This window comes from Centroberyx affinis, unplaced genomic scaffold, assembly GCF_046629955.1.
Source record: "Centroberyx affinis isolate AG114_WGS23_722 - 3 ecotype Tasmania unplaced genomic scaffold, CSIRO-AGI_Caff_v1 ptg000209l_1, whole genome shotgun sequence".
Lineage (NCBI taxonomy): Eukaryota > Metazoa > Chordata > Actinopteri > Beryciformes > Berycidae > Centroberyx > Centroberyx affinis.
The window spans coordinates 223295-295383 of NW_027278901.1; the positions used below are offsets into that span (position 1 = coordinate 223295).

Consider the following 72089-nt stretch of genomic DNA (forward strand, 5'->3'; position numbering starts at 1 on the left):
GTGCACCCACCTGCATTTGTCTTTCTCTGCTCTCAAAGGGAGGGAGCAACATGGCTGTGGTTCTGCACGGGCCTGGTGTTGTTTTCGCTTTCCTCTCATTTGCCCTGGCTTGCCCGGGGGGTGGGGGGGTTGGGGGGTTGGGGTAGTGTCTGGTCAAGAGAGCATGATTTTAATTCCACTGACACGATACGGTTGCCAGACCTCTATCTTGTAGTGGTCAGATAACATTTAGTGATTGCTGCTTGAGGGAGATAAGGCATGTGTCATAAATTAAAGAGATTGTAAACATTTCCTGTGAGAGAGCACTGGATTATATCTCATTTGGAATTGCGAAATCACACGGAAGCCCTTCAGTGAGTATTTCAAAACCATGTCAAGTCTATTGAGTTGCAAGATTTTCTTACTCTTCACTTAACCATGCGAGTCTCCCTGACTTGGCTTTATGGCATTTTAACAGTTGGTTCAGAGTGTGAATAAATGTTTGCCTTTTCGCCTCTGTAAGTCATGTCCAAATCATTGAATCAACCGGGCTGGAAGTGTGAATGAGCCGGAGTGGCGGAGAGAAAGGGGAAGAGGCTGTCCCCGGGGCAGTGCCCAGGACAATGTCAGGTTTGTCTGGCCAGAGTGTATGAACACTAAGCTTTTCGGAACTGGCAGCCCGCCCCGGTACCTACCCATCTCCCGAGGCTTCCAAAGCTGTCCAGCTCCAAGCACTAAGCATTTGTGTAAAGTTCATAAGGCTTCCCTCTGTTTGTGTGGCCATAATGGCAGCTCCATCCTGCTGCTGCTCAAAGAGAGTGCTTATGGGCTTTGAGGGCCTGGCGCTGGCGTTGCAGAGGCGTGTGAGTGTTCTCAGTTACTGACTTTGGCAATCTGCTCTCATTATGAAAAGACCAGTTTCCCCAGACAGCCCAGGATATATATCTCAGCCCTCAATATCAGCACTTCCTTCATCACGCTCTTCTCCTGCTTTTTGAACATGATGCACCAATTAAAGACCCCCAAGGTAGAAAGAAAAAAAAAAAACGTCTTCTTTTGTTCTTTGCAAGACTCCGTTCAAGTGGTAGGAACTTAAATGACAAGACAAAATAAAATGCAACACTTAAAAGGTAATTCAAGATATACAGTATATAAAAATTCTTAATATACTTTAAATGTAATTAGCTAAAGTTATAGAAGGGTAAAATGAATCAGAATGCCATGCATGTAAATGAATTAATTATAAGTGCTTTCCAGTGAAAACACTATAGCACTGATTTATTTGATACCTGACTCCAATATATATATAATGTGCATTGATCCCATAACAAGGTGCCCAATTATTAAATATGTCCATTCAGTCCTATAAAGGTATGCAATCTCACTCCCACCATTTCCCAACTGTCAGCATTTGTGAGGCCCGAGTGATAATAACCTTGTTATTTGTGGCTGCAGGTTCAGTTAGAAAGGCCCTGCCTTTGCTTGGTTTTTTTTTGCCGCGGTTACGACCCACATCAGCATAATTCAAGCATGACCCTCCTCCCCCTCTCATTTTCTCCCTTTCTCCCCGTTAAAGCCCAAGTCTCAGACCGGGGTCCACACCATACATCATCCAGACTGGGGTGCTTCCTCCCTTCCCCCTCGTGTGTCGTGGGAGAGAGACTGCGGTTTTTTGTTGGGCTTGTGGAAGGCTCTTATCGACAGTCTCAGCACTCTCTCTCTGCTCTGTGCTTTCTCCTGACAGGTCACCCAGCCTCCACTCGCCCCCATCTGTGTAGCCTTGGGAGTCATGTCCCTGTTCACCAATGTGTAACAATCAGGTCCACTCTGACCCAGTCTCAAACCAAATTCAGTGTATTTTTTTCATGAAAACTGGCTGACCAGCTCTTCAGGACAAACAAACAAAATACCAACCTTTTCCCTTAGGAAGATCAAGCCGAGAGCAACACTCTTCACAAATGTAAGAATGCTGTGTATAATCTTGCCTAATGCTTGGCACCAATCTTCAGTGTTCTGCAGTATTAACAATTAAGGAGATTGTCCCTAGTTCACAAAAGAGGATTGCAGTGTGCTATACAGCAGGAGCAAAACTCAACAGATCCTCACTCAGCGGGTGATCTGTAGTCCCACCCAACATACTATTCATTGTTTTTTTGTTCAGCTGATCTTTGTACACAAACATTTTTCAATGAGCCTTCAGGTGCAGCAAACATCTTGCATGGCACCGAGGGGGGGGGGCGAGATAGAACTTGCATTCCTCCACTTTTCCTCTCTCCTTTGTACACACCCAGTGAATAGCCTTTAGATCGGGCTTTGTGGGAATGATTGTCAGTGGCTTAATGAGCGTCTTTGCCAAGCTAGAGGCTTTGGCAACATATGTGACTACAGTGCCTCTCTCTCTCCGTCCCCAGCCTGTATGACACCATCCAGAGCAGGCAGAGCACATCTCGAGCACTCTCCATTTTCGCAGAAATATCTTTTTTCTTTTCCAACTCATGGTTTCCTTTTCTTTTGGATTGTATTACCTGGAGAGGACTAGTTACTCATCTCATGGGGGACCAGAGCTGAGAATGAAGTTCAATCTTGTAAGTATCCTGTCTGGGGATGTTTCTGTGGGCTCTGAACAGCCGCTGCTGGAGCATGTTTCGGTGGAGCGTGTTTTGGTCTTCCCACGTGCAAGAGGCACACTGGGAGACATGAAATAGACTGTCTTCCTCCAGCAGAGACAAGGAAAATCACGGTCACGATTTTGAATGAGTTGAAGCTGAGAGCGGGGCTGTTTTCCTGTATTAGATTCTTGAAATGCTGTAGGAACGTGTGAGTGATCCCACTGACGTAGTCACGCATATTGCACTGATATATTTGTAATTTTTATTTATATGTAATATGATATTTTAATGTTAAAATGGAGCTAGCTAGCATACAGTGGAGAAATCTGACATTAAGGCGCTCTCATCTTATTTAATCTGATTTCTGATACGTTTCAAAGTTGCGTGATACTTGAAACCTGGAATATCTGTAATCCATCCATTCATGGCAGTTACGTGGCACCTTCTGTATCATTTGGGCCTCAGAATTTGGAATTAAGCCAAGTTAGAAAGGTTTTATTACCAGGATTGTGCCAAGTTCGTTAAAATAATTGTCCCCTCGATCAATATCAATTCTAATATCGAATCAGATTCTAAATTGGCTTGAATGGCCTTTTAGGTGTGTAAACAAACAAATAAGATACATGAATTTAAACAAAAATAATAAATAAACAGATGGATAAATAAATTAATAAATAAATAAGTTTGGTACACAGTTGCTAATGTTCATGGATCTAGAATGAGACCTGAGGTCCTGTGAAACAGTCAGGTTGATGTTAGTCAGGACCCATAGTTTATACTTAGAAATAGTCTATAAAACTTCACAGGGCTAAGACTGGACTAAAATGTATGTAAAGACTGAGCACGGACATGTCTGGTTGTCTGGACAATTTCCACTGCAGTCACTAACAATGAAATATAAACACTGTATCCACATACTGTTAAGTTCATTCTGTAAGACATCTGTCCTGATGGAAAGCCTCTTGCTGAGGAAAGTTTACATCAGACTTGGCATTGCAGAATAATGGTGATGACTTTCACCTTCAAAGAAAAATTCACCCCCAACTGTTCTGATCAGTATTAAGTGTAACTAGAAATTAGCTTTTTGTTGTCTGTCTGTATGCTAGTATGAGGGACAAGGATTACCAAGAGTTAAAAACTCCATCCATAATTGCAGGTAAAGACCAATCCGTAACTGCCCACTATGTGAATCATCATTGGCCACTAACTGAATTTGTGTCAGGATGGTGGATTGGATACATTTTTCAGCCAAAAATATTATTTGAGCATTTGATGCAACTACTGACAGTATGGAGTAGCTAGTTCTACACATAATTTACATCAGCAAAAGTTGTTGTGTTTCAGATTTGCAATATATGTAAATACAGCTGCATTTTGAGGTATTATGGGTTGAAAAAATCTACCAAAAATTTTTATTTTCCATCTACAAGTCAAACTCAGGTTTAACTAGAAGAGTATATCAGCGCTGCCGGATGAAAATCTGGTATCTCCAAATGTACAAATACAATAAGCAGCACTGTTTTTAGCTTAATTATAATGTATTTTGTACATTATCCAATGGGTTTTGAAAGGGTTTCCTATAGCGTGAGAGGATGGATGACTTTCTCAATCCATAGAGGAGCATGTACTCCTACAATTGAAGTCAAAACATGAAAATAAGTGGCTGATTTTATTTCTAATTAGACTACCAGCTACTTTGGCACTGTACTGTAGCAGCTGTAACTGTAAGGTAATTTGTTTCTGTTAGAAATAGTATTGGTCAAAGGTGCATTAAAGATTTATGAAGGCTGACACAGGCCTTTGCATTGAATCAACACCTGGCAGTGCCATGTCCCTGTCCCTGAAACTCTTGTACAGATGTTGAATGTGCTTTAAACTGTTTCAACTAGTGTCATGTTCAGTTATAAGTAAGGCAAATATGACACTTGTTTCTTAAGTGCAAAAAATGTCTATCTTAACGAGTCGAGTGTGTCTTAAAATAAAATTTTTCTTTAGAAAAGTGAAAAAATCAGCCAATGGGACATGGTCATTTCATTTGTACAATACAAATTAACTTGTTTTTCGAGAATTTACTTGAATCAAGTGACATTATCTTAGTGGAATGATCCAGGTTATTTTAAAATATTGTACCCTAACTTGATTCTAGAAATTTCTTGAAACAAAAATGACCTCATCCTGTTGGCAGATTTTTCACATTTTACTTTAGGATGACTCAATACTAGTTTAAATGATTTATTAAGATGGGTCATTTTTTTTACAGTGTCTGGTCTGGAGTCCATTATCCTCTAATATGAATACTAGCGATTCTGCCTTGTCATATTCTAAATCTTTAATCTTCAGTAGCTGGCCATGAGCTTCCATTTCCTCCCATTTGCCTCAACACAACCTCACCACAACCCTATCAAGTGATGGAGAAGCACAGGAACTGGGCCGCGTATCCGACAGCTGTGTCAAACAGCTCACCCAGGGTAACACTGTCCAGATGTCCTACTATAGCACAGAACATGAAATACAAATACTGCATTATATTCAGTATAGAACCTCTATTTCACACACCAGAATCGTGAATTTCACTGTAAATTTAGAGACCCGAAGGGGGAAAAAAAAGGGATGAAGCAGCACAAGTATTCTTCTATTTCTACAGCAATCTGGTTTTGCTGCCATTCCATGTGTGTTGTGGGGAAATCAGACATTCCTGGTTCTTGGCAGAAGTAAATTGCTTTAGGGTTTGATGGAGGTGAGGATTTGGGATATAAGAGCCATCGATCATGTCTTGCTGTGGCACAGTTTCGTCCGGGGAAATTGCCAGCATCAGTCAGATGGAGTGAATGAACGTGGAGGGGGAACACGCTGTGTTAGTTCACACAAAATAATATTCTAGTCCCTGCAGTGCAGCTTCTGAATTCATTTCTCTGCCGGCTACTCAGTGAGGATCACAGACTAATGTGATTATTGTCCTGGGCAAAGGGCACTCCTCTGGGACTTCAAAGAGAACAGATCAGAGGAAAAATGAAAAACCCTGTAAGCTGTGATGCAGACAGGTGCAGTGCACTTTTTGAAGCCTTTTTCTTTTTGCTTTAAACATATTGACAGGTTCAAAGTGAGGACTCACCGACAGCATGCGTTGTGTGATTTAAGCATGCATCGCACATACATACTGCATGATTTATTATTGTGTCATGTGACACGCTCTGGTGATCAGTTTAAATTAAAGTGTTGTCATTCGGCACATAAATTATGCAATGTAGACCAGAGTTAAAAATCATCCTATCTCTGCAGCAGGGAGCTGCTGTATGGAGATACCGCTGTGGGTTTTGCTCAGCGACGTTTTTATCCCTGTTTTGCCTTAATGTTCTCAGCAGAAGTTCATATTTCACCGAGACAAACACAGCTTTCAGCACAGAGAGGCACAAAGCAGCAGCTAATTAGAGGACAGGGAAAACCTTCACACTGTGTTGCTCATGAAAAACCACAAGCAAGGCTTTTAGAAAAGACAGGTCTGGAAATGCACATTACAGACAAGATGAAAAGCTCTAATGGTTGAAAACCTTTTCAGCGGTTTGGCTTTTTTCCACCGTTATAATCGTTTTGTTTTTTGTATTTTTTCAAATGAGCTATATCACACATACCAGATACACTTGGCTGTTGCTCCAGGATGTCTAATAGCAGCCTGTGGCATGATCATTCCACCTTAGTAGTTGCATAAGGCTCTGTGCAGTCACTATGGGTATACCCCGCTCTCTCCTCGGTCATGAAAGTTCAAGCAGGGTCAGGCGGGTCATTCTTCATCAAACCATATGGAACACAGGGTCACAGACCCCACAGTTCATCATTGCAAGCGCTCTATATCTGTCTGTAGCTGAGCCTCATTCCTCTACATCCAAATCCCTCACCTCATTCCTGCACCCCCAGCCTCATCTCTTTCTCCTCCATCCTCTTCCCTCAATCCTCCGCTCAGCTCCAGTCCCGCTCCCAGTCCCCTTAGCCTGCTAATGCTACAGACTCCTGAAATATTAATGGTGTGATAATTGAACTGTCATGCATGCTGAAGTGCGGTGAAATTGAGCCAAATCTCAATTAGACAAGGATATTATTTAATATTGCTCCCACTTCGTAATCTCATTTAGTGTCTTGTTTCTGTTTTTCCTCCCGCTGCTGAAATTTTAATAATAGATGAATTGCATGCTCAAGCTTGTAGTAGAATACTGATAGTGCTTATCATTGCCAGAGGTCAGAATACAGTCTATTTCAAATTCTGAACAGCGAGTTAGAGAAAACAAAATCTCTGAAACATAAAGGAAAATGCATTGATCTTAAGCTCTTCTTCACTCTCTATATCTCAAGTACACAAAGAAGTTTTACCACTTGACTTTGAAAAGCACCAGCTTTGTTTTTTGTTTTTTTCGCAGCAAACTAGACAGTCAGCGTGGCAAATTTGCAAACTAAATGAGGAATTGATTGGATAAAGAGAACAAAACAACAACAAAACGAAACGTGCAGTCATTACACACATCGCAAGCAACCCGGGCCAATTGCCGCTTAATGATAATCAGCTCGGCCGTTGTTTTAATTGTTCTCGAGTGATCAAATGGGAATCCGTGTGGAGGCATTATCAGGAGTGTGAGAGAAGAGTGTGGAGCTGCTGTCTTCCCCGTCGCAGGTCTTTAGTGAAGAGAATATTTTAATCCGGGCTGACAAGACGAGGATCTGCTTAATCCTATTACAGGCTTGCACATTAAACTACAGTAGGCCCACACTTCTCTGCCTGTTGTCTTTGTCTGTGAAAGCAGCAGATGGTGCCAGCTCAAGAGCCTACTGTAGTGAACTTGAAATGGTCGCTTTTGAGGACCTCAAAGTGCAAATTTTGGACCCCAGCTTGTAATCTAAAACGTTTTGTGAACACATCCACAGGTGTCCACTTTTTTATGTTAGGAAAGAAGTATTTTTTTTTTCTTGAAATGCTACTTAAATGGTCCCTACAGTATATAATATATTTGTAGATTTGTGTGTGGGTCAAGGTGAAGCCGTAATGCCAGACCAGATGGCTGAAATATGAGGATGGAGGGACAGAGGGAGCTTGCCAAGAAGAGAAGTGTGCCAGAAACGTCTCCTTAAGATGAGGCTGCACAGTGATGAGGGAGCTCTTAAGTCAGTTTAACACAGCAGGTCAGCAGCACACAGAAGACAATGCCTTTCCGTCAGTTTGTCAGCTACACTTCTACATGCATCAGTCTTGTGTGGGAAATAGATTTGCCCTTGTTGGCACGGGGGAAGTTTGCGAGAGAGTGCTCTATATCCGTCACTCAGGGAGTTTTAAAGCAGGGAGGCAGATTTCACTTGGCCCACATCGGTTCATTTCCCTCACCATACCCCCTCCGCCCCACAGCTTCTGTCCCCTCTGAGCCTTGGCTAAGCAAGGTTAGGGTTCGTATTGGCCTTCCCACAGTGAGCCGCTTTTAACCTCCTGCCAGCTTCATCAATCTCAGGCTGGAGTGATTGCGGCTGAAGGGGGTGGGGATTAGGAGCAGCCTGCAGTCTTCAAGCAGGCTAGCTTGAGGGGCCCTCTCGTGTGCATCATATAGGTCCAATAGGCCCTATACCCTATGACTTCAATGTAGACATCATAGCTCCCAGCAGTTAAGCCCTGAGCGGACCTCCCTCATCCAGATGGCCAAGTTGGTTCTCAATAAATGCTTAACGAGGGGGAGAACAAATTAAATCAGATGGCAAGTGATCAAGCACAGTTTGAACAAAGTGTAATCCATCTAAGTGGTGTTAGGTTGGTAAAGGCTTTTGGCCAACACAATAGGGCAATGAGAACACATTGTCTTGTGGGGATTGTAAAGCCCCCCCCTCTTAAACTGGCCAATCTTCCCAACAAAGCACAAGCCAATTAGCACAGAGTCCGTACCTTTTGATTTTAATCTGTTTTCAGCAACATAAATCACAACGTGTGGGAAAGACTGAACTGAGACTGTAACAAAAGAAAGCCTAAGGCATTTTTCTGGACTCATGAATTATAACACTGACATGCCAATCTGCAGTTGGAAATAAAGTCAATAGGGCTGTATTGTGATTGAGAGGGGTGGATATATAGCACACTTAGAGGCAGTAGTCTTGTAGGTGATGCTGTGGGTGGGTGGTGCAGGGGTGGGGGTGGGGGGTGGGGGGGGTCACAAGCTGGGTCAAAATGGCCAAGATTGAGTCATAAAGGCCCCAGACAAAGTTAATACCATTAGTATGAGCCATGCTAGAAAAGTTCAGGGAGCACGTCCATCTGAAAAAAGGCCTGCACCAAAATGAATGAAATCGACTCCTTTGTTCTGCGGTCAATTATTCAATTACTTCTCATGAACTGGCATTTGACCTCAGTGTTTCCTATTGAATTTGTTAAGCCAGCAAGAAGATTAGAAAAGAGGAGCATTGGAGAAAGAGTTTGGTTCGAGGCCCCTTGTGACCAGCAAGCTGTTGTCTACAAATAGCGAAGTCGGTGGACCATGCACTAGTTACATCTTCTGTTTGGGTTGCTGTTGTTAAAATAAAGTCCTTAACATAGCACACGTGACTTATTTGACGTTAATTGGATGCCCCTTCAACACAAATATTGTTGCAATTCCTGGACTTTTATTCTTGTGATGATGCGTGTTCTATTTCTGTTTTCAGTGAGCGCCACCAGGACTCCCTGCAGACTCTCAGCCTTGTGATTTTCCCAATTCCAATGTTTTGCCATTATTTATCTTTTTTGTGATTGTGGTGCACGGTAGTTTGTGTTAAACTAATTAGACTAGGATGACCTAATGAGCTGGGGCGCAGCCAACATGAGGAAGACTAATGAACTGACACCCCAGAGATTCCTCAGCTGAGGATTGTGGGAAACAACGCTACAGACGCGAAAATTCCTGTGCATTGCTCTTTCCCGTCCCACCTCCTCCTCCTCCCTCATCCAGCTCTGCACTATGGACTGATCCTGTGCTCATTATGGCCCAAGCCTCTGGTCTGTTAGGTGGAAAATGATCCAGTGCACTGTAGTCTGCTGCTTGTCAGAGTGCAGACAGGTTACTCTGTCTGACTGTTAACTGTGTGTGTTATTTATGCGCCAAACCCCTCTGGCAGCTGTAGTTGCTGCTATAATAGATAAATGTGTAGCTGCATTGCTAATCTCTTTGAGTCATTGTTGTTATCAGAACCATGCAGGCACAAATCAAGAGCAGCACTATGATTAAATGAATTGTGTCTTAATTTTGATGGTAATGTTGATCTTGATTTCCATCTTGACTCCATTTTGGTATGAATGTGTAATTTTTTTCTGGCTTGAATGCTGAACATCTGCCGTGCATTAATATATCCACAGGCTGCTTCATTCGTTTATTTATGTATTTCCATTGTTGTTACATGGCGCAATGAAAACACACTCCGCTGCACAGTCCCACAGACATCAAGCTAGAAAACAATTTGAGTCCCGAGGGAAGGGATGATAGGAGGCTTTAATATGAATATTTCTTTGTCACAGCAACATTTGAACTAGCACAGAACGGGGTCCCTGTCGATGCGAGTGACTGCTGCGCTGGAAGTCTACGGCGTGCCTGGTTGTGCCTGGCTGAGCAGAGAGGAGTGGGGCTCCACAGTCACGGGGGGGGGGGGGGTGTTTGTTGTGTGTATGGGGTTTGCCTTACCGTCTGCTGGCGCGTGGGTGGATTCATGGGGCCTGCTCTGTCTGTCTGCTCTCGCAGGTCCCGCGTCTTCAGCGTGCCATAGAAATGAACTGAGGAGTCGGAAGAGAGCAGCACTCGTTTCTGTCTTCGGGAACTCCGAGATCGTCCACGCGCGCCGCCGAGCCATGAGGCTGCAGAGGAGCCCGGGATTGGTCGCCCTGCTGGGCCTGGTCACCTGTCTTTGTGCCTTTCACCCCACTACTGCCATTGACATCCCACTGGAGGGTGAGTGCCGACTCCTACTATAGGGAATCTGCAAAGAACATACCTTCATTTCAAACAGTGCAAAAGAGTAAAGCATTGATTTTCCACTGACTGCAACGGGTAGGTCATTGCTCATAACAATTCAGTATGAATAAGGCTGAATTTTGACATAATGGATCCTGAATTGTGACTAAATCATGAACATTCACCATGCTCCAACAAGGTTATTCATGAAGCCAGATACAGATACAGATATAATAGAGTATGTTAACAGAGAAAGGTCAGACGTGTTAACCATTTTAAAGTTGTTTATCTTCAGAAAACTAGCCTTTGAATTAACTTGAATGTGAAGTGCTTTTATCAGGAAAAAAAGTGTTGTATATTTTAGAGCCAAATAAATCACATCATAGAGAACCGTTACAGTCATTACAATCAAGCATGCTGTGAATGGAATATATTTACAGCAATTATCTTGTTTGAATCAGTTTTCTTTTCTCTCTTATGCTGGAGCTGTGTGTTTCGCCACAGTTTCCTTGGAAACACACATCAAATTTTTCCGCGCTCTAAATTATTCAGAAATATCTCTTAAGGGCCTGATAAAGAACAGATCAAACAGGTTTTTCAAAAAGCAACACATTCTTAGGCTGATTGATGCTGGAATATCTTTTAAAGTCGCAGTCTTCCGCAGTATTTTGCTCTCGCCATATGTGTGTTTAAAAGGTTTCATCCAGAGAATGCTTGTGACAAAAAGGGATTATTCCCCAACTACTGACTGTTTCTGTTTTGTTTATTTTCCCCCTGCTGCCACGGATTTTCTAGTTTTAGGTCATGTAAACAGTAAGTTTGCTCTGCCATACTCTAGCCGGTATTAGTGCTCGTCCTCCGCTCTCTTCTCTTAATCTCCTGGCTCAGCGTTGAGCACAGCAGCAGCTTTACTGACAGCCTCGTGTCGGATCTGCATCTCATGTGTCATCGCTCACGACTCCATAAAACTGATATCTCTGCTCCTAGGATTCATGGCATCTGTTGTTATAGTTTCATGGTCGGTAGCACCGGTCACACTGATAGTAGGCCGGGCTGTTGTGCTTGTTTCCATTCTTTAACACATCTCACCTCAACTAGCACAGTGGGAACTGTGATCACATGAGATCATATGGAGAGTTTTGTTCCAAAATGAAACAGGACACCCAATCTTCCAAAAAGACAAAACATTTAAAGAAATTATTGTGCTTTTTAAAGGGTAGTAACTTAAGGCTTCAGTGACAAAATGAACTTTACAGACTGAATCATCCATATTTTAGAGATATTGAAATTGGACATACGTTTTGGAATAGAACTCTGCATATGGAGCCATAGACAAGTCCATAGCATCGTGTTGAATGTCTGACACTTGTGTAAAGAGATCTGCATTAGGGCCTGTGGTGTGTTTCTCACATTTGTATGCCCCGTTGTCTGTGTGTTGCCCAGTTGAGCAGCTGCCCACCATCACAGCTCAGTCGCCCAGCTCTCTCATCGCCTTCCCCTTCGACGAGAGCTTCCCCATGACGTGTGAAGCCAAAGGGAATCCCGAGCCAGAGTGAGTACCGAGCCTCGCGTCTCCAGCAGATGGGAGGAGGAGAGCCCGGAGAGCTTGTTAGCAGCCAGACACACACCATCAGCAGCAACAACACGAACACGTTGGCGTCGGCACTTTTGTTTTTGGCCGCTCGCTTCCAATGTTGTGTCTTTGCACCAACTTTGGAAACTGAGCATAATGCGTTCTTGGCTGAGAGACTTGACTTTTCAACATTGGCTTAACTGTGTCCTTTGTGTAGATTCCGATGGACGAAGAACGGACAGGAATTCGACCCCCTCTTGGATCCCCGGCTGATGAAAGAGGAGGATTCTGGGACCTTTGTGATACCCAATAACGGGAACCTCACTGAATACCAGGGAACCTATCGCTGTTACGCCTCAAACAAACTGGGGACCGCCATATCGGAGGAGATCGAGTTCATTGTGCCCCGTGAGTAACATACGTCTGTGTGTGTGCGGTGCTCTGTTACAGCGCTTTCAAAGTGATTCAGGGCCCGGAGTCCTGTGTAATGACTGCGCCTCTCCATTGTGAGCTTTTCATTGTATTGGACGTGGCAGAAAGTCATTGAGCCTCCCGAACGCTCCGCCCCTCACTGCCTTCTCTGTCTGTACCTCTGCAGCGGGGAAAGCACTGAGTGTGATCTAGCCTCTCCATCATTTCCCTGGGTACATTTTTCATTTTGTTCCAAGGCATAGTACATAAATTCTCAAAGAAATCCACTCCAAGGGACTGTGACTAAATTTGGCTGGGCTTCAACCGCTCAGCAGTGTTGACAAGCCACACAACAGTAGTAGGATGTCTATTTCTCCCTGATAGCCAACATCTGAAAAATGTGCCATAGAATTCAGTTCATTGGATGATATACAGTAGGGACACAGAGACGCAGACGGCGCTCGGCCCAGAACTCAAGAATGATACGACTGCCATCTTGTGGAGAAGGAGAGAACTGCATCGACTATGATATTAATTCTTACTGTGTTTTTTGTCTTTTTGCTAGATGTTCCAAAGTTTCCTAAAGAAAAGCTTGACCCCATCGTGGTTGAGGAGGGTCAGCCTTTTATTCTAGAGTGCAACCCACCTAAAGGAATACCTCCACTTCAGATCTACTGGATGACTATCAGTGAGTGGCATTCTTTATTCGCACACAGTTAATGCATGCCAAGGGATGGGTCAATTTGTGTTCAGTTCAGTCCAAAATGCCAATTAAGACATATTGTAATGATAAAGCCTTTATTCCCTCTCATGATACGCTGTATTTAAGAACTCTTTTACAGCGTATCATGAGAGGGAATAAAGGCTTTATCATTACAATATGTCTTAATTTGCATTTTGGACTGAATTGAACACAAATTGACCCATCCCTTGGCATATTGTAATGATAAAGTCTTTATTCCCTCTCATGATACGCTGTATTTAAGAACTCTTTTACAGCAAAATATTTCCAATTTTTGCGTTTTAATGAAAATCCACCCTTTGAACTGATTGAATTGAAGGAGAATTGACACCAACTCTGGATTAAATCGCGCCAGATACTTTGTGATGGCTGATATCGGCCCCTCCTTTTAGGCAAATCACCAAAAATGATGAGCTAATACGGACTTGAAATGGTTACCTTTCTGTCCCCAGGTCTCCAGCACATAGAGCAGGATGAGAGGGTGTCCGTGGGCTTGAATGGAGACCTGTACTTCTCTCATGCGGTGGAGAAGGACAGCAGGAGGGACTACTGCTGCTTCGCCGCCTTCCCCAGGATACGAACCATCGTCCAGAAGACCGCCATGTCTGTCGTCGTCAAGACCAGTAGGTGTCAGTGAAACTGTAGCGCTGTCTTCCCTGTGAAAATTCAAACCAGCGTGACGCTAAAAAAGAAAATCTCCACTTTGATTTGTTTTGAGAACATCATTTCCAGTGCTACCCATATTCACAGCAGCACTTCAAAAGCATCCGAGTGTCGTGCTGTCTTGTTTTCTTATCGCAGATGCTCATACATCAGCATCTCCAAAGTTTTGTTTTGTGTGATTTTTTTTTTTTTGATCTCACTGATGTTTGTCATGAGCCGACGCATCCACATTGTCTTCACGTTCATTGTTTATTTTCTTATCTCATCCACCTCCATTTCAGAAAAATCAAAAAGTGGCACGAGTCCTGAAAATGGTAAGTTTGAACATAGAGCAGAGTGCCACACCCATGTCTTGTGCACATATATATAGAAAAAAGCCAAGTGCACAAGACAAGGGTGTGTGTGTATGTATGCATATTCATTTGTAAAACTCATTAAAGTGTGACCTATGGGAAACTGCATTACACTCTTGGTTTCTAGTAAAAACATGTTTGGTTATCTTCCTCTTTACAAATTATCTACCATATTCTTTCAGCTAATGCAATCCTGGACAGAAAGCCCAGTCTTCTGACGCCCTCTAGTGTCAGATCAGAGACACAGCTGGTCAAAGGAGAGGATCTGCAGTTGGAGTGTATTGCTGAGGGATTGTGAGTAATGGCTACTTTTACCAATATCCAACATCTCATATACATTTGAAGAATTTCAGTCGAATCCAATTTCAGTCCAATTGAAAAATTGGACTATGAACATTAGGTAACATGGTTTTGCCCACACAGATAAATTAAACCCTACATTCACTGTAATGGATAGGCAGTATCTAGCTATCTCTCCACTTACCATTTGTCTTCTTTCCGTCAGTCCGACTCCACAGGTTGAGTGGGTGAAGATGGGTCACAAGCTTCCTGACAAAGCCAAAGTGGAGAACCATGGGAAATTGCTGATTGTGCCAAGAGTTGAAGAGGAGGACAACGGGAAGTATATGTGCAAGGCCAAGAACTCGCTTGGAGAGGCTGTCCATTATTTTACGGTCACAGTAGAAGGTAACTATGACGTGCTGTGAAGTTACAGTGGTGTAATTGTGAACTGAATGGAAGACTGATCCTTTATTATTATTATCAAAGGCTTCAAATAAGAATGCAATAGAAATGTATGCATTCTGTACAGAAGCCCTGAAAGGCAAAGTGAAAAAAAACTTAGTAACTTAGTAACTCGCCTGGACGTGTTACATATGCCCAGAATGTTTTCACTATCAATCTTAATCTTCCTAAGAACAAATCATGACATTGAGTTTGTTTTCGAAAAGGCATTTGAAGACTATAAAAGCATTCTTGAATTTGCTTGTAAATGTACTTTGCCTTTGACAAGCTTATAGCCTTGGTGGCTCAGTTGCAAGAGTCAGGCTATGGTCGCTCGGAGCTCTGTGAGGTGCAGTTGTTGTAATTGAGCCTCCACTTTCTAACAGGAGATTTAGATCAAATAGAGACTACAGGTACTTTCTTTCGAGTTTTGGGGAGTAAATGACGCATTGGACATTTTTGTTATTGATCTTACTCTGTTTATTTGATGTCAATGGTATGCAGGACATTATGTCATGGTGATATCTGTCTGTGTATAGACACATTCTTTTGACCACAATAACTCAAGAACAATACATAATAGAAACTTCATACATACACCACAGGTTCCTCCGATACAGTAGATTATCTGATTGAAATTTGGAGCACATTGCTGCATGCATTTGCATATTAATGAAGAAAAATAGATTTTTTTTCTCCTCCTTAATAACTCCTTAATGCTATAAAATATGGAATTCATATTAATATTGTGTGTTATGTGAAGACAGGTGTATTGACATAGAAATATTTGCTAATGAATGTATTAATTAGCTTTATTAATGGGCTAATTAACATAACTGATTATGTTTAATACATCATGTTGATTATGGTGGGACATTAGGCCTAGTATGCCTAGTATCTTTGCCGTAGTCTTATATTGACACTACAGCAGACATCGGTTTGATAATGTCATACTGATCTCACTGGATGTGTCCTCTCAGAGCCTCCAGAGTGGGTGTTTGAGCCTGAGAGTCAGCTCGAAATGATTGGCTCAGACGTGCACATCAAGTGCTCTGCCACTGGGACTCCTCAGCCTACTATAACATGGAGGGTGAATGGAGTACCTCTAGAGGGTAAGTCCCCAACCAGCCTCAGTTCAGCCTCACAATGTAAAACCTTTTATACAGGCCTAGCTCTGATGTTATTAAAGTCACAAGCAAACAGCATTTTGATGGTGTCTTGGTTCCACAATCCCACATATTAAATGACATTTAACACAGAGGGGGGGCTGTTCTAAAGTAGGCGGGTTGGACCATAACAAACATGGAGAGAGAAAGGCAGTGAAGCTCAGTGTATTCTCGCTGTAGTTGGTGAAGCAATCCACTGTGAAATGCTTTGCGCATAATCTTGAGCTGTCACAAATTCTGGATTCTTCAAAATGAATAATTCCCAGCCACCAGGATGCACCCATGGTGTCTTGGGAAAAGGAAACAGGAATTGCGGGATGAGTCCCCAGACTTGCACCACCATACAGTGTTGTCACTCGTGTCAGTTTGCAAATTGTGAAGTTGCAGGTTTTACATGATGGGAAGGGCGGAGGTGGGGATTGTTAAAAAATCTGTGATGGCATTATTGGTTGGACTTTTTATATACACCTACTGGTACACCATAATGTAACCACTAAAAATATTCTGTTTTCCAGGAAGTAAAAGTAATGGGATTTTGAAAAAAATCGGGACGTTTATTGTTAAATAGTTGCACAGTATGATATAGAGAGTCAGCTAACAGGGTGAAAAAGTTTAATTTCATTGTGACTTTAAAAAGATAAAATACACACTTGGTTTACATTACCTGTCTTTAGTCTGAACACACTGTTGCAGCTCTAATGATACCTATGGTATTGGTGTTTTATTGAATGAATGTTTGGTTTATTTCAGAGGTACCGGCAGGCAACAGAAAAGAGTTTGATGATACCATATTCTTGCACAATGCCCAGGCGTCTGACAGTGCGGTCTATCAGTGCGAGGCCTCCAACAGACATGGAACCCTTCTGGCCAATGCAAATATCATGATTATGAGTAAGTATGGCAATTTGACTCATGCCAAATCCTTTCTGAGTCTCGCTTAGAAGTTCTGTGTATAGTGAGTCCTGAGACCCCTCAAAACTTTGTTTGAATATGTTTGTTAGAAACTTTGAAAGTGCATGAAAATTGAAAGCGTAATAATTTTGCTCTAAAAGGAATAGAAGTAGTTGCTTAGCAATGGCAGTGGGGTGCATCTGTTTGCGAGTAATTGACAGACATAGTCATTAGTCTGTAGGAGACTGTTGAGTGATGTTGTGTTGAGCTGGAGAGCTGGCGCTGATGTTGGCATATGCCCGTAAAGCACTGAGGAGCACAGAGAAGGAGGGCTGTCTGCGAGCCATACTCCTTCATTCAGGCTAGCTGTTCTCCCCGCGGAGCAACAAGCCAGCTCCCCGCCATTTATATGCTAACAAGTTCCCCCAATTCCGTACTGATTTCAGTGCCGTAAGACAAACATGTGCTGCTTTTACAAGTGGCAGATAAAAAGGAAGAAAGAACGCCGCTCTCTGTGGCTTTCCACAAATGCGGGGAGTTTGTTCGCGGTGACACAGGAGTTAATAAACCTGGACAGTCTCTGAATGCTAAGTCCCAGCTGCTGCCTTTGTAAACAATTAGGAGAGACAGACCATTTTAATGGGAGGCTTTGGCTACAACTGATAAGGTGCATTTGCCCGGCTAACTCATTACTCCATTGTTTCTTCTTTGATTTCATTTTCACATTTACACATTTTTGACAACCTGACAGCCCAGTCATTTTTTACACAAAGAAGCCTAGAATTAACACAGAGGAAAGGCAATAGTAATGTCACCTCATTTTTGCCGCTATTATCTACCTCATTCCATTCTTGTTTCATTTAAACTGCAAAACTGCAAATCTGGTCTTGCTCAGTGTTGTCTTTGCCTCCTGATAGCCTGTATATAGGCTCTAAGGTCAAGGACCACACCCAGATGCCTCCATGATAAAGTATCCGCATTAAGGCATTCACCTCTCTGTCATAACTGAAACCTTAGATCTCTGACTCAGATCTGCTGCCTCTTCTTACAGATCTGCCCCCCATGATCTTGACCAACGAGGGTGAGGAGTACTCCGCTGTAGAGAGGAAGGGGGTGATAATGCACTGCAAGGTCTTCAGCTCTCCTCCCTCCACTATCACCTGGTAAGTGCACAGTGTGTGTTCCCCTCTCCCATACACCAGCAGAGAGCACTAGACCTCAACCGGTTACATGCAGTCCCTCTGTACACGGCATGTTTCTTTATTGGCGTCTCCGCTGTTTCTTTAAAACAAGGCAAAGTAACGCTGTCACCCAACACTCTTAATGTTCTATTCAGCAACTTTTATCTCCCCTCTCCCTCCTCTCTCAGTGCAGTGTTTACTCGTTTAGACCGCTGCAGTGTCCATATTTAATTTGAACGGAGAGAATGCGGAGACTTTAATGGGTTTCTCTGAATCTTTTACAGGAGCAAGGATGACTCGTCGGGGTCCGTGGAGGGACCGAGGCTTACCGTTCACGAGAACGGATCGCTGGAGATCTACAGCGTGGAGAAAGAGGACATGGGACAGTACACGTGTTACACTAAAAACACAGAGGGGACGTCCGCTATCGATGCCATGCTCTACGTGAAAGGTAAACAATTCTGCCCGAAAATGCGTTTTGCGGCGGGCTTGTAGTCCGCGAAATGTAACTAATATGGTTCTGTCTATGGAAGATCCCACCAGAATAGTCGTGGCCCCGGAGGACCTGCAGATCTTAATAGGTACCACGGCCCAGCTCTCATGCCTGGCGGAGTACGACAAGTCCTTCAGCAACGACTTTGAGCTCCTGTGGGAAAAAGATGATATGGAGATAGCCCTCAACTACACCGAGAACTCGAGGTAGGAGACGGCACATTCTTGCTGCATTGCGGCCCGGAAAGTTGGGTCCGCGCGGGTCAATATCGTCTCCGCCTCTTTCTGTCGATAGGTACTTGGTGGAGGACGGTATCCTCCAGATCATCAACGTAAGCCACGGGGACCAGGGCGTGTACACATGCGTGGCGAGAACTCCGGTGGACCAAGACGCCGCCTCGGCCTCGCTCATGGTGTTGGGTGAGCAAACATATCAACAACATGGCTGCTCCGGTCAACAGGACCCGTGACCCCTAGTGCTGTATATTCCAGCGGGGATCGATATGTCAATAAGCCAAAGCAGAACATGAACACGCAGACCATGACTTTATCAGTGTAGCGCTGTTTCTGACAACGGCACTTCACAAATATTGTTGACATCTGGAGAAATAGTTGGCCCGTCCAGTGATGCAGCTCCTTCCACATTCTCTGACATTCAAGACAATTTGGTGGAACGTTTTTTTTTTTAGTTTTTTTCCCCTTGTCCTTTCTGTTCCAGAGATTGATGCGTCTGCTTTTTCAAACCTATGTTGTTGCTGTTGTTGTGGTGGTTTTCAGATGTCCCCGATGCACCTGAGAACTTGGTACTATCCGAACACAAGAGCAGAAGTGCGAAGCTGAAATGGATCCCCGGGGATGATCACAACAGCTCAACCACTGGTAATAGGAGCATCCAAGTGTGCTATATCTCTGTATAGCAGGCCGACTATACCGAATCAGTGCCTCTTGCAGTATTAGCAGTCTCTGGTAGTAATATGGCACACAAATCTTTTGGCCTCGTAGCATCATCCTTCATGGAAATGGACTTAGTTGTGCTTGGTACTATCTTATAAAATCGCAGTCCATTATTGATTCATCCAAGCATAAATTATGATTGGTCTCCTCGAGCAATATGCAAGCCCAAAGCAGGGTCTGAGGAGTTTGCTGCACAGCTGGTGGTTAGATAAGCAATCCGCTGGCAAGAACCACGGCGGTGAGGGACCGCTCTGATTGTCTTTCCGCCTGTCAACAGAGTTCATTATCGAGTATGAGGAAAGCCAGCGGGAGCCGGGAAACTGGAAGGAGCTGCTCAGGATTCCCGGGAAGCACAGCTCGGCCACCCTGAAACTTCACGGCCACGTCGACTACCGCTTCCGCGTGTCCGCTGTCAACGCTGTAGGCAGGGGGCGTCCCAGCGAGCCCACACTGAGATACCAAACCCCCCCGGCAGGTGCGAGGCCTCCCTCTCTCATTGTTTATTCTACTTCTTGATAAGGTCCTCTAGGGTACTTGAACTGCCAACACTGCCGCTCTCTGAACTTTAAAACACTCAGGCCCGTTACATAATTGATTCCACTCTTGTTGAAAATCTGGTCCCTTGTGTGTCCATTTCATTGGAGATTTCTTCCACTAACAACTCCAATGCCGGCAAAATCTATATTTCTTCTTCTCCGCAGCCCCTGACAAGAACCCTGAAAATATCAAAATCGAAGGTCATTTGCCACATGAAATGGATATCAACTGGGAGGTAAGAAATGGAGTATGGGCCTTTAATATCCCTTTACTGCAAACTCTGTAATGTGGGCTACCTCAGAATAGTGAATTATTCACATCTGCTACAGTTTTGGGGAAATCAAAGAATCTCTCTAAAACAGAACAGAGATGAGGTTTTATCAATGTTTCATATGCAATTATCAATAGGAATTTATGAAATAGAAATGTTCCACTTTTGATATTTCATGCTGCGGTTCACATCCTCAGAAAAGCTATTTTCTGGGATCACTCTGAATGAGTTTTCAATGAAAGTTGCCCGTTGTGCTGCTTTGATTAGAAAGAGAAAGGGAAATCTATGAAAAGGAGATTTTTCTTTTAACACGTACAGTAATATATTCTGCTTTATTGTAGAGAGATGAATCTCTCCTTCACTTATTATCTGGTTGCCCTGTCATGGTAATGTAGCCCCAAAATCCTAGATTCATGAGCTCTCCCACTGTTAATGATTTGCTTTTGTGGGTAATGGTATCTCATTCTATTTCTCGTGGTCAGACCTCTGTGAGGAGAGAAATCTTTTCATCTGCGATGTATTAGCAGACCCTGTATCAAAGGAACGTCTCGCTGCTGGACCAAGTCAATTGTTCCATTGTTTTACTAGATAGTAGGATAAAACACTGTCAGAGTTCCAAGTACAGTTCACTTGGCTAGCTTGTCATAGTAATCCCACGGAAGCTGTGACATTGAGCAGTGAAATACAAAAAGCTTCTTATGCAATTGTTCAAGTCCCTGTGAAAGCCACCACATCATTTTTCTTACTTTTTTTTTTTTTGCTGTTTCTATTCCCTTTTCCATCATTCAGCCCTTGTTACCCATTGAACACAACGGCCCTGGGCTTGAGTATAAGGTGAGTTACAGGCGGCAGGATGTGGAGGAGGACTGGCAGGAACACATGGTGAAGCGACATTCGTTTGTAGTGAAGGATACTCCCACCTTCGTACCCTACGAGATCAAGATCCAAGCCAGGAACCGCCAGGGCTGGGCTCCCGAACCCAAAATAGTGACCGGCTACTCGGGAGAGGACTGTGAGTGGTGATCTTTTGTCAAGATAATGATATCACACCCGCAAGTTATGTGACTTTATTTCAAAGGAATTTAACATTTTTCTTTAGAAGACATTTTGTCAAAGGAAAGCGGCGGCACGTCCATCCCCCATAACTGAGATGTTATAGATTCACCCCCATCTGCCCAAATAAATTCTGGTGTCGGATATGGACACTGGCAGGAAATCTTCCCCGCCCACAGAAATGACAAATCGAAAGTTAAAAGCAAAAGACAAACTGTCCTAAACATCAGCAAGCAAGCTCACTGGCGTTAGATCTATATGCCTCTCTCTCTCTTGTCCCTTTCATATCCTTTGGTATAAAGCATCACAAACCGGCTGGGTTCGAAAACGTTGGTCGGATTTTATTCAAATCGCCTTTCTTTCTGCTAAATTTTGCTTTAACTTTGTTGAAAGCTTTTAGGCCTTTAGAAGCATTCTGGGCAAGTCTGTAGAGATGATTTGCTTTATTTCCCATGTTTAGCTTTCTTTTGGAGTTGCCCTCAGGAGGTCACCTCAGGTCATGGCTCATCTCCCTCTACTGACCACACTTCAATGAAGTGTGGTAATAGAAAACGTTTATTCCCTTTAGTTTGATCGTTTTATAGTACCTTTTGTTACTGTAAGTAGAGTCCTGTTTTGACTGGCTATGAATCCATAATAGGTGTTGAATGTAGCTAGTCACAAACTGGCGTTTGTGTTTTTTGTCTTGCTGTCTGATGTTTATATCATGTTAAGTGGTTGCTTTGTTGACTGTTTAGTGTTGAATCATTTTAGATACAGTATGTTAGTATGATGAGTCAAACTGGTCAATCAACTGGTCATTGCAATGCTTGACTCATCATTCTGTCTGTTTTTCCATGACCTACTGGCAGCATAGATTATAATGTGTGTGTGTGTGTGTTTGCCTGTGCAGTTCCCTCTGCTGCACCTGATGATGTAGCTGTGGAGGTGATGAACAACTCAGTGGTCAAGGTCAGCTGGACACGTGTACACAAGGACAAGTTGCATGGACATCTGGGAGGCTACAGGGTAATACCTCAAAAACAGCCCTTTGCTTTTAGACACAGTTTAAAAGGAATGACCCTGACCTTGCTCTACCTATTGGCTTCCCTCACCCCACTCTGTCTCCCTTCCTTTGGCAGCTCAATGTTCTCCTGCACAGACCATCAGGAAAAAAAAAATACAATAACTCATTCAATATTCTCTCCTGCATATACATATGTATGATCTGTAAGCCTGATCTCTAGCAGCCACTGTTGAGCACGGCGCTGTGCGTCTCCTTGTCTGATGTAGGTAAACTGGTGGCGTCTGCGGAGTCTGGCAAATTCAAAGAAAAGCCACGGAGACAAGCATACACTGGCGATCCCCGGGGACCGGAGCCACGCTATGGTGCCGGGACTAACGCCCTTCTCTGAGTATAGCCTCATTGTCATGACCTTCAACGGGCGGGGCAACGGACCCGGCAGCCATCCCGTCAACTTCAAAACCCCAGAGGGAGGTAGGATTGTGGAAAAACAGCATGGAGCTTATTGATTCACAACTACTGAAGGGAAAATCTAACAATAGCCAGGGAAACTAGGTTGCAGAATTCGACTGCTCACTGTGTGTATTACCTTTTTTGCCCCCACAGTCCCTGAGAAAAATCCTGTTTTCAGGGTCACAGATGTACAGAAGCATACTGTCTCTCTGGCCTGGGCCCCTCCACTGGAGCCTAATGGGATTCTCACCGGCTACCTCCTGGAGTATCAGCTGAGTATGTATCTGTACACCTTATGCCTAACTTCAGTGACCAGCATTAAAGAAACATCAGTGGTCAGATTGACTGGTGATGCCCCCATCTTGCCACTAGGAGATAATGTTGTCCTGTTGTGTTTAATACTGTTGATATCACACTGTTCCTGTTTAGCCTGCACCTGCTCAAGAAAAAGGAAATTGGCTACCTACTAAAAACACAGACCATATATTGACATTTCAGTTTGAGAACTGAATAGCCTCACTGTTTGAGATGAACATCCTCATGTTGTGTTGTATGTGACACAGGTAAGTGTGTACAGTAGTGTTTGGAGTGTATCAGGAAAGCAAGGTGGTGGATCTGTGGCTCACTGTTGATTGTCTAACCCATGATCCTCAGCAAGGACAGGAAAATCATTGTGTAGCTCTAATAGGGCCGGGGTCAAAGTGAGGTCAGACTGTGTGTATAGGAAACATGTCAGAGTGATGTCCACTGGCCTGTGGATCATGATCTTGGCTCAGGCAGTGCTGACCAAGGCCACTGTGTCACAGCCTGTTAAGGTCCAGTGTTACTGACCCCATCCCATCCACAGGGGACGTCATCACCACGGCTCACAGTCCCAGGGGAAACCATCACGGAAGAAATATCACGTGTGTGCGCGCTTTGCTGTCCTTAAACAAAAGTCATGATGAGGCTAATGACTAACTTCCAACAACGTCTTTGTGCTGCATTTCCCGGCTAATTGAGTTTGATTTGGCGGTTGCACAAGAGGGCCAAATGTCATACAGTATTTCAGGAGAGGACGTTTTCATTGTGCCAGTGCAATAAAGCTGATGGACTCTTTCAAGTGCGACTTTTTTGAAGTCCCCTTGAAGGAAGTCGTGTGTGAAATGTTGAGGATAATGCAGCCAGCTGTCAGTATGGCACCAGCGACACCAGTGGAATCTCAACACTGCAGCACAGCTGTTCCAGGGCGAAGCCCGTCTTCACAACGGCGCTTAGTAGATTCACATCTCACAAGTTTCATAAGAAGGCCTGTTGTAACATCATATAACTGACTGAACATTGCCTGTGTAGACTATTTTGAAAAGAGTCTATTAGGCTGTCCCCAAGGACGATCAGCGACTGCCTTTGACTTAATAGCTGCTGCGTCACAGAAGATCCTGCTAAATGCTGAACAAGGACTCCATTTACACCTGGTGTTAAATGTAACCTGTACCTGCATATCTTGATCTGGATTAGGGTTAACCTTTATATCTGTTCACCAATACAACGGGCTGCTGATATATAGGACCGATATTGGCCTTTTTAACATCGGTCTGTCAGTATCATCCACTTCTGTCACACAAAAACATTCCCCATTCGTCCAGAACACTTTACTGTGAATACAACTACAAAATAGGTTTTCTGTTGTTTCTTGCTCCGTGGCACAGAAGCTTAAGTTTACATTATTATAAGTGACATAATTATAAGGATAACACTGATGAAGATTTTTGCATGAGCTTTCTTTCACTTAATTTGTAATTGCATACTTATGCAGATTGATGCCATTTTATACTGTTTTATATGAGATGTATTCCTGCAAATTACAATTGTATAGCAATTTCTTAAGAATGGAGCAAGTGGAGTTGGGAATCTCTGCTGATGTAAAATATCTACGTAAGTGGGAGTTCTTGCTGATAAAAGCAATTTTTCTTCCAGTTCATTCACTCTTTCTTCCCCCTAGAGCTAAACTCCCATTGACTGTTGCCACCATCGCTCTCAGATTTCAGTCTTGGACCGCTTCACACTATACAAGCCTAACGAGACTGTGCTTGACGAAATCAAACACGTTTGACAAAATCTTGGTCTAGAGTTGTCGGGACGCCCAAAGTCTGCAGCCCTGAGCCCATTCACACTACAGGATAATCTGCACCCTAAGGAAAAATGCATATTAATGCAAGATGTAAACACACACAGCACACATTGCATTTGGAATACGATGGGATATGCCAGATCACCCCCGGCCTGGCTGGCATTGTGATCGGATCTCAGCCAGATTCAGCCAGGTGTAGATGCAATCCCTACAGTGTTTTCCTATTAGTGAGAAAGTATCCACCCACAGCGTAGAAACATCATCACCGTGCCCTCTGCTCTTCACCGGCCTGCCAGCACCACGGCCCAAAAATGAACCATTCTGAGGAGCCAAGAATAAACTTGATGTTTGATAGCAGTGTGGGGTGACAGCGCTGTCCAGCCAAAACTGGACAGTTGCTAGAAATGTAGACCAATACCACTCATTCTCTGTTGCCTCCTACTACAGAGATGTCACACCCCTTCCAGAGCAATGGCACCCTACACCTGAAATGTTTGTTTTTGTTGACATTGAACATACATGGCACCTCCCCAACTAGAAAAAATACATCTGATAACAATGTGGACAGAATGCAGAAAAACAAGAAATACACACATATAACACATGTAATCAGATAGATGATGGCATATAGGCTACACGAGTAAGATAACAAATTATAGCAAGGATCCAACGGAAATGTCTAGAGAGGTAATTCATCATGATGCAAAATACTGTAATAATAATACTGGTTTATCATTTGCTTTTTTGGCTTGAGATGGAGGCTTTTTAGCCATCATAGCTGAAGTATCATGCGATACCAGTCAGTGTGGAAGAGTTTTTGTTTCAAAGCAGAGCACAGGGCCGGAAAGCGATTCTGAAAGCCAGAAATCTCATCACCTGGCAATGTACATCAATCGTTGAGTCATCGGTATTGATCAGAATCCCTATCATTTACGCTCCGGGGCAGTAAAAAAAAACGTACTTTAATACCCGGCCCTTTAATACCAGGTGTAAATAAGATCCAAATTTCCAGGTCTAATCGTTCTGCAATTTGTGTGTTCAGTCAACGACACAGAGGAGGTGGGGAACCTGCAGACCGTGGACATCAGCAACCCCGACACCACCCAGTGGATCCTGCGCGACCTGGAGGCCGTGAGCAAGTACAAGCTGTACCTGCGCTCCTGCACCACCATGGGCTGCGGACCAGTTGTCAGCGAGGAGTGCACCACCACGCCAGAAGCACGTGAGTGACAGCGGGGACCGGAAATCCAGTTGGCCGGGTGGTGTGTGTCTGGATAGGTGTGTGTGTGTGTGTGTGTGGGTGGGTGCGTCGGTTGCTAGGCGAGGTGATGAGAACACAGATGGGTTCTGAGGTGCAGGATTCAGGGTGCAGTGAAGTCGGTGACAAAGCCATTCCAGTATTTCAAAATGGCATTGAAGTTGGGGAATATGATATATGCCTGGGCAGCCAAGCTTTTCATATCTCCATGTAAGTAATTTTTGTGGATAAACAATTTCATACCGGTGTAGTGGAGGTTTTCATTTGTCACTGTCATGAGAGAGCAAGTGCTTATTGATTGGACGGAGAGTGTGAGCTATGAAACAATCAGCTAAGAAAGAAAATTGCTTTGAGCAGGGGGAAACTGAAGGTTTTGTTATTGAATTGTGTAATCATGAAAGAGTTGGTGGGTAAGTAATCATAATGAGCGGGCTTCTAGCATGTAATCTTTTCTTTTCAATTATATGTCATTTGTTGAGGCATACCATACCTCAACTGGCTCAAACTCAACTCAAGTGTCTATGAGATTGTATGATTAGACCGAAATGAAATAGGAAACTTGACGCGGATTTACCTGAGTGTCAGTAAAATGGACTGCGGCGGCAGATATGGGTGACGTTTAATCGTCTCGCCTTTTTCCATAAAAAATACAATGAACCACAAAGCACCGTTCTTTCAGACAAAGGCAGCGTGTAGCCGCGCAAAAACAAACCGCCCAGTACTTGTGTTTAAAAATGCAGGTGCTGAATATGGGAACGATTATGTGGTGTTTACTGGAAGAATTCTCACAATCACAGAAAGAAACTTAATTGGCTCTTAGGGGTTGTTTGTTTGCATGCTGAAAAGCCAGGGAAAAATGATTAGAGGGAGTAGGACTCTCATTTGTGTGCATTGAACTGGAGTCTTGCGGAGCCCTCGTTGCCTGTGTGTGGGAGACGCTTCAGATTTGAGCATGAAAACTCATTCATGCCAACTGCACTATCACCGTTTGTGTGTGTGTGTCGGTGCCTTGTAGTGCCTTGCTAATTATTCTCTTCTCACTTTCTCTTACGCTACTAAAAACACATGTACTGCTTTTGGCGTTACCTTTGATCATACATATTGTAAATGTGTGTGCGTGCGCTGTTATGTGTGTGTCGCAAACGAAACAATTCTCCATGTCTGCTTAAGCAATGTATTGCTTTTCCTCTCTTTTTTTTTTTTTTTTTTCCTCCAGCCTCCATTTGGGTTTCCACTGTTGGCCTCAGTATGTAGATCTGTGTTCATATAGGGTTAGACATTTAATTGTCAGATTCTGTTGCAGGTCATAACCACACATACTGGATATTTATATGCACCATCAATTTTGAATTAACTGCGCTAAAATAAATGGCATGATAACCCTTTACTTTGCGGCCTTAATATTTGATTTTTTGACATATTTCTAAATTTGCAAAACATTATTGCTGTGTGTTGATATGACGTGTTCAACAGTCTGTCATAAGTAGATTAATTAGTTATTTATTGCATGGCTAGATTTTAGCGATGTGGACAGGTGTGGTTGCCGTTGTTGAGTAAACTTTAGGGTTTTGAGTCTTAAACAACTAAGACATGTGATATTTTGCAAATGCAGAATTAAAAGGATCCAGACACTCCGCTCATCTGTGGATAATTGACCTTGTCTGCTGTTTGCCCTTGCCATCAGCAGAGAGCACTCTGATGCCTCCTTTCATTAGAAAAATGTCAACTTCTTCTCAGATAAAGTTTGTGGCTTCCTCTGCTATAGCAATGGTAATGAGTAACCTAATTATAAATTCATATTAATCTTGGCTCATTAGTGACTCTGTAAACGAATGTTGACTTTTATCCTAGCAACAGCAGACTCGGTGCCACATGTATAACTCACGCAGAGGAAACAAATGATGCTCTAAGAGCTTCATTTCGGGAGGGGCACCAGGCATCCATCCTTCCATTTAATTATTTGCGAAAAGAAATGTGAATAGAAATGGAGTCACGTGTAAAAGACGAGATCACAGGATCACAAAGTCACAACCTCTCGCCTTGCTTTATGAACAAATGTCATGAAATGTCTATTGATGATAGTAGTTTCACTATTTGTTTCACTGTTGTAGACGTCTAGTCAGTTACTAATTTAGAGCACTAGCCTCCTAGCTGCAGATAGCATGCGTGCTAACACTAACTCCCCGCTAGACTGTAGCGTCCCACGCTCCAATCCAAATTTGATAACCACAAGATTTGTCTTTCTTTTCAGGCAAGTCAGCTTCCCCCTCACCTTCAAGCACTACAAGGTCCCCCGTGGCCAAGCCCACTCGTTCCACCATAGGTAGAGCTGCAGCACATTCAAACACACCAAGGCTACGGCATCAAGCCACATAGAAAGATGAACTGTGAAAAAATATGGAGATAATAAACAGTTATGGTCGTGCTTATAGTCCACTGGATAACAGATCCATTGAATTGTTTGGTAGGAGACAAGTGCATGCTGATGAAAAACCTTATTCATTTCTCTTGCTATACCATGGGGAAATCCATGCGGCCAGATCTATACCCCGACCCAAAGGTGTGGGCTGTAGTGTGTAGTCATTTGAACGGGACAAATATGTCTAATTGTCACTGATTGATTTGTTGGGCCCCAGTCCCCCCCCTGTACACGGCAATGTATTGACCCAACAGTCACCTGACATTTCCATGTAATCTTCAACTGGGTAAACAGCAGTGCTGCTCTGGGACAAGGAGACGTCCGCGGCAGCATCCGAGCCGAGAGAAAATAGCGAGGGGAAACGTCCTCCTGGGCCACGTTAGGGAGGTGTGAGCTCGTACTGAGAGGGTGATATTTACAGGACACTGAGATAAGTGGATAAGTGGAAGCTGTTGAAAGCCTCCTATATCAGAATATTTTGCGGCCTCTCCTTTTAAAACAGCCTCCTGACTTTGAAGGGGCGTCTTCCAGGGCATCAGCTCCCTGCTGGGCGAGCAGCTGCTTTCTGCGGCATTTAATAGCCGGCTGAAGAGAGCGGTGACAAAACACGGCAGCCGGCCTCGGGATATTTTTAGTCTGGGGCCCTATGTCACTCGAAGTCATCGTACAATGCCAATGATGGGAATTACCATAGTTGCAGACTAATCCATCAACATTAGTCAGACGATGTCATTTGCGCTGGTTGGGATGGGCACCGCAGACGCAGGTGTCCTTGTGTACTGAATTATCACCTGAGCAAATAATGCACCTGAGCTGGAGACACGGCGGAAGATTTGCATGTTTGCCATGGGGAAATGAAGTGGATTGCGCTTTGTTGACTGGCTCGGACAGCTGCTGTCAAAGTATACTTTTCTCATAGGAACGTTGCACATTATTCACTATTATTATTAGCGTCTTCTTTTCTGTCAGTGTATCAACGCACAGAGGCTTCATCGCCTGGTATGTTTGTGTTTAGATGAAGTTTGGTGCAGATGAACTCTGTCAGAGCTTTTGAATGTTTAAGCAAAAAAAAATACACAGATGATTATTAAAGGCCAGTCAAGGATTTTACATGGCTTGCATACACAAAAGGCACATTAACTGAAGAGAAGATGAAACCTCAATAGGCCCCATGGGAATATTGGATCATTGCAGCAGCAAAGAATAGGATGCAACAAAGAAAAATAGAGCATAAATAACAAATAGAATATAAACATACTCAACTGACAGTTTCAACACTAACTAAAATTAATGTTTTAACAAAAAATTATGAATGAAAAAGTATGAGGGTGTGCAAAATAACAGTAGAACTTACGGATACAAAGGAAACGTGAACGCAGCATATGTACAAAATCTACCAAAAATATGAAATATACGCAGCATGAAATAAGTGGAAATGACGATGCAAATATCATTCAAAATGCAGCACATGGTGTTGATGGTAATTCCCCCTCATTGTTTTCACATCAAACTATCCGAAGGTCTCAGTGGTTGCTTGTTTTATCTATAGATTCTCATTTAGCTTTGCCGGCGCCACCTGTGATTCCATTTCCATATCCACATCAGTCTTGTCATGTGCGCTGTTGTGAGATTTCACCTGATGTCTCCTCTGTTCGACGTAATTGATGTCTCCTCACAACAGTGTTGGGGAACAGAAGTGCATGCCTGACACTTTCACAGGGGGGGCGTGAAGTGAGCGTCCTTTACTGTGTAATAGCAACACCCTCAACCCTTTCTATGATGGCTTTGATCTGCTCGGTCCTCTACTAACCCTTCTCTGCAATCTCTCTTTCTCATCTTCTCTCATTGTCTGTCAGTCCCGGCCCTGTTGAATATTAGCTCATCTGTTAGTGACAACTTTGCAAATATCAGCTGGATTCCTGGAAGAGAGTACACGGATTCAGAGTTTTATATTGCATATATGAACAACCGTAAGCCTATATTACTTTTTCTTCCCTTGTGAATTTCTGGACTATGTCAGAATGATTTAATTTCAAAGCTACTGTATGTTGAAATGCCTGCTGTAGGCGCTACAACTAACATCTGTAACCTTGTGTGTTATGTCTGAAATAGTCATTCATGTCTTTTGATTCATATATACTCTAATACTAGTTGTGTGTTCTCCTACTAACCCATCCTGATCATTCACCTTCTGCATAGGTAAAGGTAACTGGAAGATATCAGAGCCGGTAAACACCTCTAAGACTTTCCACATCATTGAGGGCCTCGAAGCTGGGACTGAATACACTGTGCGCCTTATGACTAACAACCGGGTTGATAATTCTAGCATTTTTGAAGATGTTGTCAGGACCAGGTCCAAAGGTGAGGAGGGACGCCAAAACAAAACTCCCAACAAAACCGAACTAACTGCCTTCTCATTGAGCAGAGGGGCCGTCCTTGAAAAGTGGCTCAAGCTAGCGCGCGTGGCCCTCCCCCGCCTCGCTAGGATTTGATTTAGCCGTGTGGACTCTCTGAGAGGAATTACATTTGTACAGCGTCCCTTACTTGATTAATTAGACAAGCGGATTAGCTGTTTAATATTAATTTTGGAGCGTTTCCATTGCAGCCGCGCAGCCGCCACCTCTGCCTCTGCATCAGATAGGCTTTAGTCGATGTAAACATTCAATCAAGTGTCCCGATGAAAGGCCAAGGCGAGTCAAAGTCACCGGGTATTGTTCTCCTCAGGTCTGGCCAGCATCCACGGAGGAATATCCACCCAGGGCTGGTTTATCGGGCTGATGTGTGCCATCGCTCTCCTCACACTCATTGTGTTGATCGCCTGCTTTGTCAACAGAAATAAAGGAGGGAAGTATTCCGGTAGGTGTTCACTCACAATCACATGCCACCGCACCGCCTGAATACTAACTAATTGCTGCTAGCAAGCGTCATTATATTTCCATTTAGGTGTTTGTTGCTATGAAAGCCATTACAGGAATAGTTAAGCTGATATATTATTTTTTTTTACAAATAGGCGTCGCACCGCAGGATCATTTTAATGCAAATTTATACAAAAAAATGGGATCGTGTATTGATAGGAAAATGTGCATTTCTGTTTACGACATTTGAATTTTGCATTGTTTAGATACGCAGTTTTCCAACAGCAGCCTAAACAATGTGCAGCCCGCGCCGAGGCAGTATGCAAATGTATGCACAGGGTGGCTGCGCAGGGAATGATGACATAAGCTCTGTGGTATCTTAATGTTATTCCTCTTATTGGGGACATGAGAGCCCTTATCAGCTTTATTATTCACAGCTAATGGCCGCCAGGTTGTCGCCTGGGCAGCTATCGCTTCATACGTCAGCGGAAAAAGACCCAAAACACACCAAAGCGCTGCCCTTCTTTCATTCATTTTTTTTCTCTCATTAAGTTCTCATTATCACCGTTGCCTCCACCTTTTCTCTCATTTGTCACAAGTCTGGTGTCGCTCTTATCAAACATTGCTCACATGTTAAGCACTGCATGTAAGACTGTTGTTTAATTTGTGTGAATTATAACACTTTTACTTTGAAAATGCTTCATTATTCTGCTGTTTTAGAAGTCTAGAAGTCTGAACTTTTATTCAGTGAAAAGAGCACAGGGAGTCGGGGACTGAGAGTAGAACATATTCAGACAGCTTCACAATCAAGGGACACGGTGATATTCATTGGCAGCCGTCTCTTGAGGAAATCGCTGATATTGTCTGTCTCTCTTTTTTTTTGTGAGCAGTAAAAGAGAAAGAAGACCTTCACCCAGACGTGGAATCCCAAGGCATGAATGACGACACATTTTGTGAATACAGGTAAGCTTAACCCTCGGAGCGCTATTTCACCACCTCGCTGCAATTCGCGCGCAACAGTGCGCTTTCGTGTCACGCTGCCAGCCGTCGCCTTTTTTATGCCCTCGTAATAATTCTGTCTCTGCATTTCTCCCCTGGCTGAAAAGACAACCCCACATGCATGAGGTTTACGCGGACCCCCACAGACACCCCTGTTCGAGACATTTGATGGGCTGAGTAACTCCCAAAGTATGTGATAAACAGCAATAGGATCCCTGTGTTGCTGTTTACGCATCAGAGTGCCACCCTTCCTTTCTAGGGCGTTGTGATTTTAGACTCGGTGCTGTGTTGGTGTTGGTGGTAGAAATCCCATTAAAGTGCAAGTGTCTCATTGTTCAGATGGTGCTGTTTTGTTTCTGGATGGAGCTGAACGAAGGCTGCCCGGCACACAGCAGGAGGGTAAAACCAATCAGCGTAATTGAAAGCAGCTCATCTCCGGGGCAGTAATATCTGGGCACGTTTCATTAATCCGTTAGTGGTCCAATTCATAACTAGTCTACCACAGTGCGACTCGCAGTGTAATTCTCCAATCAGCGAAATCTGCACACCGCAGCAAATCTTGATGCGACACAGTCAGAAGTAGCTCCAAGGTGACAGGAATTCATATGGGGTGTTTTTCAAAATAAAGGCACCGTGAACTCTACTATAAGACGTATATTAACCCTGCTTTGTGATTGCTGTTTGCCGCTGACACCTTGAGTTAATCATATTCTATCACTGACCATTTAACACTAGAAAGGCCAAAATGCAGTCCTTCTTAGATGCACGTTCTATACAAACCAGTGTGGTTAGAATTTCTAAATAATGCAAGAAAAGAGTAGATATAATTGTATTTACTCCCTTTCATTGACGGCTTGTTAGCTGCCTCTTAGAGCCCCTAAATCCCCTTGGCCTTTCTAGTGTTAATACATCTCCCAGTCAAAATGCATTATAGGATTGCAGCATGTGCAGCCTCAACATCGGCACGGGTTTAATGTCCCCTTCGATATCCCATTTCTCTCCCAATCATCGCTTTGTCCAATGCATTGATGCACAAATAGCGTCTCGACCTGTGCATTTGTGCAATTATTCCCCATTGTCCGGGCGAGAGGTAAACGCCATTGCCAATCACAGGGGCTCATCGCAGAGGCTCCGACAGCCGGAGCCCGAGCCCCGACCTCGCCAATAAGCCATAGAGTGAAGCCATGGGTGAAATGCGGTGATTCTAAATCCGCTGTGCCTCCGCTGTGTCGTTGCAGCGACAACGACGAGAAGCCGCTGAAGGGCAGCCGACCCTCTCTGTGCGGCGAGATCAAAGCGGGGGACAGCGGGGACAGCCTGGTGGACTACGGCGACGAGGACGTTCAGTTCAACGAGGACGGCTCCTTTATCGGGGAGTACGCCGGACGAAAGGAGAAGAGGGTGTCGGCCGAGATCAAAGCCACCGCTCAAACCCCGGCGTGAGGAGAGGGAACCGCCATCCATCCTTCCCGGACAACCATTTTCATTAAATCTGCTGGGAGGAACAAATAAATGAGGGAAAAAGACATTATCCACAGTTTTTGTGTCAAACGTAATGTGTCACTGTCAACTGCACTGCCATCCTCATTTTATAAAGCTCTGATTTATCAAGTTGTAACAGAATGGCCATTACTAAATAATGTGTATATATACTGTATATTGTATGTGTGGAGTGTTTTTTATTACTGCAAAAAAAAAAAAAAAATTGGAGAGCTTGGATTTTTTTTTTCTTTTTTGTAAATGCAGCTATAGTACTGTTTGTAAGAATGTTAAGAAAAAAAAAAACTCCATTCCTTGTTGCACATCATTTTATGCAGCTTTGCCTCTGATGTCATCTTGTAGCAGACAACAAATCTAATGTGGGGATACCAAGTTGATATTTTTCAATTGAAGCAAATATTGACATTTTATATTTGAAATGGATTCATTAAATATGATGTAAGATGTGTACAAAGGTTGTTTATTAACTTATTTTCTCCTGTGGTTTTATACCTGACTTAATAACAAGGCAAATTAGACACTGGCTAAATGCATATCATAAACATCTATTCTGAATCATCAATCTCATCGATGTTGGAAGGCAATATCTTTTAGATGTTATGCCTTGTTTACAAGTATTCGCCAAGAAACCATTGGACAGTATACATCACAAATCTAAGTCAGTGCTATTTCAGATTGCTATATTATTAGAAACCAGACATGGGACAAATCAAATCCATTACAGATTGCTATCAACTTGTAATGTAATTCACTGGACCACTCCCACAGTCACTTTGCCTTCAGAATGTACAGAATATTAAATTACACAATTTATTCCAGTTTATAGACTGAATAGTGTTAGGCTATTACAATACTGCCCCTACCATTAACCATTATTTAAAGAGATGACACAAATGATAATTTTTCTGTAATTTTCCCCCCTAAATACGTGTCTGAGTAATACAAGTAGTAACTATCTGATTACAGTGTTTTATAGTAACTGTAATGGAGTATGGATTTCTTTGTAGGCAGATTACTGTAATCTGTCATTATCCAACCCTGCTAGTTACAGTATATCTTAATGTTACATCAGTCTTAACAAGACACTGCATATCACTGTAGCTATACCGGCATTCAAAACATGATTATCATGTTCATCGAAAATAACATTAGCACCGCAATCAGCTAAATTGCAACTTTTGTAAAAATTCAGCCATTGCATGTTAAGAATGTTGATTGGTGTTTTTGATGTCATTAAATTGCGTTACTTTCTTACACCCTGGTAATGGTCTGACTGCCTATTAGGCCACAGGCATCACTGAAGGTAGATTATTAACAGAAATCTGCTCTGCACATACTGTTCATTATCCCAGTAGATGTATGTCACACTGAGAACACTAAGCCATCTTTTTATCTACCTTTTTACCTCCATGTCGACCTTAAAATACCACCGAAGAGAATGCAGCGCTTGTTAAAAGCACCATCTGAATAGAAAGAAAAATGTTTGGTAAATTGTTGACATTTTAAAGGTATGTAGGTAGGCAAGGGTTAGGGTTAGGGTCAAGCCTGTCTCCGAGGTTAGCGTCTTGTTTGACAATACTTTTGCCGCAGGAGTGAATCATGAGGAATCAAAGGAGAGGGTTCTGACAGACTCTGGATGAAGGAGAGAGCTGTAATCACGTCTGATAGCAGAGAGTGGGGAATGGAGTGTCACTGTGAGGGTCCTCGCTGCTCGGGTCACCCCGGGCAGCGCTGCATTCTGTTATCACTCAGCCATAGCTCTCCTCTGTTTAGTGGGCTTCAGCTTTACCATAGAGGACTTTCAGGTGACGCACCCTTGGCAACAATGTGAACAGCTGAATGTGTTTCTAAACGTTCAACTTGTCCGACTCAACAGAACCGAAAACACGGTTCATTTTTGTTATTTTTGACCAGGAACTGCCCACCAATATTTCTGATCAATTTTGCGTTTAATGTCAGCTTGTTAGCTAGCTAACCTAGTATGTGATCACCATCATTGTTTTGTTGTAATGCATTTGATTTGCACACTAGCTAACGTATAGTAGACGCTAACATAATTGATAAGAAAAGAAAGTTTCAAATGTGCCACACCTACAAAGTGCAGTAAACTGTAAAAGCCTATTCAATTTCTATGGGCAAAACACCAGCGTCATTATTTTGTTGTTATGCATCTGATTTGCATGCTAGCTAACGTATAGTAGATGCTAGCGTTAGCATAATAGATAATGGGGTAACATTTCAAATTGTCACGCGTAAGTGCAGTACAAGTGCAAAACCCTATTCAATTTCTATGGGCAAAACAAAAAAATCGACATTTTCTTTGGTTGCTTTTTCTGTGTTCAAATAATTTTTATGAAATGTATATGGTGTTGCTAATTGCCCATAACCTTCACATCTGTCAAACAACATTCATATATAATTTAATTATGTTCACAAAATGATAACAAGCTAACTTTTGTGCAGTGTTGCCAAATCTTTTCCAAGGAAAGTAGCTGGTCAAAAAGTCGCTAGAAGTCGCCAGATTGCGTCATGTGCTAATTTGCATATCAATATATAACCTACAGCCCCCGCTCTTGGCTACGCTGTGTATGGGAAGCTGTGACCATCAGATCTCTCTGGATTAGACAAGCAAGTAGAGCAAACCGGCATAAGACGTACCAATTTATTGCCAAATGCTTTGGGATTCAACACATTTACATTGTTCCCCATGGTCAGACAAAGTCGCCAGATTGGTCACTAGTCACTTTTGAGAAATAAAGTCATCAGTGGGGTCTGAAAAGTCGCCAAATATAGTGACAAAGTGACAAATTATTTGCACCATATACATTTCACATAAGTTATTATAACACAGACCACAACCACAGAAAATGTAGATTTATTGTTTTGTTCATAGCAATTGAATAAGGTTTCACACTTATACCGCACTTTGTAGGCGCAGCCTTTTTGCCGCATCATTGGCATTGTTATCTATGGCTATGTTTATGGCTTGTCACATTTTTTTTAGCTAGCTAATAAAGCCAATAAACAGCCGTTTGTTTATCTTAACTGAGTTTACTCTTCTCAAGCAACAATTCAGAGGGTTGTGGAGTAAGTGGGACCACTGGGACTAGTGCTCAAGGCAGTTTACTGTGCTACAGTGAACAAAATTCAGAAACAAATCCACCTTATCAGACTTTTCACTTTTACTTGTGACACTACTGAACTGATCTACACCCACACCACAACAATCTTTTTTCAGTTATCTCTCTTTTCTGTAGCCTGGTGGTTATATATTTTGCCATTAGTTGTGCACAGCCAGTTCTCCTCTGGACCTCCATGATGGCAGCAGCCTTGTTGCTGGGAGATTTGTGACACCACTGCAAAGCCTCTACATTCTCAAAGTGGTGAGCATGGCACTAACACTGCCAGGATTAGGGGTCCGTTCCCACTGGGGCCGAATACTAAAAATGTGCACATTGACGACACTGTAAGGCAGTTTGGAAAAAAGCGCCCAGCTTTAAACCTTAATAACTCCATCTATCATGCTGGAAACAACCTGATTAAACTACAAGTGATTATCCACCATGGTTTATTTTGTCTAATGAAGGAAATGTGATTAAAAGAAAGTACCCTCTCACCCCCTTTTCTCATCTATCTGCCTGACTACATGAAGCATCACAACCACAGAACTTGTAGAGAATACACCTAACACGATGATTCAAGTAAGATGTCAGGTAAAACTCATGTCAGGTAACGCTTTTACCAACATTTCCACAAATCCCGCTGCATATTTGTGAACAGATTTGAAGGTTTTTAAGACTTGAACTGTGAAATTTGACCAATTTCCGCAATTATGCCGGCTTAGAAAGGTGGAAAAATGCAGACACATTGCTTCGTCGCTCCACCCTAAAACTTGGAAGAAATAGCTCTAAACACACAAAGTAATTTTGGGGGAGCTAATGCCACATAGTGTAGGCTTTTACTATCCTCACTGTGATTCAGCATTAGGAGGAGTTAATAATCCGTGGATAAAAAAGCTAAAATGAAACTGTAACAGCGGCAGTGCAATAATGAGTCTTTGATGCTCATAACTTCCCCAGCCCTCTTTTTTATCACAGCGTTTAGCTTTATGCGTGTGGACTGGCCCTATGGTTTAGGGACTAACACCATGTTATTATGCCTGCTCATTTCACATCTGATGTTTTTCAACCAAACTTTCTCTTTAGAGGAGCTGACCTTAAAGTCTATGAGTAAAGAATGGACCTTTGACTTAAAACAAAGAAGTTATTTCCCTGAGAAGGCAGAAGAAGTAGCCAAAGTGAAGAGAAATCCCAGAAACATAATTACAAAGGGGCCAAATTTAAGATTTTGACTGCTGCTACATGACAGCTTGCACATAATCCTAGTTTGTGATGTGCTGTCCCTATATGAATGAATGAAAATGTAGTCTACAATCTATAAGTAAAACCTTTTAAAACTCCACATGAAGCTTTCATCACACGTCTGTTTTTGCTGCTAGACACTTACGTACAAACAAATGTCAAGTTTTCAAATTTCTCACTTAGAAGCCTCAGCTTTGATAGTTTCTCCAACAAAACATTGCGTCACTCAGATCAGTACAAAATTGGATCTTTTCTCATGAGTGATTATGGTCAATCTTGAATCCTAGCAACCCACTTTTCAACACCGACACATTCATTTTGGATCACGCCATTGTTTACAGCGTAGGCTGGAATGATTTTCTTTCTTTTTTATATGTCGATGACAATATGTTATTTTCCACAGACTTCATTTAAACAAATGTCATGATGGAAAAAAGAGAAATTTGTAACCATAACACATTCTAATGAAGCAAAAAAAAAAAAAAAAAAAAAGTTATGCTTCTGGTTATGGTATATTAGTTTATTGGAGCCACAAGCGAAAATTTAACAGTTTTTAATTGGCTACTGACTGTCGTCCAATATGTTGAAGCTTTGAAAATGTTTATGATTAAGTATAACTCAATGGGTCGAACACTGTCACAGTGGGGGGTTCAATTCCCAGGTAAAAATGTATCCACCCCATGGTACTGCATATAATATGAGTGCCTGGCTTATATGATTTACACACTAGTCCCAATAATCTACTTTGTGCTTTCATTTACTGAAGTGCAACTCAGGCTCAATTCTTAGAAAAATGGCATATGGCCACACAATAATTCTGACAATGATTTATTTAGAGAAAATCCTATATGGCAATCCTATATTTGCCAGATTCATTTAACCAGTCTTTTATGCATTAAATAAGTCTTAAATATCATCGCGGAACTCTCATCCATTACGGCGGATGTATCAAAGGCTTGAAAAAAGCACTCCATTGTGTTGCCGTACCTCTAATGGAATTCACAGCGGGGAACAGAAGCGAGCCTCTCCGCGGGCCTCGCCATTTGTCCGCCGATGAATAGAGGAGAGGGAGGGTCAACGACTCCGAGCGCAAGGTGGACTTTTAAGAGCTCCAATGACACGAGAGAGCCTTTCCAGACAAAGCACTCCAGCGGCGCTTCATCTAAATCACAGAGAGTTATAAATAATACACGACTCAAATGAACGTCACTATTGCCTTGAAGGTCTCGCAGTGGGGGAAAAAAAAAAAAAATTGCTGGATTAAGTAGAGAGGAAAAATGAGCTCGGCCACCCCCGCCCCCAGTATAAATTTCTTCCTGTGTCACCGTAATGCTATAAGGCCAACAGCGCAGTAACAAGACTTTCACATCTCCGAGTGTACAGTTTCTCAAAGGAAACTGTGGATCCGAATTATTATTTCATAGTATATGACTGTCTCAAATGGCGTGACGTTACCTCATGCCTGTTGACTTCATTCTCTGATAAAGCAACACGCATTACAACCCGCCTCTTCGCTAGACCAGCGTTTTAAAGCCACATATTGGTCTACTGTAGTCTACATCGGAAATGATGTGCGGGAAATTACACCGGCGGATCTTAGGAGACCTCACGTTCCGATTCATATGTTAAGTAATGAGAAATCCTGCGTTCCTGAGGAGGGCTCCGCCGCTGAAAAAAGGAGTGATTCATTTGGAGCGCCGCTGAATTTCCAGTGCCAGCAACGGGCCCGTGACTCTTTCAAAGCACTCAGGCTTCTGGGACATCTGAGGGACTGATCTCAACATATCGCACTTGCGCTGCAAATGAATTGGTCCCCAGGTCTCCAGAGCTGTCAGCAACTCACTTTGTATGAGAGCTTCATTCATCAACACATTTTTTCCCTGTGAGCAGCAACTTTTGAAAAAAAAAAAAAAAGTGAACAGAAATGGAGCAAAACTTTTTTAAGCCTTGTCCTATTTTTTGCATACTGAATATCTGACCAGTACTGGACATTTCTGGAAACAAATCGTGAACTGGTGCTCATTAGCGTGCTACATTTCTCAGGTGAAACACCGCTGGTCTGGCCTCCGGAGACTTTGATTTCCTCTTGAAATAAAGGAAAAACAGTAAACGGCAAAACATTCGACCCAATGTGAAACCCACTTCGTTTGCATTGACACGCGCACTTTTATCACACTTTGATAGTTTGACCATTTCAGAATAAGTCACTTAAAGGTGAAGATGTTTAGGAAATGTATGACAGCATGCATGGCAAGGCATCATGGGTAAACATTTTAAGTAGTCATCTGATCATCGTATCATCTGACTCACTGTGCAGCTATGGCAAACCGGATATAAGATGCAATTGCAGTGTCAATCATAATAATTTATTTCCCCCAGACTTCATTTAACCAAATTTCCTCACATGTTCCTGCGAGAGGACACACACAGTAGCAGCAAAGCAAGTTATACATATTGCAGTCAAGCAGTTTTTGTCACTCCAATTTACTCCAAATCTCTAGAGCTCAAATAAACACGCACTAAAACGCTCACCGCGCACATATAGGAGCGGTACGAACGTTCCAGCATTAACCGAGCATTTACTGTACGATACTTCAGCGCTGACTTCCTTGTGACCCTACTTCAGAAGCATTTGTGAGGGTAATGATGATTACACAGCAGTGTCAACTGTCTGGGTCCGGCTCTTGATGATGTGTAATCCAAACTCTCCGGCAACAGAGTGGCTTCTTCTGGCGAGGTGATTATTTACCGGAGAGGTGTGGGAGGCGCGGAGTGCAAGAATATCCTTTTCAGTAATTGTGGAGAGGGTGCGAGCGGGCCGGGGCGGACTGACGTTTCTAGCACAGACAGATGCTGAACGCGGGCTCGGCTGGCACCGATTCGAGAATGTAGGCTACGGGGGAACACATGGCGGGGCAAAGGTAGCGGGGGACCCGGGGGAGGCGGACAGATGGGCGTGTATCAGACATCTCAGATGGTCTCAGGTCCTCCCTGGACGCCACCCAGCGCTGCCAGGTCAGAGAGTGAAGCATCGGCCTCTGCGGACCCAGGTGGCTCCGTGTTTGACCTCGCTTCTCCATTCATCTCCAGCCATGTGTTCACGCTTCGCTCTGGACCAGCGCGCTCACCAGCAGTGTGCTGGCCTCTGAAGGGCAGAGAACCAGGGTTTTTTTTTTTCCCTACTGGAAAGCAGGCTGGTACTTTTGATTTTGCATTTAAAGGTCCCGTTTTGTCTTCAGTTATGCTATGGCTCATGATAAGAATGGTTTGTCCGTGTTGCGTGTTTTGCAAATAAATGTAGTTTAGTTAAGAATGAATTTGGAGACTCGCAGGCAAAACAGTCACATATTGGACCCTGATTGGCCGACAGGACCAGATGAGGCAAATCTGCAATGTGGAGGCTTTCCAGGGGGGAGTGTCAGTTCAAATCCTGAAAGCTTGCCTGATTGGAAGGATTTTAACAACTGAGTTAGTTCAACACTGCCTGTAAAAAAGGGATGGATTTTTGATAATGCAACAACTTCAAACAAAATCAACTTTTAACAAAGCCCACATAACAAACATCTTTGACCATATATGTATATAAATATGGGAGAAATTGAATTCCTGTAATAGGGCCCCTTTAAAGTAATAATGCATTTTTATATAAATAAATTAACGTTTTGCTACTCTCTATGAACACAATAGTGATTCAACCCATAGCCAGTTCATGAAAGCTTTTATATTTGCTGTTCTAAACACCTTCGGCACGTTCAATCTGAAAACAGTGTGAAACGGGCTTTGAGGTACTTTGTCTCTCGTTTGGTGGGTGTGTCACAGGTGTTACCCAATCAGCAGTGACGTGTATATAAACCCCGCCGTATTAAAAAGGCAGTGCACACAATAGATCCAACAAAAGTCCTTTACAAATGCGTCCGCTGCAGCTTGCTGTCTGCAACAATTGAACTAATCAGAAGACATGTTTGTATCTTTTGCTATTGTATGTACCATTGTGGACTGACACTTTCATAAACCTTTCTACTCCACTCTACTCCTCTAAATGGTAAATATTACAATATCATATAACAACAACAGTGCTCAGCAATAATGATAGGCCTTGTGGCGATCTGCGCCTTTAAGAACGCACCCCCCCACGTCACACAGACACACACCCCCATAGACGGAGCAATGGAGATTTCAAAAGCTAATGGCGCCTACTCACAGACCGACACATGCAGGAAGAGGCCAGTCCGTCCCAGTGTCCCGCGTTAGCCTGCCAACCCCTGGCAGTGAGTAAAAGTCCGCCGTTTTTGTAGGCCAACCGTCTGTACAGCCCGGAACCACCTTCTCTTCCAGAACACGCCATTTATTCTTCAACCCATCGCACATCGCCCTGGCCGACTATTCCCGGGAGCCGCTGCCACGTCCGTATCGGAATACTCAAAATAAAATAATTAGCTCATACAGATCGTTAACACTCGAAGGTAAGAAGTGGATTATCCTTCACCTGAAATGTTTGCCTTGTCATCCTGAAATGCAAATGAGGCAAATGTTGGATCACTATAATTAGGAGCCACAGTTTCCACAAACCCCTTCACTCCATTGGGATGTTCTCTGCTATTCTGGACGGCAAGGGCAGTGACTGCAACATCGAGCGTATTTTGTAGTATTAAACACATATTTAAACCGCTTTCATCAGGCTCCGAAAATTCTTCGAAAAGAACGCAAAGAATGGCCTTCTCAGCTGCCGTAGTTGCAACGCTCGCGTAACACAACAGGGTGTTCAACGCACCACCGTTTCCGTTTAAAGAAACGTTTTGCTACGTTTTGTCGGGGCTGAACGCAGGGCTGGTGTCCGGTAGCTCTTTCCTGTGAAAAATCCTCTGGTACACAGGAAGTGATGCGTTTTACCTTTCCGATTTGTTTGGAATAAACAGAAGAAGAACTGGGTAGTTAGCATGAGCAGTGATAGCCACCATGGCTGAACAGACAAAGAAAAGAGAAAGTCAAACTGCATCAACAGACAATCCAAGGAAAAAGACGTCACAGTAAAAAAAAAACCCACAAGGATCTTGCATATTACCACTTAAAAGAATGAACCACTATAAAATGCAATAGATATACTTGGAATTCTAAAGACACCGCCACACCACTTATTATATCTAATGGCTAGATTAGAAGATAATTAGAAACAGTCAAAAGTTCAAATGATGATTAAATCCCATAAAGTTCCCATAAATAAATATTCCCCATTGCTGTGTAATGTGAAGTGATACACGGGGTAAGGGGGTAATCTAGGAATTGCCCCAAGCTTGTATTCAATAACAGTGCAATTTCAGAGCCGCTTGTATTATTTATTGACGTGCTGTTGAGGGCAGGGAACAAATTTTCTTTGTTGTCCAAATAGTTGCAAATCCTTGCTCTGTGTATTCGGACTTGACAATCATTACACTTGATGCGATGTCCTCCGCAAGGACAAATAAAGTTTTCAATTTAAGCGATGTCTACATTTAAACGGCGTGGCGATGCGACGGACAGCGCACCGTAATGCACCGTATTTGTTGTCGTAAGCCTTTAAGAGCCTTAGCGGCCGTCCAATTTACAATGCATCTGGGAGAGTGTAATGCAGATCCCCGCGTGAGAATAATGTGGCTGTTTGATACGTACGTTAGCAACCCTGCATCGAATATAGTTTCATTACACCGCAGTCAGGAATAATGGGGATAATGTATGGTCTAATATTTCACCTGTGCTGGCTTTTCTTTTCACAGCCGGTCCAGGACGAAAGGAGGAGTCACAAAATTATACATCAAATGGGCAGGCAGAGTCAGAGGTGAAATATTGCTATTCAGATTAATAGAGCTAATTGCGCAAAACAGTCTCGGGTTTATTGAACAGCGGATCAGTCTGACTTCTCCAGTTCAGTCGGCTGCAAGAGGATATCAAAGCCTGCCTCTAGAAAATTTTGCCTCCTATCAAATTAATATAGGTTATGGGACGGTCCTCTTAATTGTACCGAAAGTATGTTATGCTGTGAAAACTACTGTAGTGTAATCAATCAGGCAAAGCCTCTTTCTGGCATTCCGCTGCGTGTGAGGAGAGATGTTTCCCCCGGGTGTCGGTCTTAGCCCAGGGTAAGACTAATGACTTGCTGGCTTGAGTGGCCCGAGCCTCGCTGTGGCCCTTCCCTCTGGCTTACAGCTGCTGCCGCGGCGCCGGCGAGGAGGCTCCTTCGCTCCGATCCGATCGGTGCGAGGAGGTCCTGTTTTTTTTTTTTATCTGCCGCCGTGCCGCCAGCCACCTGCGCGGAACGAGCGAGGAACAGGCCTTTCAGAGATTCGGTCCACATTTTTCACACCGGTTACCGCCGGATAAGCCCCCTCGGCCGAGCTCCTCCTAGCACGGCGCTTTTAAAATGCCCTCCTACTTTGAGAGGATCAGCCTCGGTGCACTACAATCAGGACAATTTGGGCTCCGGTGCTTTGACCTTCAGCGAGAGAAAGTGGATAAAGCGGCGAGCAACGAAATAATAAATGGGATTTTTCTTACCTTTAAAGGGGCAATAAGTACGATTTTTACTGTCCCGTAGCCCAACATGACCGTAATATATCTGTGCGGGGTTGATAGGGGTGTTGATCAATATCAATGACTCAGCGATTACTTCACCAGGTTTTGAGATTTCTGTCAAAACTCACTTTCTGGCCTTGGAACAAAAGCTCCCCACCCATTGGCCCCCATTCCACCTAGCATTAACATGCATCTTGACTGCAACTAGATCTGATGTAACTGGATTGTATTTACACCTGGCATTAAAATGCATCTCCGGTACACACATTGAAATCCGATACCTCTTTCCCTCACCTCACCCGCACACTGTCACACGTAACTTCCTCTCCTAAGATTAACAGCCTTTAACATTAATCTTGTCTCGCTTATTCCCCATCCACCAATATCCTGGCGATCCATATGTTGCTATCCAATCTGCCTGGTGCCTGTTTGATTTGTGCGTGCTCCCTGGTTGGATCTGCTTGTGAAAGTTTATCTCTGTGTAGATAGTTGCTTTGCATGGATTGAAGATTTACATTTTGTTGTTAATGTGGCCAAATGTGTCTCTGGTCACCTCTGGAGGTAGTGTGGATGATCAGATCTTCAATCCAGCACCTAGATTTTATGCGCTTTTGTGCTATCCGATTACAATCCAATCCCCCAGGCTGCATGTTAATTCCGGCTGTAACGAGGCTCATATCGATGCGATGTTGTGGCCACAACGAATTATCATTAGTGTCCGAATGACTTTGCGCTGTGGTGGACATCTAAATATAATGATGGCGGCTTCCAAATGAAGGCGTGATACACTAACACTGCCAGGAGGGGTCATTTTCCAGAATCCTGACCTCGTTGACATTGATCAGCTCTACATGAGAGGAGAGGAAACTAGCTAACAGGTGACGCTTATCTGATGTTGGCACAGATTTGTTTTTTTTTCACTGTGTAACTGACCTGAATCCCGCTGTTAATGTTATGCTACCCCCGAGCTCACATATCTCCACTTGATCTCTATCCGCAAATCAATTTGAGGCTTTGTGTTTATTTTTGTGTCTTGAGAATGTTAAGACTATTGCTTTGAAAAAGGTAGTAGTAGATTCATTTAGATTTAGGTATTTACAGTCAGGACACAAGTGAACAGATGAATCCGGCTGCCACTGCAGTGTTGCCACCTCTGTTCAGTGACTCTGAGTATACTTGCTTGAATCAGGCTGAGTGATGCTCCTTATCGAACCGGAAAATACCAACTTGACACAGCTGGTGTATTACTCCAGCACAATCATGACACCAATCTCAAGTATGATTAAAATGACTCATTCCTGGAGCTCTTTAAAAGTCAACCAAATCAAATTTTTATGTATTTATTTATGTTTATGAGAGGAAATTCACCTGAACTGACTTTAAAGTATGTGTTGTATGATAAACAAAAACAGGCCTGGTTACCTATTATTTATCATACTCACAAGTAAAAAAAAAACAGAAACAAGCCATAAGTCACAATAAGATTAGAAAGGACTGTTTTGTTGTGAAAATCAAATACAACGCTTTCCTCCAAGAACGCTGAAGTTACATCTCATTGATAAGGTAATGATGTATGCCATGGGTCAGGCAGAGAGTGGCGATAATGATGATAGTCATTTAACATATTTACTGGCGTACACTGGATTACCATCTGCAATTTTATGGTTGATTTAGAATCACTTTATCCTCTCTTTTATAGCAGAGATTTCACAATCAAATGTGCATCAGCCGCCCTTTCATCATCTCATGTTTGCTGAGCCAGCAAAGCCGGGTTTATTGCCATAGGAAAAGATATTTCATTACGCACCGATACAAATGCTTTTTTATCTAAATCTATTTTCAAAGGAAAGCATGCATTTTCTATTGGCTTCTTGTCCAGTCGTCATCATTGCCAAGCCGTTGGGCCTATATTGAATAGACTCCACGAGGCTAAGAATCAGTTATGTATTTGTCAGAGGCACAGGTTGAGGCTCCTTTATTATTTCTCCTATTTTCTGGCTGAAGGGAATAAATGCATAAATGATCTGATGGTGAAAAAGAAACGTAAACAAAACATCCTCTTTTTTTATTTTACAAATAAAACAAATCATTATTGTATTCTCTTTTCATGAGCTGTTACAGACCTAAAAAAAAAAAAAAACCTTTGACCCTGTTTTGTACCCAGCATACCCAGCAGACTGCAGTCATTGATATTATGTGATTGTACTTGATTGTACTAGTCTTGGGAATGTCTCATTCCCTAGATTTTCCTTAAGTCTCATGTAGCCTACAGGCTTGGAGCCCCATATCATAGTAGATTGTAGGTTTAGTTGCAAACATTTCTTGGATGAAGAGCTGCTCTGCAGGCAGAAATAATCTCATTGGATGAATTAAACCTCAGTGGACAGAGCCAAAGAACCCCAGTTTTTCTGGTTAAGCAACATTAGACTGAAGCCCAATGAAAAAGGTAAGAGATAAGAGAGGAGGAAGCTAATATTATAAAGCCTAGAACTCTTTCTATTAACTGAAACAATCTATCCATACTATGTTATCTAGTTTAGCTAGCTGACCTTCCAAGTTCAAACTAACCAAACTAGGCTAAAACTAAGCTAGTTAGCTAGCCTGCTGACCTTCCAAATAGTTGTTCTTTAGCTCCACCCTTTGAGGTTTATTTCAACCAATGAGATTACACCCCCTACACACCCTTCACACTGATCATGTTAATGTTCAAAAGCTCCTATCTACGGTAACATAAAATATTCTACAAATCAACCTGTAGTGATGATGTGAAATATATATGATTTTTGACTTTAGAAAGGCATATTTGAGTACACAGTGGGCAGCACAAACTGTGTGTAGCCAGTTGACAATCAAATTGACAAATAGGAAAACCCTTTAGTAATAACTAAAGCTTTGTTTGCTATCTGATGATGAATTTTGAATGGAACAGGAGGGTTTCTTTATCCTCATATTTACTGTAAGGTCTGCATAAAAATGAAATATTGTATTTTATAATTTAATTATGTCGATAAAGTACTAAATAATAACTAGAAACAGGCTGCTTCCCAAGATTTTAGGGCTATACAAACCCAGTTACAGCAACATAACAGCAATGCAAAATTGTATCCAGAATTTCACACTCTCACACTTTCTGTAGGGCAGTCTGTAGGGCAGTCTGTATGTATTGTCAAAAAAGCAGAGTCATTGTTAGCTAATTTGCCAATTAGTACAAGTGTGGTGAGCTAGTCCGAGTGTGGTGTGCTTGTGATGCATTACCCTGGAAAATAGATGTAAACAACTGTTGGAGTGTGGTGTGACCAGATAACCTGCTTTTGCACAGGATTACTCCTTTATCCTTTCTAAGATTGCTATCATTGTGGCCGAAAAAGAATAGTGAAAAGAGGCTCAGTGCCACCTGTTTTGTCTGTGAAGCTGACCAATATAACAGCTTAAAGTATCAAACCCAATTGTTGCTTCAAAATTTCCAGTAATTCCCAACATCTAGGCTAAGCTGATGACATCACACAAATGACACAAATCAGTGCCTGACACCCACACAGGACCCTGGAAACTACTTGTTGGTCCTGGCTGACATACCAATTAAATGTTGATCGAATGTTGTCTTTTCCTATTCATATAAATGTGTTTTCGTGCACTCGGCACTCTGATGATGATGTTTGGAAAGCCCAGAACAAAATAGAATCTGTCCTTGATGGCTTGATTCCCATGACAGTCTGCCCAATATACTGTATAGATGGGACTATTCTTTGGTGTGTTTGCTCATTGCCATTAAGAACTGTGGCACCTGTGGCCTGCATGTTACCTTGAGTTCATGGAGGTGGTGCGATCTGGCTTTGCAAATCATTGTTCAAAATATGTCAAAGCTCCGTGATCAAGGTCCTATCCATGTGTAAACACCGGATGCACTGTGTGTCTGTGTGTATCTCTGTATTGAACCCAAGCTCATAAATAGCTAGACACATCTTGATAGCTTGGTTGTGGAGAAAACAGTTATAATCTACCACTGGATACACTGTTAGATATCATCAATTTGTGATCTTCAAAGTGCATAGTGTTGTAATTTAGTTTTTTGGTGAACCCACTTTCCATCAGCCTGCTTCATCTACTGCAGTTAGTGATTTCCTACGTTTCCCAGAATGCCTTTCGACAACCCCCAGACAAGGGACATGAAGTTGTTGCTTTGAATTAGGCCCTCCGATGGTGTTTCTTTTGCTTTAACAGTTACCTGTAACCTTACTGGCAAAGTGCACTGAGTTGACTAGATTCTGTATCTGGGTTGAATGAATAGTCCCTGGTACTTTCAGACAGAGGTGCAAAGGCAGGTGGGACATCAAAACCTTGTGAAATCATGGCATCCGTGGTGTGAGATGTCCCGTAAAATGCGTATTTTGAAACGGCGAGAAATGGAGGTTTTACACATTTCTGAAACCATACAGTAATCTGGAAAATTGTGTGTATTACTATAATATTATTATTATTAGTTGTAGTAGTAGTAGTGGTAGTCGTAGGATGAGTAGTTGTAGTAGTATTGTTCTTGTTTTTGCTCTTGTTGTTGCAACATATTTTCTCAAGCCAACTCCAGCCTTGACTAAAACACGCTGCTATCACTCTCATGCTAATTTGTTTACAGCATGCATTGAGTGAAAATTGTCATTTTTGCAAATTAATGCTTGGCATATTTGAAGATAATGATAGCATTACAAATACCGTTTTTCCATTTAAATGGAAATTTTGTATCATTATGTGTTTTTCTGTGCAGAGTGCTGGGACAGCGATGTGGGTCATTTGAAATTAGGCATCTAAATGACAAAGAATGCTCATACTGGGACAATGCAACGGCTCTATTCAGTTTTGCTTAATTTAAGTCAAACGTCTTTCATCAGCTTTCGATGTGATGAATGAGCGAGCAGCCTGGGCTGTGTACTGTACTGTATGCTGCTGCGCCAATAGTGTGACAAATGGCTATAGGCCTAGTGACTACAAAGCACAGCAAACAGAGCCGGAGCTGCCACTGCTTCAAACAGGCGAGCTTTCCACTGGGCTTACTCAGACATCATTCATCTTCTTCATGGGTTGATGAAACTGTAGAGAACATACAATACGGATGGCACAATGGTTCATACTGTACACTGTAGGACAGTGAAGGTTTCCACCGTCGGGTTTTCGCCTCAGCTCTAAAATGCCTCCTTCATGCACGGCAGTTTGATGCCTCAGATCAATATTCATGTTATTTATCCAAAAACACATTTATAAAGAGTAATTAATAATTCTTTTGGGGATGTCATTGGGTATCAAAAGGAAACCAATTACTGAGAAAGATGTAACTGGATAATACTAGTATTTTTAACCAATGCCATGATCCAGTGCCATTCTTGCCATGAATTAATACCTCAGACTAGTGTTTTGGATCTTTTTCCATATTTGGGAGATATCGTGTATTGATTTATCACTGCCATAGATCTGCCCTTTTTGAGGCAAATACTACATTTTCATTACCTGGAAGAAATCAACAAAGTCACATATTTAAAATGGTAAATAACAAACAAAACAACAAACAACAGCAAAACAAAAGAGTGAATTGGCTCAGAAAGGGGCGAAGCAGATGAGGATGGCCACTAAAACCTCTTTGTTCACTAAGACAATGTGCATTGTAATGTGTTTTTTTCTCTCTCTCTCTCTGTTGCTATAATTTGTATTTGTTTGTGTCCATGGCTGTTCTGTAAAGCCCTCTGACAAACTTCGCTAGAAAGCACCGTATAAATAATTTTGACTCGACTGCGGCGTTCCTAAGACACCCGCCACGCACGTCCACTACTACTCTCCAATAGAGACAAACACAGGGCCAAAAGCACAAGAGGAAACAGGGAGTTTGACAGAAACAAGCCATGTAATACAAAAACAAACAAGGAAAGTGAAATGCGGGGAATGAAGCGCCGGCCAGGAGGCCTAAGTCAACTCAGCTGGCAGCGCAGACGCTGTCCGTTCCCTTTAACACGGCAGCTTAAGCAGCGAGTGCCAAACCTTCTGTGGAACCAATCTCAAAATGAAGAGCTGCAGCTTGAGCTCAGGTTCCTGCTTGATGGGTACGATCCCCCTCTTCCTTCTCTTCACAAAGTGCAGTGGACCCATGTGTCGGAAACAAGGCTGTTGTCCGTTCTATTTCCATGACTTTTATTCCAGCCTGTCACATCCACGCCTCACTTTCTGTTTGACAGAGCTGCATTTGTTAGTCACCTCAACGCTGTGTATAACATGCAAAATACAATTTATCAAATCTAACGGTATATGGAACGTCTGCGTGAGAATAACACATAATTGTAAGGATAATTGCATTATTGCCTCAAGATGAGGCATAAAACGAAATAATACTTTTATAAAACGCCTATTAAACGGGTGTATTCACCAGATAATCATTGCCTGCAGGTTGAATGAAATGAGGTTAATTAAAAGGCTACTTGAGAATAGGAAAATTATAAAATAAGTCTGAACTTGAGAAAAGTCATGTTGTGTTATGCAAGTTGGGGATAATAAAAGGTTGTCCAACTTTGGACATGCATCAGATTCAGACGTTTTGGTTGAAGGTTATGTCTGCCGCCGGGTCTGAAGCACAGAGAGCATCACTGACAGTCACACAGGACATGTGATGCAGGGTTAAACAGCATGGGCAAGGTCCTGGCCAGGCAGAGTCTGCTGGACATAAGAGATTAGCTGTTGCTTTCAGTCCCACAACAAGACAAATGATTCACACAAGACTCACAGACAATCAGCAATGAGCCAACCCATAATTTAGAGAAGACAGTGAGGTTCTCCTGAAATGGTGCTGGAGTTTTGACAGGGTAATATTTAAAGGGAAGCTTCTCCGATTTTCAACCAGCATTGTATCATTAGAATATGGGTAGTATATGCAAATGAACAATGTTTAATTTCCCTCCATGTTGCCTGCACCAAGAGCTCCCCGCTCATTTGCCGGCAAAAGTCCACTGGGTGATGCAAAACGCATCATCCGGCAGACTTTGGAAATCGGCCTTAGACTACAAACTACGTTTCCGCATTTTCTGTAGTGGTGCCTTCAAGGACGGTAAAATGTGGGTCTCCCAAAACACTCCCGTCCCATGCTACGCTAGCGATAGGGAAAAGCAGACACTAAAATATTATACTACTAAATACTTTATCACACAAATATCAGTATATTTGGAAGAAAACTAGTTTCATGATACGAGGCCAAATATCGCGATGTTGAATCAGACACAACAGAGTCTGGAAGAGGAAGCGACCACCGGACCGGAGCCACGTTTCAGCCGCAGCTAAGCTAAGCTAAGCTGCTAAGTTTCTCCGTGATTCATCCAGAAGAGCTGAACCAGCGCACTGGTTTGTTTTATGATCCTTTGAAAACCGGTGCGATTTATCCAGACTCGATGAGGAAAATCATTTTGTAAATGAAAATAAGCCTCAGTAAAGAGATATAATGCTGCTTTGTCCATTGCTAACTTTGTCTTTGGTGCTATACTGGCCGTGAACACACCGTCAGAGTCAGTGACGCGCGCAGTGCATTCTGGTTGTTGTAGGATTCCCCCTTAAGAGCGATATGGGGAATCTACAGCCATTTTCTCTGGTCATAGGGCTCCAATTTCAAAAACAATTGCACATTTCTACTACATGGATGACCTAGTTTTAATAAATCATCATATTCACAGCAGTGAAATAGGCCTTTAAGTTTTGGTGAAATGTAAATTTTTAAGCATCAAACCATAAGTAGACAGTATTAAATTTACAGCTTTAGCCAGTTTGATATCTAAATATGTCCACTGAACGCAGGACCCAAATTCAGATTGTGAACAGCATCCTGTTTGCTTTGAGAGGTATCATCAAGAGTATAAAAGATGCTCCTCCTAAGGACAAAAAAGTCTAAATAAACAATGCTTGGGAGAAAGCGTGTCAACTTAGTTTTTCAGAACAACAGTGCTCAGCTTCCCAACGGTGTCATTTTTCATTTTTCTTATCTCTGCACCTTGAAGGCTGCCACAGAGGAGAAGACTGCAGCACTGCTCTCCAGGAAGGATTCGGCGGTCTCCTGAGAAAAAGTCTTCGTTTAGTATTGAACAGTCCAGTAACCATGTGTTTGAGCTGTGTCTGAGGCCATTGCCTCCTCTGAAAAGCTTTCAATTGTGAGTTTTCCGCTGTAGAGGAACGGCATACCGCTTTTACGAAATCTCTGTGGATATCAATGCTTTCCTCGGCAGTAAGTGCCTGCGCTGTGTGATGCGCACGGATTGTTTGCCCAAAAATGTCATAAAATTGAAATTCGCAAGGATCTGTTGACAGTTGGTTTGTGAAAATCAAAAAAAAAAAAAAGAGAAGGATTCGTCAGGGCTATTCACTCTTTTTATGCAGCTGACACGAGGGAAATAGGAAATGCTTTATTTGCTGTGGGGTGGGATTTTGCTTTTGCTGACAATTTCCACAGTTTTGAGTGCTGCACATCTAAGTATGTCTGAACCACTTTAAATGCAGAAAAAGGCAATTGCCACTGTCATCTGCAAAATGGGATTTACAACGTATACGCAGCTACTTACGTCTCTTAAGTTATGTAACGCCACAGCTTAATTCACAGGAGTTTGAAACTCGATCCGCATTGGTTTTCTATTAAAGTCTTGTCCACATTGTCGGAACAATTTTGGAGAATTTCTATCAAACACAGAGGTAATATCTTATTTCGCAGAGGTGCTTTGTAAAAAGCCTCAGTGGATTTCAGCATTTGAAATGTGTCATCTCTGACCCGCTTCGATGAGGCAGAGGACGAATGACAGCACAAAGAGGCCCAAGGACATCTACATTTGACTGTATTCATTCCTTGTTCACCATCTGGAAGATATTTAGATTTATCCTATCTCAAGCAAGAAAGGACACCTAAAGAGTACATTACAGTGTCAGATCTTTTGATGATGCTTTTTATTTTTCCTCCAAAGGAGAGTGGGCAGCCCTTTACTATTGTTTTGTATTTATTTAGACAATTGGAAAGCAGGGAGGAGACAGTAGGAGAGACACCACACAGAACGTTCTGGCGGGATTCAATCCAAGGCCAGCAAGGGCAAGCAGTGTGTGTGGGTCCAGAGGCCATTATCTCTGGGTATTGATAAACTACTTTAACACAGGGGGAAAAACCCATTGGTACAGTGTTTCTAGATCTTAAAAAATTACTGTACCTTTGCATACTTTTTTTTTTTTTTTACCTTTTTTACCTTTCCATGCATACATTTACAGATGGGTCATTTTCATCAGCAGCACGACTCGGCTTCCTCACCCTTCATTCCCCAGGTGAAATGCGTCTGGTACAGTCTTTAGACTTTTCAGAATGAATAGCCAAACAGGCCTTTCACACTAAAGTCCTCATTTTAAGCTCACACAAGAGGAGACAGCCACATTCACCTTATATTTATTACATTTGATTTTGATATTCATGCTTTAAACATTACATTTTTACTCAGTCTTTATTGCTTGATGGTGGGTAGGATTTGTCTCCAAAGGGGGGCCTCCACAGAAAATGTTGCCTAGGGCCACCAGCAGTTTAGAGCCGGCCCTGGTACCTTCCATCTCTTTTTCCTCATCACTAGAAAACCTTTTTTTTTTACCAACCTTACTATCTTTAACATCAGAGGCTAAGAAGCTTTCCAGCCTCTGTTTTTCAGAAAATGCAAAAAGCTATTGTGTAATATCAATCAACAATAGAGAGGAGCAAAACAGACATTTACTTATGAAAATGTTGTGGATTATTACTATAAAGTGAGGAAGCCATAAAGTACGTCATCTGCATTTGGCAGGTTTTGATTTGATTGTTTCAAGAGCAGCATTGACAAGACCATGCAGCATTTTATTTGTAAGATGATGTGCATCAATACACCATATTGTCTGAAAAGCGAAAAATATTTTACTTATGAGAGAGCGATGAATCACTGTCAATTAAACAACATCACCAGTGATGGTGGAGGTCCAAGTATTCCAGTTTGTACTGCAGTTGACAGCAATGCCTGAGATTGTCCTGATGCATTCAAATCTTAAAATAACTTAAAATAACTAATTATCCCCATCTATGGATCTCAGTCTGTCTCATGTCTGACTGAGAATGTATAAAAGGCAGAGCTGGATGCCAACTGGTCCTGTCTGGGGAGCTGGTGTTCAATGGACTTCATAAGGGTCGCCTGCTCAGCCAAAGCCACCGCTCTGGTGCTCAAATCTGGGGGGTTTGGTTGCTGCTCACAGTCCTTAAGGCCTGCCAACAGTGAAGAACAGCTACCTTTGAGAAAACGTTTCAGTTATAAGGTGAGAACAAACAGGATTTTTAATTGCGCCAGCCTTGGTATAGAGTACCGGTCCTACGTTCCAGCTTTCCTCTGTTCCAACACTCTGATTTTCCCCAGTGATCCTCCCAGTAACCATGAGCCAGATCGGGACGCTGCCTCAAGCTCAGAACTCAGGACAGTCTAGACATTAACTGGGTTGAGTGGCTTTAATTAATAATTTTATTTGCGTTCCCGTTTGCTGAAATCGTATCACTTATTTGTTTGCTGACTGATTTCATGGGTAGGCTTTTAAGGATGCTACATGTAGCATTTTTAAACATCAATATATGTTAAACTAATTGTGATAGCTTGGTATAATTACCGTAAACAAATGAAACCAAGGTCAAAATGATTGGTACTGTCGCTTTCTCACGCCAGCTATTGATAGTGCTAGTGTTTCTCAAAATGAAGGCCACATTTCCCATAAACCCTGGTGATCTTTGCTTCTTTGGTCAAAGGTTTTTCTGTTTTCTCTCCTTTTTTCATGCCGTACAGCAATCTCCCTTTGTGCAGTAAAGCAATCCAGCAGATTCCCCACCAAATCCGTCCCAGTGGCTCACAGTGTAAAATGCAGTGTAGAGGCTGGTAGAGACTAACAATCATCTCTGTGATGGTCTTGATTGTTTCCGGTAATTATACTAATGTCTCAAAACGAGTGAGGTAATGATTTACTGATGTTAAAATGCTACACGTAGCATGTGGTACAGGGCTGATTCAGACAAGGGTAGGCAACCAGGAGTAGACTTTCATTATAGCCCTATTCTTATTATTGGTTTGACCTTCCAAAGACATCAACACAAATTATGCTGAGTCAAGATAGAGGTGGACTGAGGATGGCTTTTTAAATAATCGTGACTGTGACTCAAAATACTTTCCTTGTAGTAAAAATTATCTTTTTTTCTTTTTATTTAAATGCAAATGTGAATTACTTCAGCAGCATCATTTTCTCATAAATGAGTCACAAGATGTCATCTGCTTAAATTAATTGGCCTAATAGTCTGTTAGGCTCTATAAAAAATATTTTGAATTAGAATTGAATGAAATAAAATATCACTCCTCCATTAACTTAGGGACCAGTCAGGGGCTATGGGCTACAAACTACATCAAACCTAACTGTCTAATATGTTTTGACTAGAAAATAGATATATTAATATGAATTATCACAGAAGTCATCACAAGGCATATTTTTTCATTATTTCCCACTGCTTGGTTTACCAGTCAGAGGCAATCCAAGGCTCCTGCGTCTAGCAGCATTTAGAAATCCAAAACCAGTTGCTAAGAGGAACAGACTGTACCAGACACAAAATCATCTTGCTGCATCATCATCTAGTCACCAGCAAAAGCCTAATAGCTTTTTTTTTTTTTCAGTGAGTGAGTTTAAGAAAAGTGTCTCTCAAATTTTGCTGGTTCAATGTTAAAAGAGTCTCAGAAAATAAAGATAGATTGTCATTAACTTATCATTTTCTTGTTATTCTTGTCATTCTAAATAGGAAAATCTCTCACACCTAAAGGTAATCTATTTATACTACAAGCCATATCAACCAATGACTTATGGGCCGCCTACAAGTCGATTGTAATGTTTTGAAAAGGGTTTATTCTTGTGGAAACTGACAGATCCACCCGTTCAGTGGTGGCAACACTTCGGCCACATGGGACCTGGTTTTGGAAATGGCTCAAAAAACAGTGAAGGGTTTTAGCTGAGAGTGTGTGTAGGGAGTGGCTGTCAAAACTGTGTCCTTTCTATCACATCATGTAGACTAAACTTTTGCACATTGCATAAAAAAATCCTATGTCAAGATCCTTTCAATACTCAATGTTAGCTTAGCAGGCTCCAAGCTTGTTACTGTTGTTTACATCCTTCAAATAGCATGTGCTGTGATTACAGTGCAACAGTGATGTGTATGTGTAAAGACAACAGCTATTTTACTTTGTCTTATTATACAGCAAAAGAGCTGGCATGGTAACAATGCCTACCATGCATTACAAGACATGTAGTCTGACACACACTCACATTTAACAATCTGTCTGAAGTCTTTTAGTCCTAGAGGTGCTCACGTTTTAAGATTGTGTTCAGACTGAGAATCATGCAGCATCACACATTATAAGACCCCAGCAGGATTTTTCAGAGAGTTGGTAGTAGGTCCTAGCTTGCATCAGGCAGGTTTTCAGTCCATGAAGGATTATACAGGCTCAAAACACTGATAACGGACTATGATGTTTGAGTGTGAATGAAGCTACAACATAGCCGTCCTCCACCATCTACACACACACACACACACACACACACACACACACAACAAACCACACATACACAACATGAAGAGAGAGAGAGAGATAAAGAGATAAATGCAGCCAGGTCGCTACTCCAACAGTCCCAGTCCAAGAATTCCAAGCATTATAAATCGCGTCATTGACCATCACACACCTCTTGAGCCAAGACTAAAGACTTAAGCTAATATTAAACATGTTTGATTTTGTTGTAACGGTCAAGACTAGAAAAAGACTGCATTAAGACACTCTGACTGAGTTTTTCACCTAATGATTGTGGTGACAGGAGAGCGCAGCAACTGCTGTGATTTTATTCCGACTTTGAAAATCTGTCAAAAACTGTGAAATCGCTTCAAATAGTGTTGTGCAAGGTCAGCATCAGTAGCTACAGTGCCAGCTACTGTAGTTCCTAGTCGAAGCACTGAAAACTAGTTTAGTGCTATAGCTTCATGCTCACCACCTGTTTTGTCTGTAAAGCTGACAAATATAACAGCTTAAAGCATCAAACCCAAGTATCTAGGCTAAGATCAGAGGAGGTGAATGTTGAAGTGTGTGACGTGCACACCGCCCCTCCATGATACATGATTCCAGAGAGATACTGTGCTGATTACGCTTTAATTTATAGATAGCAAATTTGAGCGAGGACATAAACTCATGATTTCTCGATGTAACATGCTTGTACCCGAAAAAGCCCCAGTCAATACCATCAACATATAGTAACACCAGGTCACAGATGCCACAGATAGCTAACAGACGGTCATGGGTACTCACACACCAGGACCTGAGGAGAGCTCCACTGATCAAGAGGACTCTGAAGCTCAGAACCTTCCCTCCAAAAGATTTATGATTTATGTCTTATTAATCTTAATTTGAACTTGATTTGGTATTAACTTTGATTTAATATTGACTCTTCTTTGGTATTGCCTCATGCCTATAGAACAGAACCAGAACCAGAACGGACTCAAGCCAGGACAGCCACTCCATCTTCAGTAAGCATAACCTGACTCAGTAGTGCTGATATAAGCAGAATCAGTTGACTTGAATGCTCAATCGGAACAACTGAGCTAATGTCTTATATGCTTATGTAGACCTCACTGTCAGCATCACAATATTTTGACTCAGCCTTTGGCTTCTCCCTGCAGAGAGCCTGCGGTGACTCCGGCTCAGGCGAAGCAACAATTAGCCAACCTCTTCAATTAGCCTCAGCTGATAACGTTAAATTAACTGGATGGACAAGTAAATAAACGGTGTTCAAACTGGGACTGCTGAAGACCGGCAACGTCTTTAAAGTAGGCTCAGTCATTTCTCTGTCTTGGTTTTTCTGCCACTCGAAGCGGAGAGAGACGTGCAGTGGGAATATGGACTCTGATTTGTTAATTGACAGCCAATGGCGATGCTGGACAACTTTGCCCCAAAAGTTTGTACACTGACTCTTAACTTTTGTACACCAAATTCAGTTACATTTTTGTGAAATTACATAGTGTTTGGAGTGTTTAGTGTCACATAATTTTGCAGAAGTTGCAAGTTTGAAACAATATCATGTTTATAAGTTTATAGCGTAACAGTATAGGTAACAGTTAATATGTGCATATGATAGGATCAGGATGATGATTTACTGGGATACTTACTGCAAATAAGCACTTTCAAATGTGATTGCAACATGTCCTATTATATAGCCTGAACATCCACTTATTCTATCGATCTGTAATGAAGAAAAAAAAAGTAATTATACTGTCGCTACAGTCCAACACTAAAACTGTACCTACAGCTTAACTTCACAAACACAGCAGCAGTCAATTGACTTCTGTCCTTGCAATCACAGAATGACAAATATTGCCATTTAAAGATATTGAATTTAGTCATTGTGCCATGTAATAAAAGAGTGAACAAAACACTAACTCAGTTAGCATTTCAATAAACACTTTTAAAGCATCATTAGCACCCTCATTACACAACACACAGCCCCATTGAGTTTACTATGATTGAGACTCTCATGTCGTCATCAGCTATGCATTTACAGTGCAGTGACACGCAAAATCCATCGAATGTGGCATCTTATATATCTTCATATATGTGAGCTTGTATACATATAATAACTGTTTAAATCAATTCTTATCAAAGCCTTACCATTTGTAATTTGTTGCCAAAATGATGCTGCAATTCTTATATTTTTATTGCTGCTCATTCATCAGAGAGCACAACAGTGTTCATTTATGAGGCTGCAACCCCAAGGTGAGATCTCACCGTTGGAGTCCGAGCCTCATCAATGATTTGTGGCTGCTACGCCGGCCACCATTTCCCCTCCTCACCCCCCGCTTTGTTTAGAGGCCCTGGGCTGGGCGAGGCCGGTGGCTGGAGCCTCTTACACGGCGGTGACAGCAGGAGTAGCGGGCCGCTCGGCCATGACGAGAATTAATGAGACATGCATGGGTAATGAGATTACAAAGCTGTAGCGGGGAAGCCAGAGAGGAAGATTACCAGGTACACGCTGTCACAGCCTCATCTCCACAGAGCAGAGACACACCTGCATGTGAACCCCAACTAGCATTCACAACAGCGCCGGCCTGGATGGAGACGTGGCAGCTGTGCGATCTCATTTGCGGTGTCTGGGTCTCCCACTACTCCCAGTGGCATCAGCTTCATGGCAAGAAAAGACATCTGCCACAGCTGCTTCTTCATCTCCTATGGGTTGTCACTGAAAAGCCAAGAATGGTCTGGAGGAGAAATGAAATCATTGTTACAGATAATCAGGTATCAATAGAAATTATGTAGAGTTAAGGTTTATTAAACTTACGTGAAGTACATCAAAACCGTACTGCACCGGTCGCTCTGGATAAGAGCGTCTGCTAAATGCCTAAAATGCAAATGTAATATTATGGATAACCATGCAGAGAGACATATGATAAATGACTATGTGGAGAGACAACAGCCATGACCTTTACGTATTGCATCATCAACGCATTAATAATGCATTCTGCAGCACTTTGCTCAGTGCCATTACTATGTTTCATATTGTGAGTAGAAAAACAACAACAGTTCATTCTCCTGCTTTGCTTGCCAGCTTTGTCTGTCACCCAGACCTTAAGGGCCTGTTTAAAAATTAATGAGCAGTGCTTACACTGTAAATAACTGCTGGTAATGCACCGTGGGTTATTTGAAATGTAAAACCTACTGTCATGCTTTGATTATCTATGTATCTGCCCCAAGCACGGATCCAAGCACGGAAGCACTGTTCCATGCAATCTGGTTGCTGGCTGACTTATTAAGGCTCACTGTCACTTGTGAGCATGTTGAACAGCTCCCTTGAGTTGAGAAGCAGTGGGGTTATTGCTACAGTATACAGAGGGCACTTCATGTATATACATAATGTGATGTAATTCTGAGAGGTAATTATTTCTCGGACTCAGAGGATTTATTCAGTCAACGCTGCGCTGCTGGACGGATGTCACAGGAGTGGATTGTTTCCACTCAGCAAAACAGCATGCTGCACGGGCGCCGGGGAATCTCAAATAGTCATTCCCTTAATTTCATTCAAAAACATCATAATTTCACGCTGACTATGGGTACATTCATTCATTCTGCCTGTATAGCTAACACTGGAGCATCCGGATTTCAGCAAAGAGCTGTGTAGAGGCATGCAGAGGGCAAACAAATTGCTTCAGGATTCTGCCATCAATCAGCATGTCAGTCCTCATTAGTTTTGTTCTGCATATATCCTTAAACAAGCCCAACCTCTTGTCTTTGTAATTGTGTTTGTAGGTACTGATACCAGCCTTCTGCCCGGTGCATAATTAATTTGAGTAAATTGTGCTGCTATAATTTGGATTCCTGCTAGTCTCATGGTCACCCTTACTCTATATCTGACTGGAAGTCTATTTTCTGCCCCATATCAATTTTTCATATGCAGCCATTTGTCCTTAGGGGACGGATGTCATCTCAAGACTGGATACTGAGTTTTCACCTGTCCCCATGGCTTTCCACTGACATTTCCTGGACACTGAACTACGCCAGGGAAAAGGCTTGGTTGTAGGCTTACTTAAAACTTGTCCGACTTCTATCTGACAGACTTCTATTGCCTTGAACATTTGGGTTGCTTTGAGTTCAGAAAGACTATTTCCACTACTAGCTGTTATTTTCAGAGCACACTCACCCTGCGTAGCTTTTTCTCATTCTACTGTATCCTATGGCAACAACTGACCAGCGGCAGCAATTGACCCTGTACAGACCGATATGAATGAGTCTCAGTGCCTCCTGATTATCAACCTGCTTGATGAGTCTGGGCTCGGCCGCCCACCCATACACGGTTTATAATAAAAAAAAGAGTGAGGCTGGCTCCAGATGGTCATGCCCTTTAGAAGTCTCTCTCTATCCAGTAATGGAGGGACTTGGCTCTTACTCCCCAGACTTAGTACTGGGATCATTCCAGGCGGCTGCTGTTAATGAGCCTCGGCATTCCCTCCTCTGTCACGCTGGGGTTTCAGGCTCTGTGTATATACAGTACCTCGCTTCTGTTTTATCTGCCCACGTCTCAGCACAAGATCAGACAACGGGAAGTGGGAGTGCAGCCCCCCCACCCCCCACTCCCCGAAGCCAGCAGCACCGCCCTGTCCCATGCATACCATAGCAACTGTTGACACGCTAACCCAGTTGTGCCTCTAGACAGCACTGCTAGGAGGGATTCGAGTTCATTTGAAGAGCAACCGACCTGCAAATTACATGCAGAATATACACAGTGCAAAATACAATTGACACATGGACGAAGAAAGAGAGAGAAAAAATGTGGAATTGAGATTTATTGCTCTGTATTCGTGGCTGCAGACACAAGAATATCCCTGTAAACTAATACATACTGCATATTTTATTTTATCCTTCAGTAATAGTTGGAGTGATGAATTAAACGGATTCACAAGTGGCCAAGTTGGCATCCTTATGAAGTATAATTGCCACATAATAATAGTAATAATAATCTCCATCATCATTATCATCATCATAAACAAGATTTTCTAAAACATTTTTCCTAAAGTTACGCAGTGCTGTAAAGTAAGAAAAACAAAACAATCACATCAGTTATAATAATAAGCTGGCTCCATTAGGGACCAGCTACTACACCAAATATGGCACAAGACTAATTAACAGTAATATCATCACTACAAAGCAAATTTACAGTGAAATAAAACCATGAAAGGCTTGAGAGTCCACTTGCCAGTTCTCAAGAGCGACTGCTGAGTACACCGTCAAACGGAGGCCAATAGGACAATTGATACTGCTGGCTTGAAACGGCCCGCTCAGCAGAAATTCAGAAATCATACTGGACTCCATTAAAATTATCAGCCTTGCTATTATCCCATAGTGAGAGCAATGACACGCTATCAGCTAAATTCAAGGTTATCAAAATGTGTTTCATGTTGTTACTAATTCCAAACCGTCTCAGGAGCCTGATCGCCGAGGCTCCGTCACCTTTGGTCTCCGACGCACACCTGGGCACCGTCACAGGAGCTTTGTGGAGCTATGCCTACGCTTCAGAAGGCACACTTAGAGGAACCCTCCCTCTCCCAGTGTGCTTTCTCTCCTGTCCAGAGATGACTCACAGATACTCTGGGGGTGGCAAGTCAGACAAGATAGCAGAGACGCTGTCACAAGGATAGCATTTCATGAAAAAATGATGCATTATCCATCACCTTTGAATCTGGAACAGCGCATGCTGCACACTCCCACAAAGGTGGGGACTACATATTGTGTCCCACTTGACTCTGCCTCCTTTCAGCTCTGGCTCACATGAAAAACAAGGAGCGAGTGCGGTCGATGTAGCAGTGGAAAATGAAAGTAAAGACATTATTGTCACGTTGATTAGCAGTGTGTCTGGATTTTTCCAGCAAATCACTATTTGATGAGAGGCTCGCTAAGCCTTTGAGATCAAATTCTCTGTCACATAAACAAGAGTTCTTCATCACAACTGAGATAAACTCTCGAGCTTTTTCAGTATAGGGTATTAATAACAATAGACTATTTCGTGTAGCTAGCTGCCACCTGGCCAAACCAAAGGTGAATTATTCATTTTTGGACTATTTCTGGACTATAACTTCTATTTCTGCCCCCCTGGACTCTGCTCTGAAGACTTTTTCCTGAATATTTTTACCATTAATTTTGCGAGCCATGTCTTAGTGATAGTGACGTTTTGCCCAGACAGTCTATTTAGGGTTTCTTTATGAAGAATATTCCATACTTCTGGTCATGTATCTATCAGAGCTGACCGCTCCAGCAGCAGGAGTGTTGCCGCTGTAAGTCACTAGGTCTTTTCTGCGGTCAGATAAAAAAAAGTGGGTCAAAATCCCATGTTTGCTCTCTTCCTTCACACATGAAGACCTTCTCCCCGAAGAGACAATTAGAGGGAAAAACCTGTGTTGCTTCAGCAAGCAAATAAAATTTCAGAGATGTAATAAGACAGAAGTGTGACTTGAGGCAACAGCAGAAGCCACCACAGACGCATTACCAAGTGGTTTTCTGATTAAAGCCACAGCAGCCGTGATAATATGAGAAAGGGTGGAGGATCCCATACATTAAAATAATTAGAGTCATTAAGCCGCTTCGGGGTACGAGATGCACAGCTATTTAGAGATTAAGCATTCATGTGATCAGGCTCCGGCGTAGTTTTAAGATTTGGGTGAAGTGGAGGAAGGGCTTGATGTTGAAGCAGCGCGGTGTGGTAAGGCTTTGTCTCCACGGGTTTCATCTGCCAGAAAAGGAAAGGTTCTCCTCCGGTCCCTTGTGAAGCAATTTGTTGGGGCAGCTCATAAATTACACAGCCAGACTCGGATGTCACTTATTAGAGACAGGTCAGATTCTGATTGAAAGGTCTGGATATAAAAAGCATCTCTGATTTGTCTTTTTCCACTGAAATGTGACTCACCCTGAGCGGGTGGAATTGCTGTGAATCATTATTAGCCGCCGCAGTATGTCCAAGACCTTGTAGCTGTGTTTGTGCCTCACAGGTATCTTCAGAATGACACAGTCCAGCAACAGTATACGCAATACTGAAATCAAATACAGCGTCTGCGAGATCTCTAATAGCCATAGGAAAATGACTATTTGACAGGAATGCTGTAAGTCTGTAGTCTACAATGTCTTTTTCTCAGACAATATTTCCATCAGAATTAGGTTAATTGTACCGAGCATGAAATAAATGTCAACCTAATAGTGTCCAGGAGGCTTGTAATGAAGTTGTGGCAACCTTAATTACTGTAATAACCTTTTTCAATGATGGAAATAAGAGGCGAGTCAGTTTTCTGGTAAATAAGCACTCTGGTTTTCGAGCACATTCTCCTCTAAGTGATGTTTTATGGTGATTAAGGTTACTGTTCTTTCAAACTGGGCTGTGTCAGGGGGGCATGAGGTGCAGCGGCAGCAGCCATTTCCATGAGCTGTGACTATTATGTCCTCTTGCCTGATGACAAGCGGCAAGAATGTCATATTATTTGGCCAGCTAACCACACATTCTTCCTTCGGTTGCTGCTGTGTCACTCGTCTCTAAATAGATAAAAAATGATAAAACTGTGAAAGTCCTTAGTTCAAACCGTATGCATATATACACATACACACATATGCATAAGAATTTGCCAACACATACATGCATGCACACCTAACCTGCCAGCACCTAAGAGCAAACGTGAAGTGTAAAGTAATGTGTAGTTTAATGACATCAGCCATCAGTATATAGTAGCCTATTACTGCATTACTATAATTTGCAGCTTTGCTATGTGTCATACAATGCCTGTCATACCAAGATGTACATACTAATGAATTATATGACCACATACCATAGGGAACTGTAATTTTAATCAGAAATCACATTAAGGTAAATACATTATATGTTACACTCTACATCGCACTATACAAGTCAGTCATTGACTTGAATCATCCATCTCATACTGTGCGATGTGTATGTAACAGAATATTTGTTGGAATAGATGATAATTGATCTGATGTGATCAAAAGCTTCACTAATTCGTTGGAGATTAACAGAAAAATCACATTCAGGGTCATCAATCAAAAGAAAAAAAGCAGGTGAAAATGCAACATTCTTCCCTGTTATTAATGATAAGGCCAGTGATACAGAGTGCCAAAATTCATTTCATTTTTTTCATTTATTTATGTGACTCGAGACCATGATCACATGGTATGGAGCACAAACAGAACATACAATAATAACAAAACGATAACACACGACATGGCTAAAGTCCAACAAATGTTACTTAAGCAAAGGAAGGACATTCTTCAAAAAGGCACCTAATTTACAAATAACTTTTGGCTTACCTGATTGTAATAACAAAATTAATTTAAACATAGATGGGCGGTTTAAATAATACTTTGGCAAATACCTAATTCATTATGCTTGCATTCTTACATTCAAACAGAATATGATACTCATCTCCCAAGCGGTTATCATTACAAAGGTTGCAAATCCTCTGGTTTCTATCCAGCTCTTTATATCTTCCAATGACCTTGGGAATTCTGGTGTTGTTCACCCTAAAGTTACAAATAGCCTGTCTATATTTTTGATTTTCATACAACAAACACTTTTCCAGTTTAAGCTCTTGTTTAAATTCTACATAAATATCACATGATGTCATACTTCTGAGCTCACTGCCACTGTTGCATGAACTGATCTTTCAGCCTCTGTTCAACAGTTAGTTTCAACCAGTTGATGTTGTTACACTTTTGTGTGAGCCAGAGGTAAGACAAACCACAGTCATCCAGTATCTGCTTAGCCTGCAAGACCCATGGCGATGCATATACACCTGAATTATGCAGGCTGAGCAAACAGTTGTACATTATTCGACTGAGTTTGGTTTCTTTACCTTCTATCAGCCTCCCCCAGTAGCCAATAATACTCTTTTGAACTGCAACACAGAGTGGGTATCTTCTCAGCTCCCCATAGACCATATTATTGCAGGTTGTCATTTTAACTTTTAGGGTGTACTTAAGAAATTTGAGGTGTAGTTTTTAGAATATATCTATTTTGTCAAACCCCCACACTTCACATACAACATAACTGGTGCAACTAACTTGTCAAAAAGATCTAGTGTGATATCTACAGGTAAATCAAATTTTCTACATTTACAAAAGAGGGCAAACATAACACAAGAGGCTTGCTTGTGCAGCTCCTCAATGACAATCTTAAATGAACCATTATAGTTCATAATGACACCGAGATATTTAAAGCAGTGGACAATCTCTAAATTTTCTCCATTGCATACAAACTTTAGTTTGCTAATATCAGCTTTTCTGCAACCAAAAACTGTGACTTTAGTTTTATCACTATTAACCTTTAATTTCCATTTCTCACAGAAATCACACATATGGTCTATTGCTTTCTGTAACCCTTCTTTTGTTGTAGACATGATAATTGTATCATCTGCGTACATCAGTACCATAAGCTGGATATAACTATCTATCACGGTGTCATCAAAATTAATAAGCTGACAGCCATTCTGTAGTAGATAGTCCTCTAGGTCATTGATAAATAATGCAAACAACAATGACGATAAATTTTCACCCTGTCTAACTCCTGTTAGGCTTACAAAAAACTTAATACCATTAACAAATATACATGATTTGATGTTTTTGTATATTATTCATTACTACATCCAAGAATTTACCATTAATACCTGCTTTTAACAATATTAACATCTGGGCAATCTCATATGATATGTAAATAAGTGCCTGGAGTACTCTGGGGACAATAAGAGCAATCAGGTGAATGATCAGGTAAGAACTTAGCTAATTGCCGTGGAGTGTTATAATGGCTCATCTGATTATCAGGATTTCTCAAAGAGAGACATACTGTACTGTACATTAGACCACACTCTGGAGCAATTAATATTCAGGATGCCTAAATCCTTATACCAGATCCTGCACATCGGCAAATGATACTGTCTAGTCTTAGCAAACACAGAGTAGAGCCTCTCCATAGTAACATATTGATAAATTATGGTTTTCTTGAAATGATATGCTTGTATGGGTGGAAATGGTTACTGAAAGAAATGATTGCAGATGGTTGCAGGAAACAATTGACAACTGACAGTTTCCTTTTGTAATAAATGAGAAAATATCGTAATCAGAATCACTTTACTCACCAGGTACAATAAATGCACAGGAATCAGTCTTGGTGACACTGGTGCAGAGCCAACACACAGTACTTCAAATACAGTGAAAGGAGACAGTACATGACATGCTTCAATGGACTATATTGAAATATTAGTAGTGTGGAATATAAAACAAAGTCTTTCGAAGTCAACTGCAGTGGCTCAAACATAGAAGTGGCCGATAACACTGTCTTTACCCTTCATCTTTTCAATTTAACCCTTGTTGAACTAATGTGATTATGCAAATGCCAAACTGGACATGAAATGGCATCTGTCTCTCATCTTCCCTTCACAGCCAATCAATGATATATTTCTTTCAATTTCAGAACTGAGCCGCCCGCAAAAGGAGTCACAGCAGCACGCCTCTCGAGTACAAGCTGTGTGTTTGTTGGGAATATAATAGGCGTCTGCGATTGTTATTAAGGAAAAGCTGACTCACACTGTTTCTCTCATTTTCTCACATACTGCTCACACATTGCTCACACACATGCACACATACACATTCTTATGTTGGTAGCAGCACAGCCTCAGCTGCAGAGCAGGCGACGCTGGAGCCTGTGGGGTTTTAAGTGCTTCGCTCAATGGCACTAGGCGGTTGTGGAGCATCTTAGGACGCGTTCACACCAAGCATGTTAGGAGCGGTGTATTTGAACGGTGGAGAGTTTACTCCTTTAGTTTGGAGTCTCAGTCCTCTAACAAGAGAGCTGTAATTTGTTTTGACCCACCCCTCCACCGCTAAAATCTCTAACCTGACAGGATGACAGGTTACCAAAAGCTCTGTCCACTAAATGAGTAATGTGACTTTTGTTTACAAGCCCTGGTTCAGTTGTAACTGGGCAGCGTGAACCTCAACGAACCAAATAGTGCAACAAAATACACTTTTCAACTATGGTTCGGACCGAAGACCTCAAACTCTAGGTGTGATCACATCTTTAGTCAAGTAGCGTTCCAGTCCTGCAGAAGATCAAGTCCAAAGTCAGATGAGATGTTTCACAGTGGAAAGACATTCTTACATTCATGCATCCTTCTTCTCGGCAATTACAGCAGCCATCCAGATTCCCCAATACTGGTCCCCTCCACAGCTGTAGACGAAGGGATTCACGCCATGAGCCTACCAGGCACACAAACTTCCTCTTTCTCTAACCTGGCACCACCCGTTCCTACCAAACAGAGAAATTGATTTGGGTGTGAACACAGCAAATGTGAACCTGCTACATGGGATACAATAACTGACAGGCAATGACAAGCCGCGCGTCTAAGAGTCACGTTCTCACCCAAATGACTGAAACCATCTGATATTACCAAGCTGTGCAACACTCACCCAGGTTGTTCGATATCAGGAAGTTCATAATGTAACACTTGGTGTCCCACCGGATTATGCAGTAATTACATGAAATGAATACTTTAATTATGTAGACGCTTCTGATAACTGCATATTTGCCCTTGGTGTAGTTTGTATTCCTGGATCCTGAGCACAGTCTCCACAGATCATGGGACTGAAATCTACCCTTGCCACTTCCTTTCTATTTTGGTCGGTGGGATTTCATAGGGGAGTTGACTGTATTGATAATGATGTGCAAACTGCAGGCATGAAAGATATCTTCCACTGGGATTTGTCCTTACATGGATGGCCCCTGGAGTTATTATCTATAACGATAATGGTTTCTCTCTGAGAGAGGCTACACCAGAGGGAGCGGGTCTCGTTGGCACTACAGCAGCGCAACGCTCTACCTGCTACACACACAGCGCACGACCACTGGCACCAGTCCATCGCCTTATGATTATCCATAGCCCTAAGCAATATTGTTTTAATGCATTCTATGTAAATAATCATAATCTGGGCAACATGTTTTATAACATTCAGCTTGTTAGTTACCATAAAACTGAAAATATTAGACCTTGTATTGCACTAGGTTATTGTATGAGGGAACATCTAATTTATTTTACATAAAAAAATTACCAGAAACAGTCTATTTGAATTTCAACATTTCTTAGGATTTACATGCATGCTATATGCTAAATGATTTTATAGTATGAAAACAATGTGTTGTTGTCACCTTGATCATTTTACCCGTTCACAACATGGAATGAACAGCCAAGCTACAGTGGAGCCATCAGGCCATAAGGTGAACGCTCCCTTTAAAGTCTGATGGCAGCAACCAGAGAGCGTCCAGCATCAAGATTTGCCTAGATGACACTATCATTCAGTGTTATAGTAACTAACTAGTTCAATTTTAAATAATCTGTTATCCAGATTTTGGTGATTTACATAGAATGCATTAAAACAATATTACTTGTTATGTTATGTTGTGTAGGCATAATGAGTCAGGAATAGCCGATGAAGTTAGGGCAATGGATAATGCTAATCAGAGAGAGTTGGCGCTCTCTGTGTAGCAGGTAGATTGATAAATAGATAGATAGATAGATAGATAGATAGATAAGAACTTTAATTAATCCCAAAGGGAAATTCAAATTGTTACCGCATTGTTACAGGTAGCATTACAGCAACGCAACGCTGACTGGTGAAAGTCCACTGGGAGGCAAATTCACAGTCAAAGTGACGCTCCCCATTCATTTGTACAAGAGCAAGTGTATCAATTTTGAAGGCTATTTTATGCAAATTTCATAAAAATATCACAAAACTAGTTATACATGTATTCCTCTCGACATGGAGGAAAGTTAATTATTGCCGTGTACAGTCATCCAATATTCTATAATACATCTTTGGTGGGACACTGGGACAAAATAAAAAGAGCAGTAGCGTGGAAAGCGGCTGAAATCGTGGGCCTCATCGGTATAATTTGTCTGAACAAAACCATTCTGGGTCAACTGCCAAGCTACCTGGGCACTTTACTCACCCAACCAAGATCACAAACCATGTCCTATCATGTTGCCCTCACAAGAACTGGATTTGGAAAGCAGACTATCAGCTACTCAGCTCCATTCTCTTGGAATTTATTACAACAAGATTGGAAGCTTAGCAAATGGGGCAATTGTTTACCATAAAGTGCTCATTGCCATTAATGTCAATGTGGGATTTGAAGGACATTTTCCTTTTCAGTTCTTGTGCCTTTCTAATTATCTTGAGTGTTTTTAATTGCCTTGCTTTTATCTTTGTTTCTATGTGGTGTTGTTTTGTCTGACATTTCCTGTAAGCTTTTTTCTTACTTGAAAAATAGATTCAATTCAATTCAATTCAAGAATTGAATTAAATTAAATGATGCAGGAGAAATGAAAATAAACACAATTTCAACAGGAACCTCATCTTGGTGGCGGCCGCTGGATAAATGAAAATATTTTTTTCAATCTGTGTCCAGTAATAGAGACAGCTTATTGAAATACATTTGTGTGGTAAGATGGAAGAAGGCAGGTTTGACACCATGTGGTGACTCACGACAAAGTGGAAATAAAGTTCTGCCGGAAAGCTCACCTACAGTAGCCTATATACAATATTACCTGCCTGTTGTCTTTGGTTTAGCCTGTGACATAGAATCCATTATACTGTGCTACAGAAATAGTGTATACTGCAGAACATTGCTTCCATAAAGCACACAAAGCGAGCCAAAGCAGTCCCACCAAACGCTGTACTTGCATGAAAAAGCAGGATCAATACTGAATTCGATGCTATGATTACACATGATGAGGAGGAAACTGTTGGAGATAGTTTGATCTATAAGGGGGGGGAGTGGTCTGTATCTCGCTGTCCTTTATTGGCGTGGAGAGAGAAGAAAAAAAAAAAAAAAAAGAAGACAGACGCACTTTGGAGTTAGCTGCCGGGACGTCTGGCAGTCCTTTCATCCAAAGCAGCCGAAGAAGAAGAAGAAGAAGAAGTAGAAGAGGCTCTGTGGCCGTGCTGCCCGTACATCCAGCCCTCTCTCCTCTGTCTGCTGTCCGCGTCTTTTCTCCTCCAGAGGTAAGAGATCCGTGGGAAGTTGTTGTGCCACGCAGTACTGTACTACTGTCTCTGTCCATGTCTGCCTCTCGTCCTGTCTGCACATTGCAAGCGCGCAGGTAATTCAGCGCCATGCGTTTTTGCATAGTAGCTAAACCGGCTGTTAAATAGGTTGAGACTCCTTTTCGATGTGCCCCATCCTTCCATCCCCCCTCTTTTTTTTTATGCATTTTGGAAAAAGTTAACGCTCACCCTACCAAGCATATAGCTACTGTATTACAGGAGCCGGGCATGTCGAGCTCCTTTGCGCATTCCACGATAGCGCACAGTTAAAGAGGGATGTTGCGTTTTGGCACGTTGCGGTGAGATTACACCGTCGATTCCTGCAAGAATTAGCCAGTTTGCCAG

The 72089-nt window shown here is 42.2% G+C and overlaps 1 protein-coding gene across 1 annotated transcript; it reads left to right on the plus strand.

Moving 5' to 3' along the window:
• The first annotated feature begins 2455 nt into the window (after positions 1–2455).
• On the plus strand, positions 2456–35389 carry chl1b (cell adhesion molecule L1-like b). The gene is made up of 26 exons (XM_071539941.1): positions 2456–2564; positions 10319–10525; positions 11972–12080; positions 12319–12509; positions 13078–13200; positions 13707–13877; positions 14199–14231; positions 14453–14564; positions 14776–14957; positions 15974–16105; positions 16910–17050; positions 18102–18213; positions 18516–18682; positions 18765–18930; positions 19019–19143; positions 19501–19602; positions 19955–20152; positions 20379–20449; positions 21275–21497; positions 22431–22546; positions 22811–23015; positions 23148–23270; positions 26147–26326; positions 31506–31637; positions 32527–32599; positions 33874–35389. Exons 2-26 carry the CDS (start codon positions 10426–10428, stop codon positions 34076–34078), a joined length of 3492 nt encoding a protein of 1163 aa, XP_071396042.1. The 5' UTR covers positions 2456–2564; positions 10319–10425; the 3' UTR covers positions 34079–35389.
• Positions 35390–72089: the final 36700 nt, after the last annotated feature.

Coding starts and splice junctions, on each gene's coding strand:
- chl1b (XM_071539941.1), top strand. CDS start 10,426: ATGAGGCTGCAGAGGAGCCCGGGATTGGTCGCCCTGCTGGGCCTGGTC. Junction 16,106..16,909: donor GAATGGAGTACCTCTAGAGG/GTAAGTCCCCAA, acceptor GGTTTATTTCAG/AGGTACCGGCAGGCAACAGA. Junction 23,271..26,146: donor CCTCCTGGAGTATCAGCTGA/GTATGTATCTGT, acceptor TTGTGTGTTCAG/TCAACGACACAGAGGAGGTG.